General features: G+C 45.9%; 2 protein-coding genes across 4 annotated transcripts; both read right to left on the bottom strand.

The window, feature by feature from the left end:
- Positions 1-16,380: 16,380 nt before the first annotated feature.
- LOC116967469 lies at positions 16,381-19,090 on the bottom strand. Its single transcript, XM_033014064.1, has 4 exons — positions 19,060-19,090; positions 17,013-17,201; positions 16,729-16,917; positions 16,381-16,623 (listed from the first exon to the last, which is right to left on the bottom strand). The coding sequence occupies exons 2-4, from the start codon at positions 17,199-17,201 to the stop codon at positions 16,381-16,383; spliced, it is 621 nt and encodes a 206-aa protein (XP_032869955.1). The 5' UTR covers positions 19,060-19,090.
- A 10,065-nt stretch (positions 19,091-29,155) lies between these two features.
- LOC116967458 (activity-dependent neuroprotector homeobox protein 2-like) lies at positions 29,156-56,440 on the bottom strand. 3 transcript variants are annotated; one of them, XM_033014044.1, is made up of 4 exons: positions 56,245-56,440; positions 40,144-40,266; positions 35,707-35,796; positions 29,156-33,208 (listed from the first exon to the last, which is right to left on the bottom strand). In XM_033014044.1, the coding sequence occupies exons 2-4, from the start codon at positions 40,249-40,251 to the stop codon at positions 30,506-30,508; spliced, it is 2,901 nt and encodes a 966-aa protein (XP_032869935.1). In that variant the 5' UTR covers positions 40,252-40,266; positions 56,245-56,440; the 3' UTR covers positions 29,156-30,505. The 3 variants fall into 3 exon arrangements, with proteins under 3 accessions (XP_032869935.1, XP_032869945.1, XP_032869925.1); XM_033014054.1 differs by having other exon boundaries at positions 30,502-33,208; positions 56,214-56,426; XM_033014034.1 differs by having other exon boundaries at positions 30,502-33,208; positions 56,236-56,426.
- Positions 56,441-71,755: the final 15,315 nt, after the last annotated feature.

Below are 71,755 nucleotides of genomic sequence, written 5' to 3'. Positions count from 1 at the left end.
CCTGACATCCCAGGAATCAGTCTGGTGAACCTTCTCTGTACTCCCTCTACGGCAAGAATGTCTTTCCTCAGATTAGGAGACCAAAACTGAAATTAACTGAAAATTAAAGCTGAAACAACCCCTCAGTCTCTCCACCTCTGCTGTACAAGATGCACTGAGCAAGGTAAATGAGCGCAAAGCTGCCGGCCCCGATGGCATCCCTGGCCGGGTGCTTAGGGCATGTGCTGGACAACTATCCCAAGTCTTTACCGACATTTTCAATCACTCACTGGCCCAGGGTGTTGTCCCCACTTGCCTCAAGACATCAACCATTGTGCCAGTGCCCAAACAGTCAGCTACAGGGAGTCTCAACGACTTCCGCCCAGTGGCACTCACCCCTGTCATTGCTAAGTGCTTTGAGCGGCTGATCTTGACTCACCTCAAAGCCAGCCTCCCCCCCACACTGGACCCCCATCAGTTTGCCTACCAGACCAACAGGTCTACAGAGGACGCCATATCGGCGGCCCTACACTCTGCCCTGACCCACCTGGACAACAACAACTCCTACATCAGGTTGCTGTTCATTGATTTCAGCTCCGCTTTCAACACTGTCATCCCTGCCAGCTTGATCACCAAACTCAGCGGGCTTGGCATCTCCACCTCCCTCTGCAACTGGACACTGGATTTCCTCACCAACAGACCAGTCTGTTAGGGTCAACAACCTCACCTCCACCACTATAACACTGAACACCGGCGTGCCACAGGGCTGTGTGCTCAGCCCTCTCCTCTACTCCCTCTTCACCCACGACTGCATCCCTAAGTACGGATCCAACGCCATCATTAAGTTTGCTGACGACACCACGGTGGTAGGACTGATCAGTGACAACGATGAGTCAGCCTACCGAGAGGAGGTCCAGCACCTGACAACCTGGTGTGCCAATAATAACCTCGTCCTCAACTCCAAGAAGACGAAGGAACTTATTGTCGACTTCAGGAAGGTCAGAGGGGGCAGACATACCCCCATCCACATAAACGGGACTGAGGTGGAGTGCGTCTCCAGCTACAAATTCCTCGGGGTACACATCTCGGAGGATTTGTCCTGGTCCCTCAACACCTCCAAGCTGATCAAAAAGGCACAGCAGCGCCTTTACTTCCTGAGGAGGCTCAAGAAAGCCCACCTGTCCCCCCAGATCCTGACCAACTTCTACAGGTGTACCATCGAGAGCATCCTGACCGCCTGCTTCACGGTATGGTACAGCAGCTGCACTGTTGCGGACAGGAAGGCACTACAACGGGTGGTGAAAACCGCGCAGCACATCATTGGTGCCCCGCTCCCTGCCATGGATGCCCTCCACCGAAAACGGTGTCTGAAACGAGCTGGGAAGATCATTAAAGACCCCTCCCACCCCAACCATGGACTGTTTGCCCTCCTCCCATCAGGGAGGCGGTACAGGAGCCTCAGGTCTCGTACCAGTAGGATGAGGAACAGCTTCTACAATCATACCGTCACATTGCTGAACTCGGAGTCCCGCCGATAGATTCCTCCGGTCCCTCCGTCCCCATTGTTTAATTATTCTGTATTTTTTATTATTCTGTATCCTCTTTTTTTTTTTTTTTTTCTATATTGCACTACTACGGACTGACGCAAAACTGCATTTCGTTGTACCCATACTCAGTATTTGTGCAATGACATTAAAGTTGAATTGAATTGAATTTAATTTAATTCGAACAGCTGCTTAACGAGATGCTGTGAAAAGTTTGACTGATTTGTCGCATTTTAATGTGATTAAAAAAGGGCAAACAAAAAGTCTGGTAGATATACTAGAAGTTTAAGTTCTGCTAAAGTTTTGGAAAGCAGTCTTAAAGCTCGTTTGCCAGCCAGCCTGGATAAGGCCTGGTGCTTGGCCTTGAGATGTTTTGGAGTTGAGATGCATTCACATTCTTTCAAGATAAATCAGCTCTGCACTTTGAAAATAATTGGATTGTTTTTGAGAAGACCTTCCAAAATAATTGGATGTTTACATTAAGAATCAGCTAGAAGACTGAGGGAGATTGAAAACCATCCTGCTAGGCCAGCTGGCAGATTTGGCAGTCTACCAAAAACCTGTTTAATTCATGGAGCAAGAAGGAGCAGGTAAGGCAGGCGAGGGAGTGCCACCAGAGGGAGGCGTGGAGTCAGGATCCAGAGGATGTGGGGAAAGAATTATCACCAGAACCGAGAAAGGACAAGCAGGTTACCTGGAAAAATGCCAGAAGGACAGAGAGACACAGAGAGTGGTGAATCTGTGGAATTCTCTGCCACAGAAGGTAGTTGAGGCCAGTTCATTGGCTATATTTAAGAGGGAGTTAGATGTGGCCCTTGTGGCTAAAGGGATCAGGGGGTATGGAGAGAAGGCAGGGATGGGATACTGAGTTGGATGATCAGCCATGATCATATCGAATGGCGGTGCAGGCTCGAAGGGCCGAATGGCCTACTCCTGCACCTATTTTCTATGTTTCTAGAAGCCATGGAAGATTATTGTCAGTTAAACATCAGAGGAAACTAATGAACAGAGGAGAATGCGAGCCAAGTACAATCTAATCTGGATCAATTATTCAACCTCTACCGTGAGGTTGGAGAAAAGCAAAACTCAATATGGAGTTTATAACTGCTTGAGGACGAACATAGAAGGTAAACTCAGTGGTTTCAAGAGAAGATTAATATGTTCGATGGTTTCATGGAAAAAACGGAAAAGTGGTTGCCGTTGTTGCAGCACAAACATTGCGCTCTACATTGGGAAAAGTTAAGCAACAAGGTGTTGAAATGGGAGATGAAATTAGACCCCAAGATAGTGCCTCGAACGTCTGAACACGAAGATCAGGACACAAATCTGGTTCTGTAGTCAGCTCATCTACAAGGGTTACCACTCAAATGGAAGCTGAAGTTGAAGTGGCTGCTCTCTTGCAACAAACTGCCACCTTGGAGAAAAAATCTGAGAATGAGGAACGAGAAGAACAGCTGGAGAGAGGGGTTGAAGAACAAGAAAGGCAGTTCAATCAATCAATCAATTTTATTTGTATAGCACATTTAAAAACAACTCGCATTGACCAAAGTGCGTCACATCAGTGCAGGTACTAATGTGCTACATACAATGGTACACAGACCTAACAATACATACATAAACTGTTTACAGCGCCCCCTCAGAGGGCCTCAAAAACACTAGGGAGTAGAAATAGGTTTTGAGCCTCAATTTAAAGGAGTCGATGGAGGGGGCAGTTCTGATGAGGTGAGGGATGCTATTCCACAGTTTGGGTGCTGCAACCGCAAAAGCGTGGTCACCCCTGAGTTTAAACCTAGACTGCAGGATAGTCAGTTGCCCCAAGTCGGCCGACCTGAGGGACCTGGAGGTAGAATGGTGGGTTAGAAGATTTTTGATATGGGGGGGGGGGGGGGCAAGCCCGTTAAGGGCTTTGTATACGAATAAGAGGAGCTCGAAGTTGATTCTGTATCGTACTGGAAGCCAATGGAGAGAGGCCAGGATCGGGGTGATGTGGTCCCTTTTACGGGTACCCGTCAGAAGTCTCGCTGCGGCGTTTTGAACCAATTGCAGGCGGGACAGGGATGATTGGCTGATGCCAGTGTTGAAGAGTTGACCAGTTGAAGAGAGCCGCTGAGGAACAAGAAAGGCGATTAAAGAGAGCCGCTGAGGAACAAAGAAGGCAGCTAGGTAGACAGAGAGAGCAGCTGGAATAAGCCACGAAGTTGGCAGTTGCCAAGACAAAGAAGGAGATGCTGGAAGGTTCAAGATGCGGCTCGAGAGTATCTCAGAAGAAGAGTTCCTTAGCCCAAGAAGTAGCTGCTAAGCTGAAAACAACAGCTGAATCAAATCTACAGCCAGAGAATATCTGTCCTCATGACTCAGAACCTGCACGGAGCCGGTGGATGGTACAGGGGGCGCTGTCCCGTGTATGGCTGCCCAGCCAGCAGCTGTCCGTCTTTTCATCTCTTTTTTTTATTTTTAGTTAGTTAAAGTGTTTTTGTTTCTGGAGTTCTAGACTTTTTTATGTGGGGGGTGGGGAGGGGGAAGGGGGAAACTACCTTTCAGGGTCCCTACCTGGTCGGAGAGGCGGCTTTTCTCCGGGCTGCAGTTTTGACCTGTCCTCGCGGCCTACCAGCGGGCCTGGAGCGGCGTTTCCTGTCGGGGACTGCCCAGAACCACGGCTTCAGCAGCGCTGGAGCGCTAACGCGGAGCGGAGCGGGCGATGCCTTGCCCGGGTCGCCGCGCTGGAGCTCCGGTGAGCTGAAGACCGCCGAGAAAAACATCGCGGAGCTGCGGGACTGTGGAGCGACCAGCTGCGGGCGGCGGCGCTGTACTTTACATCGGGAGCCTGGGATCTCTAGATGAGATCGCCAGTAGTGGAGCTCCATCCGGCGCGGCCCTGTTGGCCTCGGAAACCGCGGCCTCCAGTACGGAAGCGGCCGTTCCAGGTGTCTCAAGCCGCTGTGAGGATTCTCCCGACGCCAGAGCACCATCACCCGGCGAGAACGGCCTGGAACATCGGGTCTCCGTAGAGGCAACTGTGGAGGCCTCAATGGGCCCGACTATGGGTGAACTGGGGTTGGGGACTGGACTTTGTGCCTTCCCTCATTATGGGAACCATTGTGGGGGGATGTTCTTTATGTTTAAATCTCTTATTAATGTTGTGTCTGTATTCTTTCTTTATGTGCTGCACTGGCAAGAAGCATTTCACTACACCTAGGTGTATGTGACCATTAAATAACCTTTGAACCTTTACGGAGCCGGTGGATGGACGACAAACCTATCAGTATCCTTTTCAGAGGCCTGATATACAGGCTCGAGCTGCCTATCAATCATTTGTACCCAGACATGGACAAACAACTAGCCATGGCGCTCGTGACGAAGCTTACTCAAGACAGTACCCTTTACAGATGCCTGTTCAATATGCATCTTGCCCAACCAGAGATCTCAAAATGAATTATTTGAATTGTTGAAGAATCAAACGTAAATCAGCGAGCTCATAGCTCAACAAAATATCCTTTCCACTTTACCTCCAAAGGAAATTCCCACATATGACGGGGATCCTTTGCATTATGAAACTTTCATAAAACGGTTCCAAGTGGAAATGAAAACTACTAATCTGGGAGATCGCTTAAATTTTCTTGTACAGGCGGACGTGCAAAACAGCTCGTTACTTACTAGTTGTGTACATTTGCCTGCAGAAGAGGGATATGTAAAGGCAAGAGAGTAGCTCAAAGAATATTTTGGTAACGAACAGAAGATTGCTAATGTTTACATGAAGAAGGCCTTTGCCTGGTAAGTTATCAAGGCGGAAGATGTGGAGGCATTGCACGAGTTTGCAATGTTTCTTAGAGGTTGTTGTAACTCGATGAGCAAACTCAACCACATGGACGAATTGAATGTTGTTGGTAATATGCAGGCTATTAATATGCAGGTTCTTAAACTGCCCTTCAGACTTAGAGAAAGGTGGAGAGAAAAGGCAGGCCAGATACAGGAAGATGTAAAACGGAGAAGCCATGTTTCCTGGTCTGGTGAATTTCATAGCCAGGCAAGTACAAAATATGTCAAGTCTGCACCATGGGAATATTCAAGATCCAAATTCAGTGAACGTCAAAGGTTCAACCTTTACTAAAACAAAGGAAGATCAGGACCTAAGGGAAGTAGTTTTGCTACTGCAGAAACAAAAGGCAAAAAGACTAGATGTATCTACTATTAAGTCACAAGGGTTTTGTTTGTGGTGTGATAAAGCTGGTCACCCCATAAAGTGCTGTCTAAAATTCAAGAAGAAGGAATATAAGGAAAAGATGAACTTAAAGCAGAAGGGGATCTGTTTTGGATGCTTGAAGAAAGGACACCTGGTTAAAGACTGCCCATGTTGGGACCAGGGTAGAAACATAGAAATATAGAAAATAGGTGCAGGAGTAGGCTATTCGGCCCTTCGAGCCTGCACCGCCATTCAATATGATCATGGCTGATCATCCAACTCAGTATCCTGTACCTGCTTTCTCTCCATACCCCCTGATCCCTTTAGCCACAAGGACCACATCTAACTCCCTCTTAAATATAGCCAATGAACTGGCCTCAACTACCTTCTGTGGCAGAGAATTCCACAGATTCACCACTCTCTGTGTGAAAAATGTTTTCCTCATCTCGGTCCTAAAAGATTTCCCCCTTATCCTTAAACTGTGACCCCTTGTTCTGGACTTCCCCAACATCGGGAACAATCTTCCTGCATCTAGCCTGTCCAACCCCTTAAACCTGTATTTTCTCTATCTTACCAGTAAAGGTAAGGAATAGCAAGACAAATACAGTGTTGCAAACATATGCATTTTTAGATCATGGAAGTTTGGCTACCTTTTGTTCAGAAGGCTTGGTGAGAAGGCTGGACATTAGAGAAAAGGTTAAGATTCTATTGCGTACCAGGAATGAAGTGAAAGAGTGCGTTAGTCATCACATTACAAGTATGGGAATATCTAGCCTGGATGAAGACAATATTATACAAATATCTGATGTGTTTACACATGAGACCATGCCTGTTTGTCATCAAAATATACCCAGACATGAAGACTTGAAACAATGGCCTTACTTGAAGGATGTCAAGATACCTAAAATAAATCTGGTGTCGACCTAGTTATTGGAACATAGGAAATAGGTGCAGGAGGCCATTCGGCTCTTCGAGCCAGCACCACCATTCATTGTGATTATGGCTGATCGTCCCGTATCAATAACCCGTGCCTGCCTTCTCCCCATATCCCTTGACTCCACTAGCCCCTAGAGCTCTATCTAACTCTCTCTTAAATCCATCCAGTGATTTGGCCTCCACTGCCCTCTGTGGCAGGGAATTCCATAAATTCACAACTCTGAGTGAAAACCTTTTTTCTAACCTCAATCTTAAATGACCTCCCCTTTATTCTAAGACTGTGGCCCCTGGTTCTGGACTCGCCCAACGTTGGGAACATTTTTCCTGCATCTAGCTTGTCCAGTCCTTTTATAATTTTATATGTTTCTATAAGATTTTCCCCTCATCCTTCTAAACTCCAGTGAATACAAGCCTAGTCTTTTCAATCTTTCCTCATATGACAGTCCCGCCATCCCAGGGATCAATCTCGTGAACCTACGCTGCACTGCCACAATCACAAGGATGTCCTTCCTCAAATTAGGAGACCAATGCTTTGAATCTATACAGACTGTGAGGAGACAAGGGGATGGACCATTTGCTGTGAAAACCCAACCAGGATGGGTTATCTATGGCTCCTTGAGAAGGAACAACGAAAGCAGGAACCAGAAGAGCCACCATGCCGCTGCTGTCAATCAAATATCTACTGTTAAATTAGAAGAGCTATTGATCAAGCTATACGATCATGACTTCAGTGAAAGTACCGGTAAGGAATCGGAAGAAATGACCAGAGAAGAATCCAAGTGTTTGGATATTATGAACCACTCAGTAAAGATGATAGAAGGACACTATTGTCTAGACTTACCTTTCAAGCAAGAAAGAGTTAGTCTGCCGAATAATCGTCGCATGGCAGAGCAACGGACCCAGAATCTGAAACGCAAGTTTTGCAAGAATACGAAATTTCATGAGGAATATACATCTTTCCGAAAGGACGATGATTATGTTGAAATGGTACCAACAAACCAGCTAAATCGAAGTGACGGAGAGCTTTGGTATATTCCGCACCATGGGGTGTATCAGTCGAAGAATGGGGTACTGAGGGTGGTCTTTGACTGTGCTGCAGTCTTCAAAGGAACATGACTCAACTGTCAACTACTGCAGGGTCCGGACCTTACTAATGGGCTTGTCCCACTTAGGCGACTGCAGGAGACTATACAGTCGCCACATGGTCACCACATGTTCACGGGTGGTTGCCGGGCAGTTGCCTTCATGGTCGCAAGGAGTTCCCGCATTCTGGGAACTAGCCGCCGCAAATTTTTCAACATGTTGTAAAATTAGCGACGACCAGAATGAAGCCGCCATGAAGAGTAGCGAGAATTCGCGAGCTGTAGGTGGGTCGCCAGGAGGTCCTAGTGGGTTGCCAGGAGGTCAGAGGTTCTCGTAGGTTGTAGCCGGTGCTGACCGGTGAATTTCATTGGCTCATGGGGGGGAAAAAAGGTAAGCCGTAGTTTTCAGAACCAAGGATATGTTAAATGTCCGTCGAGATTCACAGCCGTGTTTCTCTAGCTTCTTAAAAATTATCTCCACTCCTCCCCCTTTCTCCCACCCCATTCTTTTAAAGGACTTACCGTAGGTTTAGCCGTCTTAATTACAGCGGCAACCTTCCTGTTCACCGTGGTATCACCTTGGCTTTGCACCGTGTGAATCTTCAGACGCAAGTGAAAGTGGCTACGATACTGTTTCATATGTAAGATTGGAAAACAATGACAATAAAGTACATGTTGCATTTTTTAATGGGAAAGGCCAGAGTGGCACCACTGAAGCAAATGACAATTCCCAGAGTGGAACTCACTGCCACTGTCTTAGCTGTTAAAGTTGACATAATGTTGCAGCTTCAGCTGGAGACATCTGTTTTCTGGACTGATAGTACTACAGTGCTTAAATACTTTAATAATGAAAACAAACGTTTCTTGACATTTGTAGCGAACAGAATCTCTTTCATAAAGGTTGCTACTAATGTGTCCCAGTGGAAATATGTTAACACAAAAGAAAATCCTGCGGATGAAGCTTCTAGAGGACTAACAGCAGACCGCTTCTTTAGCAATAAGAGATGGATCAATGGACCAGAGTTTCTCTGTAAGCCAGACAGAGAATGGCCAAAGCTTAAGCTGGGATCTGAAATCTCAGCTAATGATGTGGAAATTAAACAAAACATTACAATGAACGTTATTGCTAAAGATTCATCAAACGCAACAAATGACTTAATTACCTAGTTTTCATCATGGAAGAAGTTGAAGACTGTGGTAGCATGGTTGATGGGAAAGGTATTGGAGATCGTGCCTGATGTTAAGGGTTTGGTGCGTACAGTAAGACTTCAGACTAAGAATAATGTTTTAATAAGACCAATAACCAAGTTATGCTTGCTTCTAGGAGGCAAAGGTGAAGATAGAAGAATCGCTAAAGAAGTCTGAATGCTGATATATAATGCATGTTATTTTTGTTTTTTGATATGTTAAGCTTTTATAGCTCCTTTTTTTAAGGTTATTAGTAATTGCCTCGTTATATACTCAGAACAATTAGGGGCCGGGATGTAAGTAGCCATTTAGCTTAACTCAGTATGTTATGTTTATAACCAGTTACCTTTAAATGTATCTGCCTCTAATTATGTGGGTGGGATTTATACGTAGTCTGGGCTGTGTTCGTGGCTAGGATTCTGGCGCAGAAGCCCAGATGTTTTAGTTTTAGTTCGGTGAAGACTATGGGAAGATATAGTTTTTGACCATGACCACGAGCATGATAACGACATGACCACGAGTATGATTGAAATGTATATATGCTGGAAGACGATGTACTTATACAGGAAGATGTTTTTAAGAGTGATTTTGCTGTTTTGTACTACTACAATAAAGAAACTATTAATCACGAGTCTCTGGAATACTTATCTTTCAACGGCTTTGGATGTCTCGGCGAGAGCTCGCCTAAGATGACCTTCTGAACCATTGCCAGCAAATTAGTGACAACCGAGGGCTAATACCTTGAGACGTCGTAAAGACTATCACTACAACTTGTATTAGGTTTGAAGTTTAATGATTATTGAAACTCAACAAACCTCCTGGGGGTGATGATCCATTATAGATAATTTCAAATTTTATGTGATTATAATATTTTTGTATGCACTGCTGTATGTTCTTATCAACCTTTCTTTGTTGTTAAAACTTTTGTTTATTTCAATATCAATAAAGGAAATGGTTGACATTTTGACGGAAAATTTGTGTATGAAGATATTATAATTCAGAGTTGTGTCTCATGGCATCACTTTCAAATATTTTCATGTCTCATTACTTTCATTTATTACTAATTGTTTCTTAAACATTACGATAGTCCCTGCCACAAATACCTCCTCAGGAGGCTCGTTCCATTCAGCCACCACCCTATGTGCGAAAAAGTGACCCCTCAGATTTCTATCAAATCTTTCTACCCTCACCTTACCTTAAAGCCTATGTCTTCTGGTTCTTGATTCCCCCACTCTGGGCAAGAGACTGTGTGCGTCTACCCAATCTATTCCCCTCATGCTTTTATACACCTCTGTAAGACATGTGTGAAGGGAAGCATTTTGGGAGATCAAATTGAAGAGAAATAGGTCTAGAGGGGGTTCGGACAGGCTTTGGATAGGACAGGTTTCGGTGGACAGCGGTCAAACATGCAGGTGGTGCTAATGTAGTTGGTTTGTGTGGGCAAGTTGGGCAAGTTGGGCCGATTGGCCTGTTTCCATGCTGTATGAAGTTCGGAAAGTATACAGTAAATGGCAGGATTCTTCAGAACACTGTTGTACAAGAAGGACTTGGAGAGCAAGTCCACAGCTCCCTGAAAGCAGCATCACAAGTGAGTAGGGTGGTAACAGTGGTACATGGCCTGTCCCACTAAGGCAATTTTTGGACTAGGCTGTCGCCACATGGCCGCCTATATGGTCGTGAGTAGTCACCTCAGTCGCCCAAAGAGTCGTAGCATCTTTCTGGTCGCTGCTGGATTTTCAAAATGTTCAAAAAAAATTCGTCGACAGTGGGTTCGATGCCAATGAGCGTAGCTTGACTTCTCCTGACGTAGGTGCTGTCGTAGGTTGTCGCCAGGGCTGACTTCGGCGAATTCCATTGGCGACTACCTACGTCACCCTGCGACAGGCACCGGCGTCAGGAGAAGTCAAGTAGCGACAGGCATTGGAAAAACGCAAGTCCACAGAAGTCAAGCCACAACGGCCAATCGAGATGCTGATGAATGAAGTCCATCTACGCCTAAACCAACGACAAGCTACGACCATACATTTTGTCATTTTTGGGGTTATATTTCTCTGTGTATTTTATTCATGAGGTGACATTTACTGTCTGTTAAAACTTGCGAGTTTCTGGCAGTAGCTCTTCCATTCTCTTGCAGGCAGGCAATTCACACTGGTCTTTATTTATTTTTTTACAGATGCCCAACTCTGACTCTGGTTCAAAAGCCAGAGAAAAGGGAACAAAATATGGCAAGCTGTCTCAGAGTGGGAACAAATCAGAGTCCGGTGGCAAAACTCTTACCCCGAGACAGCAGTGTATCATCGACAAATGGGGCTTCATCAATTCACAAAGAGTACGAGTGGAGAGGAGACAGAGCACCATGAAGGTAATTATTATAACATAGTTATTGTGAAATTGATAATTTGATTGTCATCTTGCTTGCCATGTCCTCATGGTCGTGAAAGTTTGTAAAACACATTTATTTTCTTCCAATTTGACAAGAAGAAGCCACTCCCCACTATGTCCAGTGAAGAGGTGGTTGATCCACTTGAGGGAACCTCCGGATCCACCCCCTCCACCAGTCAGCAGCACAACAAGACGAGCAGGACCACTGCAGGCTTCACCCCAAATGCAACTGGGGTAGAGGAGAGAGAGGCAAGTCGCCCTGAGCTGATCAAGGCAGTAAGTACTTTTGGGGCAATTTTTGGCCGATTTCCCTTCTCATCCGTCCACCCTCCCATCTTTTTTTCTCCAAATTTACTTACCTGTAACATACTCATTTATGTTGCAATGCATGAAACAGGCAACAGAAGCTGGGGAGGCAAGACAGGCCATGACACAGCCCCAGACACCACATGAGAGGGCTATTGACATCTTCCAGGGATTCTTAAAGACTGAGCTGCTCAAGATACCAGAGAACATGTGGTTCAAATACACCATGGCTGCCATGATGGTGGCCCATAACTTCTCCCAGCCGGTAAATATTTAAAGTAATTTTTGTGGAATTTTAGGAACATTTGACTTTAATATTTGACCTTAAAATGTATGTTTTTGTATGCAATATTCACAAAGAATTCATGTGTGTTGCAGTCTCAGCAACAGATGGGACACATGGTACAGCCACAGATGGGACCCTCACCACAACAGATGCCACTGATGGAACCACCACATCAGCAGGCTCACCAGGTTATCTCATTTTATAATACCTTTTGTGAATTGGACTTGAAATTCTTTGTCACACACAGCTTGTGAAAAGTTTTAATTTATTTGCCTTCCACTTAATATTGATATGATTCTGTGTTGCAGCCGCAGTCACTGATGGGACCTCCACAGACGCCACCGCCAGTGATGTCGTGCTCACCGATGGCCACCCCACCCACGGGCAGGTCACCCAGTTCCACTCACAGCAGCAGTACTCACAGAAACAGCAGCGGCAGCCTACATCAACAGCATCACAGCAGGTAGCCACTACTTCCACATACACTGCCTAATGCAGCCTGCAAGATCTAGTAGCTTCTCTGCACTCTCAGCTGCATTCACAGACATGACACACCAAGACCTGCACCAGTGACACCAGGGGGTACCCCCAGAACAGAGACCCAGGACGCAAGTGGGGACTTGAGTTTGAGTTTTACAGGATTAATGGACACAGATCACCCATCAGTGTAATGTGTCCATAAATGATGTTAAGTCTTGTATGTTTTTGTACTTGTATTATGTTTGAAGTTTAACCTTTGCACTTTATTGAAACTCAACAACCCTCCTTGGGGTGATGATTCTTTATACATTTATTATAGATTATTTAAAATTTTATGTGATTATAGTATTTTTTTCTGCACTGTGTATGTTCTTAACAACCTTTTTTTTTGTTAAAACTTTTGTTTGTTTCAATATCAGTAAAGGAAATGCTTAACATTTTGACGGAAAATTGATGTATGAAGATATTATAATTCAGAGTAGTATCTCATGGCTTCACTTACAAATATTTTAATTGCATATATTTTGATCAATAAAACAAACACAAGCATTGTACTGCATTGACAATTAAACTCCATTGGGAGGATGTGGGTTTCCTTGAAAAGGGCCTTTTCTTGTGGTCTGTTGTGGGCTCTCTTCCTGGAGTGGTGGACTTCTGTTTGTGATGTGGGCTGTTTGCTGCTGGTCTTCAGATCATGTCGTTCTGCCATTGTACACTGCCTAGTTTGGTGTTGTTGTCAGTGCAGAGATGGTCTCTCTGGTCCTTGGCTCTCTTGTTGGAGGTGTTTCCTGGCAATATCTCCAGTCCCACCATCGGTGTAGCCTGCCCTTCAGTTCTCCATAAGCCTGGTGTGATGTTGCCTGTCTGGTTGTCCACTCGGTCACCCTCCACCATGGCTGCTGTTGCTGCTCTTCTGGTACGGATCAGGTTGTGGAGGACACCTGCGGCGTAGACAATGGTCTCCACATTCTTGGGTTCCTGCTCCATGGTAGTCAGCAAACATCTGAATCTGCTGGCGAGGATGCCAAAGGCGTTTTCCACGACCCTCCTAGCCCTGGACAGCCTGTAGTTGAAGATCCTCTGCTCCCTTGACATCCGCCTGTGAGGGTATGGCTTCATCATCCACGACCTGAGTGTCATCACCAACCAGTGTGTAGGGGATGTCAGGATTATCACCTTGGGTGGACACCTGATGGCCGTCCACTGCCCCACATGTGTACTGGAAGCTCCATCTAGTATCATAGCCGTGCGCCACTCTCTTCCACTCATCTAGTGTACTAGGGCAGTCCATGATTTAATCTTCATAAGCATTGATGATGTTCTCACAGGTTTCTCGGACAACCTTGCTGATGGTGTTGTGGGCGACAGGAAAGCTGTAGGAGAGGCTCTTACAGACATCTTCTTGGGCTTCTTCTTCCCCATTCTTCTTGTCCTTCAGTCTTGTTGATCTTTATGACACAGCACCATCAGCACCCACAGCACCATCAGCAAGGGTGGGCCACAAGAAAGCTGTAGGAGAGGCTGCTGTAGGTGTCTCCTGATGCCAGGTAGCCGGGGGGGGGGGGGTGTTGGCTAGGCGCAGGCCTGGTTCCAGTGGCTTCCTCATGAAGGTCTCTTTTTTCTCCAGGAAAGGGCAACCGACAACCGAAAAAAACGGCGACTGGACCCCACTACGACAATGTCCACGACAACCTACCACCTAGTTGACGTCAAGCCATGGCAAGCTGCCGACAACTGGGGACCCAATAGTCGCGACTTGGACGTCCATCTACGACCACACCTACAACAACCGAAGTCAACCTACGTCTGCCGACGACAAGCTACGACCCTGTCGGTGACAACTGAAAACAATTAACGTCATTTTGGCATCCAAAACAATGGAATCCCCCAGTTTCCCTATGAAAGGGGTTGTAGGATAGGGTTTTCAATCATTCTGCATCATGACTACCTTGGAGCAACATCAGAGGACATTGCCCTCACAAGAAGAAGCTCTGCTGCTTGCAGCAGCCTCATGCTTAAAGATCAACAAGCAGAAGGACAAGAAGAATGGGGAAGAAGCCCAAGAAGATGTCTGTACGAGCCTCTCCTACAGCTTTCCTGTGGCCCACAACACCATCAGCAAGGTTGTCTGAGAGACCTGTGAGATCATCAATGCTTATGAAGATGAAATCATGGACTGCCCTAGTACACTAGATGAGTGGAAGAGAGTGGCGCAGGGCTATGATACTAGATGGAGCTTCCAGTACACATGTGGGGCAGTGGACGGCCATCAGGTGTCCACCCAAGGGAGGTTCTATGTACTCAACTACAAGAAGTTCCATTCCATCATACTCATAGCTGTGGTGGATGCAAACTATAACTACCTGGTTGTGGATGTGGGCACACCTGGCAGTGTCGCAGATAGTGGGATCTGGAGAGAGGCCTCTCTTGGGCCAGCACTGAAAGGAAGAGCAGGCTTTCCTGATCCAGAACCTCTGCCAGGAGAAGACAATCCTGAAATCCCCTACACACTGGTCGGTGATGACACCTTCCCACTCAGGTCATGGATGATGAAGCCATACCCTCACAGGCAGATGTCAAGGGAGCAGAGGATCTTCAACTACAGGCTGTCCAGGGCTAGGAGGGTCGTGGAAAACGCCTTCAGCATCCTCGCCAGCAGATTCAGATGTTTGCTGACTACCATGGAGCAGGAACCCAAGAATGTGGACACCATTGTCTACGCCGCATGTGTCCTCCACAACCTGATTTGTACCTGAAGAGCAGCAGCAGCAGCCATGGTGGAGGGTGACCGAGTGGACAACCAGACAGGCAACATCACACCAGGCTCATGGAGAACTGGAGGACAGGCTGCACCGATGGTGGGACTGGAGATATTGCCAGGAAACACCTCCAACAAGAGAGCCAAGGACCAGAGAGACCATCTCTGTACTTACTACAACACCAAACTAGGCAGTGTACAATGGCAGAACGACATGATCTGAAGACCAGCAGCAAACAGCCCACATCACAAACAGAAGTCCACCACTCCAGGAAGAGAGCCCACAACAGACCACAAGAAAATGAGCTTTTCAGGGACACCCACATCCTCCCAATGGAGTTTAATTGTCAATGCAGTACAATGCTTGTGTTTGTGTTTGTTTTATTCATCAAAATATATGAAATTAAAATATTTGAAAGTGATGCCATGAGACACTGAATTATAATATCTTCATACATCAATTTTCCGTCAAAATGTCAAGCATTTCCTTTATTGATATTGAAACAAACAAAAGTTTTAACAACAAGAAAAGGTTGATAAGAACATACAGTTGCATACAAAAATATTATAATCACATAAATTTTAAATTATCTATAATAAATCTATAAAGAATCATCAGCCCAAGGAGGTAGACAAAAACGCTGGAGAAACTCAGCGGGTGAGGCAGCATCTATGGGGTAGGTGATGTTTCTGGTCGAGACCGTTCGTTGAGTTTCAATAAACTTCAAACGTTAAACTTCAGACATAATACAAGTACAAAAACAATTACAAGACTTAACATCATTTATGGACACAATACACTGATGGGTGATCTGTGTCCATTAATCCTGTAAAACTCAAACTCAAGTCCCCACTTGCGTCCTGGGTCTCTGTTCTGGGGGTACCCCCTGGTGTCACTGGTGCAGGTCTTGGTGTGTCAAGTCTGTGAATGCAGCTGAGAGTGCAGAGAAGCTACTAGATCTTGCAGACTGCATTAGGCAGTGTATGTGGAAGTAGTGGCTACCTGCTGTGATGCTGTTGATGTAGGCTGCCGCTGCTGTTTTTGTGAGTACTGCTGCTGTGAGTGGGACTGGGTGACCTGCCCATCAGTGAGCACGACATCACTGGTGATGGCATCTGTGGAGGTCCCATCAGTGACTGTGGCTGCAACACAGAATCATATCAATATCAAGTAGAAGGCAAATAAATTAAAACTTTTCACAAGCTGTGTGTGACAAAGAATTTCAAGTCCAATTCACAAAAGGTATTATAAAATGAGGTCAAATATTAAAATCAAATTTCCCCAAGATTCCACAAAAATTACTTAAAATATTTACCGGCTGGGAGAAGTTATGGGCCACCGTCATGGCAGCCATGGTGTATTTGAACCACATGTTCTCTGGTATCTTGAGCAGCTCAGTCTTTAAGAATCCCTGGAAGATATCAACAGCCCTCTCATGTGGTGTCTGGGGCTGTGTCATGGCCTGTCTAGCCTCCCCGGCCTCTGTTGCCTGTTGCATGCGCTGCAACATAAATGAGTATGATACAGGTAAGTAAATTTGGGAAAAAAAGGATGGGTGGATGGGTGAGAAGGAAAATCGGCCAAAAATGTTCCCAAAAGTACTTACTGCCTTGATCAGCTCAGGGCGACTTGCCTCTCTCTCCTCTACCCCAGTTGCTGTTGGGGTGAAGCCTGCAGTGGTCCTGCTCGTCTTGTTGTGCTGCTGACTGGTGGAGGGGGTGGATCCAGAGGTTCCCTCAAGTGGATCAACCACCTCTTCACTGGACATAGTGGGGAGTGGCTTCTTCTTGTCAAACTGGAAGAAAATAAATGTGTTTTACAAACTTTCACGACCATGAGGACATGACAATCAAATTATCAATTTCACAATAACTATGTTATAATAATTACCTTCATGGTGCTCTGTCTCCTCTCCACTCGTACTCTTTGTGAATTGATGAAACCCCGTTTGTCGATGATACACTGCTGTCTCAGGGTAAGGGTTTTGCCACCAGACCCTGACTTGTTCCCACTCTGAGACAGCTTGCCATATTTTGTTCCCTTTTTTCTGGCTTTTGAACCACAGTCAGAGTTGGGCATCTGTAGAAAAAAAATAAATAAAGACCAGTGTGAATTGCCTGCCTGCAAGAGAATGGAAGAACTGCTGCTGGAAACTTGCAAGGTTTAACATTTAGTACATGTTACCACATATGAAAAAAATACAGAAAAAAACCCCCAAAAAATACTAAATGTATGGTCGTAGCTTGTCGCCGATATAGGCGTGGATGGACTTCATTCATCAGCATCTCGACTGGCTGTTGTAGCCTGACTTCTGTGGACTTGGGTTTTTCTAATGCCTGTCGCTACTTGACTTGTCTTGACACTGGTACCCGTTGCCAGTTGACATAGGTTGACGTAGGTAGTCACCAATGGAATTCACCATTCAGCACCGGCGACAGCCTACATCACCTGGCGACAACCAATAACAGCACCTACGTCAGGAGAAGTCAAGCTGCGCTCATTGGCGTGATACCCACTGTCGCCACATTGGTTCCCACAGAACCAAAGATTCTAGTAGACAGAACGGCTCTGCCAGACATGGGTGAGGTAAAGTTGTACATTTTGAAAATCCAGTGGCGACCAGAAAGGCTCTTTAGGCGACTGAGGAACACGAGGACCTCACCACTATAGGCGAAACCACAGACTCACGACCATACAGGTGGCACCCCAGCGACCATGTGGCGACAGCCTAGTCGCCTAAAAAATCGCATAAGAGGGACAGGCCCTTTAGCCTTCCGAGTCCACCTGGCCATTATTAAATGCAATGCCCATATGAGTGGTCACGACATAGTCTTCCAAAGGAATGCCCCAGCTGACATTACCGCCTGCATAGCAGCTTGCGAACATTGGTCCCCACAGAACCAAAGATTCTAGTAGACAGAACGGCTCTGCCAGACATGGGTGAGGTAGAATTAATGCAGGGGGCGCCTCTGCCACGCAAAATGATCTATGGAAACGAGAGGGCTGCGCCATTGACTCTTTGACGGGCCTCTGGCTCACTCCTCTCGGACATGTTTGTGTACCTGATGCTTTCCTGCCCGTTCTTTATGAATATACACTCCCTTACGCATGCTGGTAAGGAGTGAAGGGAATGTGGAATGTTGCTTACACTTTGGTGCTTTTATGAGTCTAAGAGGGGTGAGCAGCAGCAGCAGAGAGAGAGAGTCGAGTGGGATATAAGGGATGTGTAAATGTGTGTTTCTGGTCGAGACTGTTCTTCAGTATGTGTTGCATTGATGAACAAAGTTGATCGCATTTGGTTTATCAAGGTTTTAAGAGTTTGCATGATTTCCTCGAGGCGAGTGAGAATTTTATTGTTTTAAAGTGTGTGAATATCTGAGATTCTACATACTACATGAGGTGTGGACATTTGTGAGTGAATGTCACAGAAAAAAGGGTGTAGAGTGAGTTTAAAGATTGTTACTTGTTTGTGGAACCAGTTCTGGGCGAATGTTGTATTAATCCTATAATTCAGATGAAATAGGATGTAATCGAATGAGCTAGCTCTTTTAAGTGATAAATCTTTGTAGTCTCTTTAAGAAGTTGCAGGTGTATGAGGGTGGAGCCGCACAGTTATTTTCTTTCCCTTTGTTCCTTGGAAATGCGTTAGCTATCTATGTGGAAATTAACTGTTTATTCTCTGTCTTCTCAAGAAGATGCAAATATGCAGTTTGTTTTTGTCTTAAGTTGGTTTAGAGGAAGATGACTGAATTTTATTGCCTTCCCTCACAGTGGGAAACGTTGATGCCGATGTGTGGGGGTGTTCATGTTAAATTCTATCGTGCAGTGTGTTCTTTTTATTCGTGGCTGTATAGTAACTCAAATCTCACTGTACCAATTGGTGCATGTGACAATAAATGTAACTTGAACTTAGATTTGTTTTCTTCCTATTTCTTACCTTTTGAATTGAGTTCAAGAAGAGACCTGGATTCCTCACATAGAAACATAGAAACATAGAAATTAGGTGCAGGAGTAGGCCATTCGGCCCTTCGAGCCTGCACCACCATTCAATATGATCATGGCTGATCATCCAACTCAGTATCCCGTACCTGCCTTCTCTCCATACCCTCTGATCCCCTTAGCCACAAGGGCCACATCTAACTCCCTCTTAAATATAGCCAATGAACTGGCCTCGACTACCCTCTGTGGCAGGGAGTTCCAGAGATTCACCACTCTCTGTGTGAAAAAAGTTCTTCTCATCTCGGTTTTAAAGGATTTCCCCCTTATCCTAAGCTCACTGGCCACGTGGAATCCTGGTCAAAGTGTTAGATGAGATTGGAGATGCCTATATCTCAGAGAAAATGTGTTAATTTGAAATTGTGAATTTGGAGAGAGAGATTAGAAATTGGGAATAATTTTTGAATTGTATTTTTCCTTAATAATGATCTATTTTAAATGGGTTTGCCTTGTAAGTAGTTAAAGAGTGATCTCACATCTCCCACCACCGGCAGAGTTCTGAATTAGTGAAGGGAATGAATAGGACACTAAAGAGTTGACTGAGACGGGACAGGAATGGGTTAAGGTATTCCCAGCCATTCTGACAGTTCAGAACAACCTCAGCTAGAGCAGGTTAGTTTTGACCTACAGGCCCTCAGTGATGAATTGATCACGTACGCTCACCAATTAACCCGAACCTTGTCAGTCTTACTTTCACAGGTATTGGAAACGCAGAAACCACTTTCAGCTGACCATAATGGTGAATCCTTACCACCAGGAGACCACGTACTAATAAGACATTGGGATAGGAAGAAACTGGGAGAACGGTGGAAGGGCCCCTTCCAAGTGGCGGCGCTGGTAAACGGCTGCAGCTCGCCTGCAGTCCGTTTGTCTTTACTTTTTTATGTTGTTTTTTTTCGTTTTGTCTAGTTCATTTTTGTTTTTTAGGTTGTGTTTATGTGGGGTGGGGGGTTGAAACGGGGCTTGCTGTCTCTCTCTTTGGGGGAATACGACTTTTTTGTCATATTCCCCTTCTCTGCCTCCGTCTGCGCTGAGGCCTAATGGCGGAGCTGGCGACCTCGAGACTCCGGAGGCAGAGCCAGTCAGGACTTGCCCTGGGCTCGCTCCCGTGAGGGCGGCCCGGCTCGGGGCTGGAACGGCGCTCCCGTGACGACGGCCTGGCGAGGGGCTGGAACGGCGCTCCCGTCGGAGTGGCCCAGCTCGAGGGTGGAATGGCGCTCCCGTCGGAGCGGCCTAGCTCGAGGGAGGTACGGCGCTCCCGTCGGAGTGGCCCAGCCCGAGCGAGGGACGGCACTCACATGAGGGCGATCCGGCTCGGGGCTGGAACGGTGCTCCTGTGTCTGGGACGGCGTTCCGGCGGCTATGGCCTGAGTCCGGGGTTGAGCCGCGGGCCAGCGGCTGCGTCCGTTGGACTGGAGGGCGGCAGCTTCGACCACCCCGGGCCGCGGTGTTTGAGCCGGCCCGTTGCGGGGTTCGGTGAGCCGCGGGACTGTTTGTACCATCGCCCGGTGGGGTATCGCCTCAGCACAGAGGGAGAAGAGGAGGGAAGAGACTGCAGCCCTAAGATTTTTGCCTTCACCACAGTGAGGTGCTTGGAGGACTCACTGTGGTGGATGTTAATTTGTGTTTATTGTTGTTATTATTGTATGATTGTATGTATGACTGCAGGCACGAAATTTCGTTCAGACCGTAAGGTCTGAATGACAATAAAGGCATTCAATTCAATTCAATTCAAGTACTACTGATCACACCAACAGCAGTGGAGGTCGAAAATCTTCCTTGTTGGATACACCAAACTGATTGCAAAATAATTGGAAACTGGAATAAGGACAATTAAATAAAATAACTCTCCTCGGTGTCCTGGGAATGGCCCAGATGCTGGACTATATCTTTTTGTCTATGAGTTATGATAGACAATTAACAATAGGTGCAGGAGTAGGCCATTCGGCCCTTTGAGCCAGCACCGCCATTCAATGTGATCATGGCTGATCATCCCTAATCAGTACCCTGTTCGTGCCTTCTCCCCATATCCCCTGACTCCGCTATCTTTAAGAGCCCTATCTAGCTCTCTTGAAAGTATCCAGAGAGCAGGTCTCCACCGCCAGAGGGCAGAGAATTCCACAGACTCACAACTCTCTGTGAGAAAAAAGTGTTTCCTCATCTCTGTTCTAAATGGCTTATTCCTTATTCTTAAACTGTGGCCCCTGGTTCTGGACTCCACCAATGATCGCCATTCCATTTAATAAAACTCGAGGACTAACCTATATAAAACAATTTTAAAGGATGGTACACTCCCCCCTGTTGGAAAATAGATGAGAACAGAATTTGGAGAATTCCCTGACTGAGACTAGCAAGCAATCCCCGTATGCCAGTTAATGCCACTTGTCATTGTAAAAACCCAGGGAAAGGAGTATATTTGGGAAACAGCTCTTGCACCACAATCTCTTCTCTGAGACCACCATGACCAGTAAATGGAACACACTTGGTATGTGGGCTATGGGCATACCCTTGGCTGCCAGGGATGCCACCAGGAAACAACAGCCTTTGCGATAGGATGATGGGGGAGAATGGCAACTGGAAAGGATGCTGCTATCTGGCATATGTCATTCTCCACATGCGTAACATGAAACAACTAATCGAGTTATCCCTTCCCTTGCTATCCACACTATGGCTTTACAAAATTGTATGGCATTAGACTTTATCTTGGCAGAAAAAGGAGGCACAGGTGCTATAATAAAATGAGAAAATTGCACCTATATCCCCGATGAAACTTCTAATATCGCCGACCTTGCTACCTATATTTCCCAAGAAAACAAAAAGATCCCTAAGGTTGACAGTGATATGCATGGATACAATGAAGGAAGTGGGTGCTGGTGGCCGCTCAGTTGGTTTGGTGGACTCCGAGGTACTGTGTTACATTATGGCTCAATCTTTTTGTTAATCATTGCTCGGATTTTTATTGTTAGATGCTTGCCACCATTGTGTACCTACCGACGAGAGTGAATGTTATCATGTTATGATAAAAGGAGGGAATGAAAGAGCTAAAGTTAAAGTAGGTAACAAAATGGACTCTACTTTTAGTTTAGAAATATACAAAATGGTGCCTTGCCCTTTCCTCTCAATACTCAGTAAGATTGAAGTATACAAAATGCATGCCTTGTCCTATGATCTAAATACTCAGCAAAATGTACAGAACACTGGGTGCCTTGCCCTTCACTGAATATTCAGCCAGATTGAAATGTACAGATGCTGAGTCAACAAGGTAAAAAAAGACTGTTTGAATCTGCAGAGATAAGGAATAGCTCCTTCGAGCAAAACAATATATAGACATAACCTTTCCTCTATCGGAAGAAACTACCGATCTTTAATATTACCATATATGGACAAGGCAGGAGGCTGTACAATGCTCTGTAAGATAAAGAATTGCTGAATTGCTGACTATTGGGGTATAAGTACATCTGATTGAACATTACATCTGTGTGTGGAACACGAGGAACTCTGTTTATGTGTTTACATACTTAGAGTTGTCTCCCTTACCCGCCTGCACGAAATAAAGACGATACTGCTTTATTACTAACTTAATTGTGTTGTTATCTGTTTGAAGCGAATCGGACTTTAACAATGTCTGAAGAAAAGGGAGAATGTTAATCAAATGCTGCAAAAATGCAAAAAGGAATTTATTTTTCAATTTTGTGCTAGGGCAAAATTCAACTACTCACAATGAATATAAAAATGTCATAAAACTCCTTTGAGAATATTAAAACCCGAATATAATTAAAACGGATTTCCGCCTTTGGAGGAAAAAAAAGGTCGTTATACAAAACAAATCACTGCACAATTACAGAAAGTGCTTTAAAAAAACTATTTTGTTACTATTTACAAGTAATTACATCACTGACAAACTGCACGCAAAATAAATGGTCAACACAACATATCAGGTTCATGGATAAGCAACCTATCATTCTGAATATACGACCACCAGAACAAACTAGGACAAACAATCTATGCTGAGTAACAGCAAAACAGTGGGTATTTTTAAGCGGTACCAAGGTACAGTACAATGAAAAGCTTTTGTTGCGTGCTAACCAGCCAGCAGAAAGACAATACATGATTACAATCGGGCCATCCACAGTGTACTGATACATGATAAGGGAATTCTATGATATAGATTGGTGTGATTATAATGGATGAATGATGAATGATCACATGTGACAAGTCACAGTGATATTCTTTGTTTTACACACCCAAGGTATGCAAAGAGTCACCACATAAAGGGCGCCGACTAAGTTACAAAGTATTCCGTTTTCCCCAAACCATTTTAAACACATTCCATTTGTGGTCCCCCTTAGTTCCCACACCTTAATTATATTCTCTCTTGATTATATTCAGGTTTTACATAGAAAAATAATCATAGGAATGGCACAGCGGGTCAGGCAGCATTTCTGGAGAGAAGCAATGGGCGACGTTTTGGGTCGAGACTTCTTCAGACTGAGAGTCAGCGGAGGGGGAAAACGAGAGATGTGGAAGGGTAAGGTGTGAAAATGAGGGATAAGCAGGGACAATGCTCAAGGAAAATGTAGAATAGATTATTGTTACCTAAGGGAAGGCGACATCAAGGCATACAAAGTAATATTTAATCAGGAGAACTAGGATGGGGGAGGGGTGGAGAGAGAGGAAAAGCAAGGGATACTTGAAGTTAGAGAAGTCAATATTCATATCACTGGGCTGTAGGCTGCCCAAGCGAAATATGAAGTGTTACTGGTGTCAGGGGTTATGGTGAGAAAGACAGGAGAACGGGGTTAGGAGGGAGAGATCAGCCATGATTGAATGGCAGAGTAGACTTGATGGGTCGAATGCCCTGATCCAGCTCCTATCAATTATGACCTTATGACCTAGTCGTCAACAAGTAATAGGACAGTTTAACAAGCTTATACTATCAGTCACGTATTGGAGACACGTGTACACAAATATTTATGAACCCCACAGAGTGTACATTTAGTAATCAGTGCAGAAACTAAATTTAATTATTTGGCCAATAGCATCACCGCTACTTGTATTTTTATACGGCTTTTTTTTCCTATTTCATCGGCCAAATGGTCTATTGGAGCACAGGAGGATGAGGGAGGGGAGGTGTATGAAAAAAAAAATCATGAGATTTTTGCCCAGAGTTGTGAATCTGTGGAATTCTGCCTTATGAAATCTCTTAAAGGTAGCGGAGTCAAGGGATATGGGGAGAAGGCAGGAACGGGACACTGATGATCAGCCATGATCACATTGAAAGGCGGTGCTGACTCGAAGGGCCGAATGGCCTACTCCTGCATCTATTGTCTATTGATTGTGGAAGATCAGCCATGATCAATCATTGTGAATGGCGGTGCTGGCTCGAAGGGTCAAATGACCTACTCCTGCACCTATTGTCTACGTCAATCGTGGACGAGAGGACATAGGTTTAGGATTAAGTGGGGAAAAATGTAATAGGAATTTGAGGGGTAATTATTTCCACACAAAGGGTGTATCGAACAAGCTGCCAGAGGAGGTAGTCGAGGCAGGGACTATCCCAACGTTTATGAAAGTTTAAGAAACGGTTAGAAACAGTTGAGCGGTCGGTACATAGATAGGACATGTTTGGAGGGATATGGACCAAACGCAGGCGGGTGGTCCATAGCTAGTAGTGTAGCTGGGACATGTTGGCGGGTGTGGGCAAGTTGGGCCGAAGGGCCTGTTTTCACGCTGTATCTCTCTATGACTCCATGAACGACAATGTTTACAAGACTTATGGACACTAAGTGCTGGAGTAACTCAGCGGGTCAGGCAGTATCTGTAGAGAACGTAGATAAGCGACGTTTCAGATCGGGACCTCCTGGTTACCTCAATGGCTAAAAGCACTCACTTTGCCAGGTTCATCAAAAGTAGCATAAATCTTTTCAAACTTATTTTTCAAACAAGTACATTTGCAAAGCACAAATTTTTACCTTCTGTACAGAGATTTTAGTTTGTGGTTCCGGGAGATTGTCAAGATTTGCAGATTCTCAACAAACGTCATCAAAAGGTTGTGGCAGACGGTGAGTCATCACAACAATCTCCAGTCGAGTCCGGCGTGCCACAGGGAACGGTGTTGGGGCCCTCGCTGTTCTTGATCTACGTTAACGATCTGCCTGACAACCTGTCTTCCAAAGTGAGACTCTATGCAGCCGACTGTATTGTGTATCGAGAAATCAAATCTGCTGAAGATGCCAAGGTTCTTCAAAATGACATAAACCATCTTTGGCAAATGGGTTTCAATCACACCAAATGCTTTACCATGAGAGTTGCTCATAAAGCCAAGCCGATCATGAACGGGTACAAGATGGGAGACAGCCTGCTTAAAGAAGTTGATCACCACCCATACCTGGGAGTTGAACTCACATCTGGCCTAGCCTGGAACAGACACATAATCCAGATTGCCACAAAAGCAAACAGAACTTTGGGCCTTCTCCAGAGAAACTTATCCGGTTGTGACAAACCAACTAAGGAGGTAGCGTACAAAGCACTTGTCTGCCCACTGTTGGAAAATTGCCAGACAATATGGGACCCTCACCAGAAAAATAACATTGACACCCTTGACAAGGTTCAGAGGCGTGCAGCCTGGTTTGTCTATAACGACTACTCAGGACAGTCAAGTGTTTCCGATATGTTAAATCACCTTGGCTGGGAGTCGCTGGAGTCCAGACGCACCAAAGCCCGCTTTTGTGCTGTCTACAAGGAGACTCATAGCATCATCCCCAGTAACATATCTCACCTCATTCAATCCAATACCCAGAAATCTACAAGATCAGGTCACTTTATTCACACTAGAATTAGAGCAAACAAATATAGCTATCTAGTCACTATATCCATGCACTATCCTTCCCGACACCACCACATGTGCACCAACCTTGTCACACTTCAAGTCACAGCTCAACAACTTGGACATGGATCATCTCACCAAACTTGTCCACAAAAAAATCTAAATAACCCTTTTGTAACCAGTGCCCATGCGAGCGTTACCTGCACGAGATAGCCCAGTTGTTGGAAGTTGTGCAGTAGCAAGCAGAAGCAGAAGATTGTAAACTGTGGGGTTGGGATTAATGCAGTTACAGCACCATATTTACAGCACAATATTTTAGTTTGTGTCCCAGATGGCTGTCGGAAGGGAGAGTGTACGTTGGCGCGGTTTAGCTGCCGCTGCTCTCTCTTCACATTGTGTTTTTGATTTTTTGTCTTTGGATCGAATTCTGTCTTTAATTTGTGTGTTGGTGATGTCTTTATTATTTATTTTACTCCGATTATATGTTTTTTTACTCTTGTTAATTTCTGTAAGGTGTCCTTGAGACTTTTGAAAGGCGCCCACAAATAAATTTAAAAAAGAATTTAAAAAAAATTATTATTATTATTCACCCCAGAAAGAAAATGAAACAAAGCCCAAGCATTCAAAGCTGAGTGTGTACATTTTGATTTGGATGTGTGCCATGGGTTATAGGGAGAAGGCAGAAGAGTGGGGGTGAGAGTGGAGATGGATCAGCCATGATTGAATGGCGGAGTACACGTGATAGGCCAAATGGCCTAATTCTGCTCCTGTCACTTATGAACTTATAACTGGGGTCATGGGGAGAAAGCAGGAGAGTGAGGTTGAGAGGTGGAGATGGATCAGCCATGATTGAATAGCGGAGTACAATTGATGGGCCAAATGGCCCAATTCTGCTCCGAGAACTTATGAACAAATGGTTCTCTTAGAAAACATTCAGAACTGTTTAGTTACTTAAATCAAGGTATTATGATGTAGGGTGCTATCAGGCAACTGAATCACCCTGCCACAACCAGAGAGCAGTCCTGTACTACTATCCACCTCATTGGTGACCCTCGGAATATATATGACTTTACTGCCTTTACCTTGCACTAAACGTTATTCCCTTATCATATATCTGTACATTGTGAATGGCTCGTTTGAAATCATGTATTGCCTTTCCGCTGACTGGACAGCACACAACAAAAGCTTTTCATTGTACATCAGTGCATGTGACAATAAACTAAACTGAAACGGAGTTGAAAGGGGGAGGAAGTTAATGATATCGCAATGAATGAATATATATGACGTGTATAAAACATGTATCAAACATGAACATGTATAAAGTCATGAGAGGAATAGATCAGGTAGACGCAGTCTCTTGCCCAGAGTAGGGGAATCGAGGACCAAAGGATTTACTTTCAGGGAGAAGGGGAAAAGATTTAATAGGAATCAGAGGGGTAACTTTTTCTTATAAAGGGTGGTTGAACGAGCGGCCGGAGGAGGTAGTTGAGGAAGATACTATAGCAACGTTTAAGGAAGAATTAGACAGGTGCATGGATGGGACAGGTTTAGAGGGATATATGGGCCAAATGCAGGCAGGTGGGACTAGTGTAGACGGGACATGTTGGCCTGTGTGGGCAAGATGGGCCGAAGGGTCTGTTTCCACGCTGGATGACTCGATGACACTACATGCCGTTTCTTGGTTCACCTTCTGAACAAAAAAAATATGAAAGAGTTCTATGGAAGGAAAGATCATGAAAAATTGGAAAATAAACTGAAGGGGTTAAAAAGAGGCAAGTGCGTTTTATTGAAAAAAAATCCAGCATTCTTTCCTCCCATGATTTACAAAACAATGTAAAGGCTGCTGTTGCAATGAATCCCAACATTTCTCACCAATAACTTCGCAGTCCAGCTGAATCAGAGAAGGCGATCTTAGTTTTTATTTTTTAGCTTAGAGATAAAGCGTGGAAACCGGCCCTTCGGCCCAACTAGTCCGTGCCAACCAGTGATCCCCCACACTAATGCTATCCTCCACACACTTGGGACAATTTACATTTATACCAAGCTAATTAACCTACAAACCTGTACGTATTTGGACTGTGGGAGGAAACTGGAGGACCTGGAGAAAACCCACGCAGGTCACGGGGAGAACGTACAAACAGGCACCCATAGTCAGGATCGACCCCGGGTCTCTGGCGCTGTAAGGCAGCAACTCTACCGCTGCACCACCGTGCCATATAATTCAATTTTCCAGGAACATTTTCTTGCAATAATTGGTGGAGTATTTAAATATTACATCCTCTTCAATGAAATGTTGGGAAAGCTCCAATCAGCTGGCTGTAATAAATAATAACTCACCGATTGGTAATGGACAGTTCAGACCAAAACACACCAGCAGAAAATTAACAAAATCCTGCAGTTTGGAAACAGCACTTAAAAGTTAGATTTGAGATTTTGTCCCATTTCAGGCATACAATCTGATATAGATTCTTGATTAGCACAGGTGACAGGGGTTGTGGGGAGAAGGCAGGAGAATTGGGTTAGGAGGGAGAGATAGATCAACTATGATTCAATAGTGGAATAGACTTGATGGGCCGAATGGCCTAATACTACTCCTATTCCTTATGACAATTGAAAAGCATGTTTGAACATTACCTCAATAACAAGTTAGCTAGTAATTTTGAAATGTTGTGTGCAATTTTATAACCAGAGTACATTCAATGGTTATTTAGTAGTATTAGTGTTTAATAGAATTGATAATAGTGTTTAGTTTAGAGATACAGCGCGGAAACATACCCTTCGACCACTGAGTCCGCACCGACCAGTTATCCCCGCACATTGACACCATCCAACGCACACTAGGGATGTACTTTGAAAGTGGGCGGCAAAGTGGCGCAGCGGTAGAGTTGCTGCCTTACAGCGCCAGAGTCCCGGGTTTGATCCAGACCACGGGTGCTGTCTGTACAGAGGTTGTACGTTCTCCCCGTGACCGTGTGAGTTTTCTCAGAGATCTTCGGTTTTCTTCCACACTCCAAAGACGTACAGGTTTGTAGGTAAATTGGCTAGGTATAAATGTAAATTGCCCCATAGTGTGTGTGTGTAGGGTAGTGTTAATGTTTGGGGATCGCCGGTCGGTGTGGACTCGATGGGCCGAAGGGCCTGTTCCCACACTGTATCTCTAAACTAAAAACTAGAAAGAAATTAGTTTTGAGAAATAATTTAGGACTAATTGTTGAATGATGAACTGTGATTTTTTTTTAATCATTTGTGAAATGAACTACAAAATTGTGATAGTGAAAAGCAGAGGAACTACAAAATTGTGATAGTGAAAAGCAGACAACAAGGCATCATAATCCTAAATTCGTCACGAACATTGGAAAAATGGACTAGGCAATGTCAAAAAATAATCCAAGATGGCGCCCAACAAAGAAGCAGATCTACAATCACAGATTACAATCGCTGCACCCATTACACTGTAAATGGCTCGATTGTAATCACGTATTGTCTTTCTGCTGACTCTATAGCACGCAACAAAAAGCTTTTCACTGTACATCTGACAATATACTAAACTGAAAGAGGCAACTTTGCAGCAGGTTTGACCGAATAAACTGTACTTCTCACCCTCCTTTTCATGTTTCAAACAAACATTAAGAAACTGCAAAGGCAGGAACTTTGTAAATTGGGCAGAGCAAAAGTCACAGTGTTATTGACATTAAATTCATCCTCCAACACATATAGCAAAGCTCATCGTGAACCTGTGCTTAATACCAATATATCCCTTTCTACCTGAATGCAAGTTTACATTTCATTTTGCAAACCGCACTGCATCCATCATCCATGTAAAGTGGCTGTAAATAAACACAATAACATTTTTGGCTTTAAGCAGGATTTCGAGTTAAACCTTTGTATTTAGATTCATCTTGATCTCGAGCTTCCAGCCACAAGGAATCATGACCAGTATGGCACAAGAAGCGTCCCCTAAAGCAAAATGCCATGAACAATTTGATTGTCTTCCAGTATAGATTAGTCCCTGTATTTGTACCCTATGACCAAGGTGGACACTCATGTCAAAACTAAAGATAGACACAAATGCTGCAGTAACTCAGCTGGACAGGCAGCATCACTGGAGAAAAGGAATGGGTGGGTGACGTCTCGGGTCGAGACCCTTCGTCAGACTGGAGAACGGAGCAGTGTCTCGACCTGAAATGTCACCCATTCTTTCGAGTTACTCCAGCATTGTGTGTCCATCTTCGGTGCACAACTTCACCAATGGAGTCTGGACAAAGTTTACACAATAATCTACAGTATCACTGTCAAAGTCATTCATTTTCAGGATTTGGAAGGATGGACAGTTATAATCCAAAGATAGACACAAAATGCTGCAGTAACTGAGCTGGACAGGCAGCATCTCTGGAGAGAAGGAATGGGTGACATTTCGGGTCGAGACCCTTCTTCAGAAACGTCACCCACCCATTCCTTCTCTCCACAGACGCTGCCTGTCCCGCTGAGTTACTCCAGCATTTTATGTCTTATCTTAAGTGTAAACCTGCATAGGCGGTTCCCTACTACGCACACGCAATAACTAACTTCTATTCGACTTTCTGCTTGTTCCCCCAAAATCAAATCTGAGCCCGTGCTTTACTTTCTTCAGTTCCGACATGTTGAATCCTAAAAGCACAAAAGGTTTGTCCTTCATTGCTTTCAAGCACGACCCCCGTTTTGTGTCAAAGACGAGGGCAACGTCGTTCTTCTTCAGGGACAGGACTGAAGATAACAGGTCGATCTCCTTATTGCTCGGGTAAGGTTGCTTGTGAAAGTAGTCGTTGAGGAACAGCTTTCTTTCTTTGTTGGGGCGATGGCCAAATCCTTTCGGGACTAGCGCCAGCACAGTAGATGGATCCGAAGAGGGCAAGGAGTGTGAAGTATTCGCCGTGTTACTCTGTGCTAAAGGAGGGACTTCAGAATAGGCGGTGGCTACATCAGTCTTTAATCGTTTTGAAGCCGGCGGCGCTAAATTTCTTCCGTCGCCATTTGAAACCAGTTCAGCCCCCAATTCGCCGATTTCTGAAATCGCACGCTTTGACAGTCCAGTGTCTTTTGGCAAAGTAACAGTTTGCATTTTATTAAGGCCCCTGCAGCGAAATAGATGGAGAGAGATTGTTGATGCCGCCATGTGGTCTGTGTACACGCCGAGACAGTAAATGCACTTAAACGAGGGTATCTTCAGTAGCGGATGAAGAATAGGTGCCACGTGATGTTTCTCGTGCAAATGCTTTTCATATTTCGAACCCCGAAAATGATTCCTACAGAAAGGACACTCTGAGCTTGGTGGCCCCGGGGTTACAGCCTGTGCAATAATGTCTACCTCCTCTGCCTTGTGCCTGCACACTTCGATTACGAAAGGCGCGTGAGGAGAGGACATTTTGCTTGGAATGAGGGTCAGGTGGATGTCGTTGGGACCCATTTCATCTTCTGGCAACGTGATAGTCAAGTTAAAGCCGCCTTCGTTGATTTGTTTGGAAGCCGAGGCTCCGTCTTTGCCGTTTTCCACCACTTCGAACCTCAGCCCAGCGTGCGAGGACTTGGTGTGCGCGGTAAACTTGGCCAGATCGTGGAAGGTTTGCGAGCAGAACAAGCAGGTCAGGCCATGCATTAGCAGATGGCAAAACAGGAGGTTTTCGTGTACGTAACACTCACAGAACAGACACTTGCAGATGTGGGCGCCGGCCCTCTGTAGGTAGTTGGCACAGGCCACGACCTTCTCAGGCCTGTTGTTGTTGGCCCTGTGCGCTGTGGCGAGGTGGTTGTCGTAGGCGCTGAGCGGTAACAGTGAGCTGCAGAGGGAGCAGCTCTTCCACTGTTGGGCTCTGGGGACAGGCGCCGGTGGCAGATTTAGAGCAACTGCGAGCATCGACTGCGCCGGTTCCCGCTCCACGGCAGCAACTGCGATCACCGACGGTTCTTCGCGTGGTTGCCGGGGAACGGACAGCGCTTTACAATTCGTCCGGTCGATATGAAGTGGCATTTGCATGGCGGAGAGCACGCCCAGCTTGTTGCTGCTGCTGGTCGCAGTGGGAGCAACAGGCAAGGCGAACTGAACTGGAGTTAGGGTGTAGGCAGGTAAGCCGTTGGCGTCTTTCCTGCTCTGAATTAGATGCTTAACCGTCGGCAAATTGGCTGACAGTCCGTTCCCTGGAATACTGGGTCTCACCGCCCGGTCAATGGTCAATCCCTGCTGCATGAGGAATGCCCGAGGGAGCACCGGACCCGCCGCCCTGATGGCAAGGTTACTCTGGCTCATCTGGAAGGTGGCAGGCACCAGGTTAACCTGGCCTGGCTTTGGGAGTCCGCCAGAGCTGGTCACTGGGATCAGACTGCTCGGCACCGTATGGAAAGCGTTCAACGCCGGAGTCATCGAGCCCAAAGACACCGGACTGAAATTCGGTGGGAGCGCCAACACATTCAGCGACCGCTGTGCCGGCACCGGTGCCGCGATGGGAGACACCACGCTGGAGATCACCGGGAGAGACGGCGTGGTGTTCGCCATTGAGGCGGCCTTCTTCACACACGTGAGCATCGGGCCTTTCAGTCTGATGCTAAGAGCTGACCCGGCAGCCCGAGGTCCGGACAGCATTTGACCAGCTAGCCTGATGCTACACGGTGACAGTGCGGAGGTCTTGCTTGTCTGGGGCTTGGGAGCGATGTGGGGCCTGGGTTTCAGCTCCGATATATGTCCAACCATTGCCCTGACTGGCCCATCCACTTCTTTGTGCTTTTCCAGAACGTGATAGAGCAAAGCATCGTGGGTGGCCATTTTCACGTGGCATCCTTTACAAAAATAGTTGTACACCAAGAGATCTACCTGGTCCACGATCTGACCGGTGTAGTTGTTGACGAAGCTGCCGAAATGGGACAGAAAGACATGTTTCTTTATGCCGTACACAGAGACATCTTTGTAGGAACATACCCTGCAATAGTAAACTGGCTTGACTAGATTTGGCATTTTGCCCTGGTACGTCTTGGGTTGTGTCTTCCCCCCTACTTGATCGTCAATGTCGTGGTTGGCAGCGCCGTGTGCTCTCCGAGTATCCAGATGGAATATTCTGCCATGCTTCTTCATGAGCTTGGGGTGTGCGGTAAATGTGCAGTTAGGGCAGCCGACCAACATCTCCATATCCATCTCATCCTCGTGATAACAGCGCATGTGACTCTTATAAGCGTTAATAAACTTTGTAGAGAAGTCACATAGGCTACAGCAAAATGGTTTCGTTCGGTAGGGGTGGACCTGCAACCAAAATAAAATGCAACAGAATAGTTTTACATGGAGCACATTTCGTGAGCTTCTCCCCATCAGACATCAGGCTATTAAACACTACAACCTATGGTGAGAGTTTGTCAGCACTGGGCCTGTACTCGCTGGAGTTTAGAAGGATGAGGGAGAGACCTCATTGAAATGTATAGAATAGTGAAAGGCTTTGATAAGAGTAGATGAGAGGATGTTTCCACTGGTGGGAGAGTCTACGACCAGAGGTTACAGCCTCAGAATTAATGGACGTTCCTTTAGGAAGGAGATGAAGGGGAATTTCTTTAGACAGCGGGTGGTGAATCTGCGGAATACATCGCCACAGAAGGCTGTGGAAGCCGTCAATGGATATTTTTAAGGTGGAGATAGATAGATTCTTGATTAGTACGGGTGTCAGGGTTATGGGGAGAAGGCAGGAGAATGGGGTTGAGAGGGAAAGATAGATCAGTCATAATTGAATGGCAGAGTAGATTAGTACTTGTCTAATTGTTTCTTAAACATTACGATAGTCCCTGCCTCAAATACCTCCTCCGGAGGCTCGTTCCATTCACCCACCACCCTATGTGCGAAAATGTGACCCCTCAAATTACTATAAAAATCTTTCCCCCCTTACCTTACCTCACCTTACCTTAATGCCTATGTCGTCTGGTTCTTGATTCCCCCACTCTGGGCAAGAGACTGTGTGCGTCTACCCAATCTATTCCCCTCATGCTTTTATACACCTCTGTAAGACATGTGTGAAGTGAAGCGTTTTGGGAGGTCAAATTGAAGAGGAATAGGTTTAGATGGGTTTCGGACAGGCTTTGGATAGGACAGGTTTCGGTGGACAGCGGTCAAACACATGCAGGTGGTGCTAATGTAGTTGGTTTGTGTGGGCAAGTTGGGCAAGTTGGGCCGAAGGGCCTGTTTCCATGCTGTATGAATTTCGGAAAGTATACAGTAAATGGCAGGATTCTTCAGAACACTGTTGTACAAGAAGGACTTGGAGAGCAAGTCCACAGCTCCCTGAAAGCAGCATCACAAGTGGGTAGGGTGGTAACAGTGGTACATGGCATGCTTACTTTCATCAGTCAAGACATTGGGTATAAAAATCGGCAAGCCATGTTGCAGCTGTATAAAAGTCTGGTTAGGCCACATTTGGAGTATTGTGTGTAGTGTTGGTCACCATACAACAAGGAAGGGTAAGGAGGCTTTAAAGAGGTGCAGAAGGGATTCACCAAGACATTGCCTGTATTGGAGTGTATCAGCAATAGTTTCTGTTCATAAATAAAAGGTGCAGAATTAGCCCATTCAGCCCATCAAGTCCACTCCGCCATTCAATCATGGCTGACCCATCTTCCCCTCTCAACCCCATTCTCCCCATAACCCCTGAAATCCGCACTAATCAAGGATCTGTCAAGCTCCGCCTTAAAAATATCCGTTGACTTGGCCTCCACAGCCGTCTATGGCAATGAATTCCACAGATTCACCACCCACTGACTAAAGTCATTGCTCCTCGTCTCCTTCAGGACAGGTTGGACAAAAGATTGGCTGAGAAGTATATACTTGTGAGAGACAGAGCAGACACTGCCTCTATATCAGCGTGGAAATTTTAAGACACTGGAAGGCATACGTTTAAGGTGAGAAGTGGAAAGTTGAAAAGTAGACATGCGAGGCAAGTTTATTGTACAGAGAGGGGTTGATGTCTGAACCTCTCTGCCGGGGAGAAGGTGGGAACAGATACGACAGCAGCATTTCAGGGGCATTTAGATAAAACAGGATGGAGGGAGCACCATGTGCAGGCAGACAGGATTAGTTAGATTGGAATCATGGTTTGCACAGGCACAGTCAGCCATGGGCTCTGTTCCTGTGCTGTACTGTTAACAGAGCAATTCTTCACATCACGCAATGAATTGGGGTGGCACTGCGGTAGAGTTGCTGCCTTACAGCACCAGAGACAAGAGTTCGATCCCGACTACGGATGCTGTCATAAATAGTAACTTTGCCGCATTGAGGCCGTACGCGCCTCGACGCCGTACGCAGCGTCTCAACATCATACGGCTAGCGTGTGGCGTTGCGCCATTACGCCACCGCCCGGCGTGCCGTTGCGTGATGACGTCACTGCCCAACGTCCAAATTCAGTCGGCCCGCCTCCTGCCCAGCTGATTGGTGAGTATGATGTCAGGACCAGCCCCGCACAACTCCATACGCCTCTGTCGATCGAAGTGGGACTGGCCTTGCGAGGCCGTACGCCTCAAGCCACCACGTTTGGTCGCGCTAGACACATGCAATCGCATGCTGGTGGGACAGGCCCTTAAGGGTGTCAGGGGTTATGGGGAGAAGGCAGGAGAATGGGATTAGGAGAAAGAGCTAGATCAGCCATGATTGAATGGCAGAGGACACTTGATGGGCCAAATGGGCTTATTCTGCTCCTATCTCTTATAACATGACTAATCCAGCACCCATCGCATACATAAATGTAATTTTAAGCATCAAGTTACCTTAGACTTTTTGTTTGAGTGCCACTTTGAAAGGTCAGACCATGTTGTGTTTTTCATGTAGTAATCTCCTGGATGATAACTTTTAAATTCCTGAAAGTAGAAAAGTATTTTTACTATATATGTTATATATAGAAGGCAGATTAGTAATCAGAAGTTATGAACATCGTGAAGAGAATCTTCAAATCATAGTATATCAAACTGATGAGGCTACAAAATGTTGCTAACTCAGCAGGTCAGGCAGCATCTATGGAGCAACATAGAACAGCAGATGCAGGTCTATACCAAAGATGGACACAACGTTCTGGAGTAACTCAGGCAGTATCTCTGGAGAAATAGGATAGGTGACGTTTCAGGTCGAGACCCTTCTTCAGATAGCTTTAAATAAAAATAAGGGTCAGATGAATTTGGTTGCATGCCCCTTTTCCGGGGTTACGTCCGCGCCCGGGTGGTACTAGAGAGGGACTATGCGCTGTTCACGGGCATCCTGGGGGATTTCTGGGACCGCTGGGCACCACGGGGGAGGTGGAATGCATCCTTAATAAGGATGCGGAAAATAGTTATTTTACTTGTTTTACTTATATTGTGGTGGTGGGCTTGTTTTGAATAATTTCGTAATGCAAATAGAAACATAGAAAATAGGTGCAGGAGTAGGCCATTCGGCCCTTCAAGCCAACACACCGCCATTCAATATGATCATGGCTGATCATCCAAAATCAGTACCCCATTCCTGCTTTCTCCCCATATCACATGATTAAGAGCCAAATCTAACTCTCTCATGAAAACATCCAGTGAATTGATGATACTAAAATGGGTGGTTTTGCAGATAGTGAAGATGGTTGTGAAAAATTGCAGTAGGATCTGGATCGATTGGCCAGGTGGGCTGAGGAATAGGTGATGGAATTTAGTACAGAAAAGTGTGAGATGTTGTATTTTGGGACGTCGTACAAGGGCAGGACCTACACAGTGAATGGTCGGCCTCTGGGTAGTGTTGTAGAGCAGAGGGATCTAGGAGTACAGGTGCATGGTTCCTTGAAGGTCGAGTCGCAGGTAGATAAGGTGGTCAAAAAGGCTTTTGGCACATTGGCCTTGATCAGTCAGAGTATAGAGTATAGAAGTTGGGAGGTTATGTTGCAGATGTATAAGACGTCGGCAAGACAGCATTTAGAATATTGTGTTCAGTTCTGGGCACCATGTTATAGGAAAGATATTGTCAAGCTTGAAAGGGTTCAGAGACGATTTACAAGGAAGTTGCCAGGACTAGAGGGTGTGAGCTATAGGAGAGGTTGAGTAGGCTGGGTCTCTATTCCTTGGAGCACAGGAGCCTACATCTTATAGAGGTGTACAAAATCATGAGCGGAATAGATCGGATAGATGCACAGAGTTTCTCGCCCAGAGTAGAGGAATCAAGGACCAGAGGACATGGGTTCAAGGTGATGGGGAAAAGATTTAATAGGAATCTGAGGGATAACATTTTCACACAGTGGTTGGTGGGTGTATGGAAAAAGCTGCCAGAGAAGGTAGTTGAGGCTGGGACTATCCCAACGTTTAAGAAACAGTTAAACAGTTACATGGATAGGACTAGTTTGGAGGGATATGGACCCAACGCAGGCAAGTGAGACTAGTGTAGCTGCGACATGTTAGCCGGTGTGGGCTAGTTGGGCTGAAGGGCCTGTTTCCACAAAGTATGACTATTTGACTCTTATTGTGGCAGAGAATTCCACACATTCACAACTCCCTGGGTGAAATAGTTTTTTTCTCAACTCAGTCTAAATGGTCTACCCCTTATTCTTAAACTGTGACCCCTGGTTCTGGACTCCTCCAACATTGGGAAAATTTTCCTACATCTAGTCTGTTCAAACCCTTAAGAATTCTGCACGTTTCTATAAGATCCCCTATTGTAGTATTGTAAATATTTGAATAAATCTACTTTTGATTGTAGCCCCTGGGGACAGCGGTCGCTTCAGGCCGCCGCCACTGATAGGACGTGCTCAGCCACCTCTGGGCTCACTCCCCCTTCCTCTCACCTGCTGCCGCTGTTTCCTGTCGCCCGTAGCTTTTCCACTCCCCTGCTTGACCAGCGCCTCCTCCTCCTCCTCCCGTCGTTCGGTCCACTCGGCCTCTCTCCCACCCGCCCCCCAGAACACAGTGGCGCAGCAGAAGTCAAGTCAAGTCAATTTTATTTCTATAGCACATTTAAAAACTCTCGTTGACCAAAGTGCTTTACATCAGTGCAGGTACTAACGTGCTACACACAATGGTACATAGATCAACAATACATACATAAATACATCCATACAGCGCTCCCTCAGAGGACCTCAAGAAACGCTTGTGAGTAGAAATAAGTTTTAAGTCTAGACTTAAAGGAGTCGATGGAGGAGGCAGTTCTGACGAGAAAGGGGATGTTGTTCCATAGTCTAGGTGCTGCAACCGCAAAGACGCGGTCGCCCCTGAGCTTATGCCTGGACCGCGGGATGGTCAGTAACCCCAAGTCGGCCGATCTGAGGGACCTGGAGGTGGTGTGGTGGGTTAATAAATTTTTGATGTAGGTGGGGGCAAGCCCGTTATGGGCTTTGTAGACATAAAGGAGGAACTTGAAATTGATTCTGAACCGCACAGGGAGCCAGTGGAGAGAGGCCAGGATTGGGGTGATGTGGTCCCTTTTTCGGGTGCCCATCAGAAGTCTCGCTGCGGCGTTTTGGAACAATTGCAGGCGGGACAGGGATGATTGGCTGATGCCAGTGTAAAGGGAGTTGCAGTAATCAAGGTAGGAGGAGATAAATACGTGGATGAGCTTTTCGAGGTCGACGAATTGGAGGAATGGTTTAATTTTAGCTATCGTGCGAAGCTGGAAGAAGCTAGCTTTTACCACAGCATTGACTTGTTTGTCAAACTTCAATGTGGAGTCAAATATCACGCCTAGGTTTTTGACGTGAGGTTTGAGTAAGGAGGTAAGGCTTCCAAGGCTGCCTGCTATCGTTTTGATGGAGTCCAAGGGGCCGAGTAAGATGACCTCAGACTTGCTCTCGTTTAGTTGGAGGAAGTTCTGGGCCATCCAACACTTAAATCCTCGAGGCAGTGGATAAGGCTGTGTAGATTAGATCAGTTGTTGGGTTTCAGTGGGAGATAGAGTTGTGTATCGTCTGCGTAGCAGTGGAAGGAAATGCCGTGCCTTTGAATGACTTGGCCTAAGGGGAGTATATACAGGGAGAAGAGAATGGGGCCTATGATGGAGCCTTGTGGAGCCCCGCAGCAGAGGCTAGCTGAGGAGGAGAATGTTTGTAGAGAAACTCCTATCTTTGAGGTAGGAGACGAACCAGCTCAGGGCAGTGCCATCAATACCAACCCCGTACCGGAGACGGTCAATTAGGATGGTGTGGTCGACTGTATCAAATGCTGCGCTGAGGTCGAGAAGGAGCAGGATTGCACAGTCGCCGGAGTCAATGGTGAGAAGTAGGTCGTTGTGTACCTTCAACAAGGCAGACTCTGTGCTGTGGTTGGCCCTAAAACCTGATTGGAAAATTTCCAGGATGGTATTTTGGTGTGGCAAGGCATTAGTTGATTTAGAATTACCTTTTCAAGGACTTTTGAAAGGAAAGGCAGTTTGGAAATAGGTCTGTAGTTGCTAGGCAAAGTGGGGTCTAGGTTAGGTTTTTCAGGAGGGGCTGGACCACCGCGTGCTTGAAGCAGGTTGGAACAGTGCCAGTGGCCTGAGAACTGTTGATGATGGCGAGGATGCTGGAACCGGCTATAGCAATGACATCCTTCAGAAGGGCAGAGGGGACAACGCCGAGGGGGCAGGTAGCAGGTTTCATAGTGGGGACCAGTTTTACAAGGGAAGGTAGAGTAACGGGTTGGAAACAGTCTAATTTAGAAGAACAGACCAATGAGACAGCTAGGTCACGAATGGGAGGGGAAATATTCGTTCTGATGTTCTTACCTTTGCTGGTGAAAAATGTAGTAAATTCTTCGCACTTAGCAGGGGACCCAGCTAAGCTGGTACTGGGGGCAAGACATATGACAGAGGTAATGGTACTAAATAGGACCTTGGAGTTATGGGCGTTTTTGGAAATAAGGTCGGAAAAGCGTTGTGTTCTTGCAGACTTTTCTGCTTCCTGGTATTTGAGAAGATTGTTTCTCAGAAGTTCAAAGGAAATTTGAAGCATCAGATTTATACTAGAGTTGCTGCCTTGTGACGCCAAGGACCCAGGTTCGATCCTGACCACGGGTGCTGTCTGTGTGGAGTTTGCACGTTTTCCCCCGTTTCTCCGGTTTCCTCCAACATTCCAAAGATGTGCAGGTTTTCAGGTTAATTGGCTTCTGTAAAAATGGTCTCTAATGTGTAGGATAGAACTAGTGTACGGGTGATCGCTGGTTGGCGAGGACTCGGTGGGCCGCTGTATCTCTAAAACATAAAACTAAAAAGACTACACTACTTACCTCCAACAGTTCTTTGCAGCATTGTAGACCAATATCAGACAAGATCCTCTTCACCTTTTTCCTGGATTTTCTGAGAATTTCCAGATTGGTTACAGGAAGCTGATACATGTTTTTTTACTGTATCTGAATAAACAAAGATAACAAAAGCGATAATTGCATTAAGAACCACCTGTATTATCCATGTAGGAACCCAAGTCCAGCGTACAATACAAGTTAATAAGTCATAGGAGCGGAATTAGGCCATTCGGCCCATCAAGTTTACCGCCATTCAATCATGGCTGATCTATCTTTCCCTCTCAACCCCATTCTCCTGCCTTCTCCCCATAAACCCTGATGCCCGTACTAATCAAGAATCTGTCAATCTCCACTTTAAAAATGCCCAATGACCTAGCCTCCACAGCCATCTCTGACAATGAATTCCACAGATTCACCACCCTCTGACTAAAGAAATTCCTCCACACCTACTTCCAAAAGGAACGTCCTTTCATTCTAAGTCTATGGCCTCTGGTCCTAGACTCTCCCACTGGTGGAAACATCCTCTCCACATCCACTCTATCCAGGCCTGTCAATGAGGTCACCCCTCATCCTAAACTCTAGCGAGTACAGGTCCGGTGCCATGAAACGCTCATAATGGTAACCCAATCATCCCCAGTGTGTTTAAGAAATACACGCCAGGAGTTGTTAAATTGACAACAATACTCTTCACCACGATGAACATCTATCTCGCTATACATAACTAATACTCTGATCTTGTGCTCTTCCGGTTTGCGTGGTTTTTCTATCTGCGCAAAAAAGATACACGATAGCGCTACGATTTTTCGCCATCTTACTCATCATTCTCCTGTGTTGCAAGTGCAACAAGTTTTGTTCCGATCTATGGTATATTTTAAAAGTTATTAAGGTTTAAAAATCTTAAAAGCCATGCATGCGCAGATTGGTCTCCTCTCCTGTCAGTCAGCGCCACGCAGATTGGTCTCCTCTCCTGTCAGTCAATGCCACGGCCGGGACAGAGACGCCCCTTCCTGCACCGCGGCCTCGCCCGCCTCACAAACTCCTCTCTCCCCTCCTCACAGTAACTTGTCTACCGTCTCCCCCACAACCGGCAGCAGCCGCGGGGGGGATTCAGTGGAGGCCCTGGTCCCGCTTCTCTCTCCATCACTCGCCCCCGCCCGCCTTTTGCGGCAATAGTGGTCCCATCTACCCATCCCCCCAGGTGAATGGCTGGGGGATAGAGGGATTGGAGGGGGGTAGGTTGGGGAGAGGAGTTATGGCGGGAGGGATGGTGTGACTGAGGGTAGGGGAAAGGAGAGGGAGGGAGAGCTGAGGGAGGGGTTGGGGGAGGGGAGGAGGAGAGGGGAAATTAGATGGAGGGTGAAGAGGAGGGGGAGGGAGTGCTAGGGGATATGGGGAAATAAGCTGTGCCTGCGCAGATGGGGGCTGTGCATGAGTGGTGGAATATTGCATTGGGGGAACGGGTGAGTGGTGGAATATTACGTTGGGGGAGCAGAGCCCCAGGTATGTAGGTTAATTGGCTTGATGTGTGGGTAAATTGACCCTAATGTGTGTAGGGTAGTGTTAATGTGGGATCGCTGTTCGGTGGGCCGAAGGGACTCGGTGGGCCAAAGGTCCTGTTTCTGAGCTGCATCTCTAAACTAAACGATCAAATAATCCCACCACCCTCCAATGAAGCATCCCTCAACCTTGCCTATTTTGATATTAGTTTTATTCATGTCTTTCTTTAGTTTAGTTTAGAGACAGTGCGGAAACAGGCCCTTCGGCCCACCGAGCCTGTACCGACCAGCGATCCCCGCACATTAACACTATCCTACACACACTGGGGGCACTTTACACATACACCAAGCCAATTAATGTACAAACCTGCACGCCTTTGGAGTGCGGTAGGAAACCGCTGACCTGCGGGGTTTTCTTCAAGATCTCTGGTTTCCTCTCACACTCGAAAGACGTACAGATTTGTAGGCTATTTGCCTTGGTAAAATTGTAAATTGCCCCTAGTGTGTGTAGGATAGCCTTAGTGTGCGGGGATCGCTGGTTGGCGTGGACGTTGTTGGCCTAAGGGCCTATTTCTACGCTGTATCTCCAAACTAAATTAAGAAGCAGATTAATCTCAACCAAAGGCTATTCTACCATCACAATAGGCCACTTGTATATTTTGCAGCATGCAGAAATTCTTTTGGGAGCATTTCCTCAGATTACAGAGTAGTATTTCCCCCCCAGCCACTATAACATTCAGTTAGCCTTCAATTTCTTGGAGTAATTGGTTGGAGCTCAAGTGTGAATAGAAGATCAACTAAAATAAGAGAGAGCAGGAAAAGTGGTGAATGATGAGTTTTTTTGGTCGCAGCCCATTTAATCAAAAGCTTCCTTTGCCAATAAGCCTAAGTGCAATTACACTTCCAACCCTGATTTTCTCAAATAACTCTTTATCAAATGGCACTTCCCATTTAACAAAGCCGCGCTTGTCACCATTAATTTTATAGGCATTTTTCCCAGCATAATTTAATTTTAGTCCCGGATTATAAATCCACACACTCTCTCCATTTATAGACGGATTGCTGGATCTATCCTTCTTCTCCACTGGCACCAATACAAGCTTGGAAAATGGAGTCTTTGCAATTCAATTCCTCACTTTCCTCAGCATTCTAAGATAGATTCATTCTGGCCCAAGTGACTTCTCCTTTGCAAATTCGGACAATCTTTCAAGTGCATCCTCTGTTATTCTATACAATTGAATCTCTAGTTATTCCATTATAACTTTAGCAGGATCTACTTTTATCTTTGTTGAAAAAGACCCTTAGGTACTTCAGGCAAACACTTACTTTAGCTGGATTAATTTTTTAGTCTACACTGTTCCAACCAAAGAATAAGAACAAGGAACTGCAGATGCTGGTTTCCTAAGTAAAGACACACAATGCTGGAATAACTCAGTGAGTCAGACAGCATCCCTGGAGAACATGAACAAGTAGCATCCAGTTTCATCTTTAAGGTCGGGACTCCGCAGTTTCGAGTAGTTCACTAAAGATTCTACCAACATTGTCCCTAAATTGTCCCTAGTGTGTGTAGGATAGTTAGTGCGAGAGGATCGTGGTCAGTGCGGACTCGGTGGGCCGAAGGGCCTGTTCCACTCCGTATCTCTAAACTAAACAGCAGCGCTGTATACTTCATTTTCCTCTCATAAAAGGCTTCAAGTAGAAGTAGGGGACAAATCTCCTCTGAAGGTTTGCCATTAGCCAGTGTTTTGTGTGTAGGTGAGCCTGCAGCACTCTTCACCTGAAGCTTGCAGGCTCAAGTCTGAACAGAAAAATCAAGCATAACATTTCATTCTGATGATGTCATTGTTAAACTACATGGGATTGTGGGGGATGTAGGAAGCACTCGCTCTCTCTCTCTCTCCCAATGAGTCGACAATTAAACTGAAATATTCCTCAAAAAATAATTTTTTAGTTTAGTTTAGAGATACAACACGGAAACAGGCCCTTCGGCCCACCGTGTCCGATCCGACCAATGATCCCCCTACATTAGCATAATCCTACACACAATCGGGATCATTTACAATTTTACCAAAGCCAGTTAACCTACAAAACTGTGTAAGATGGAACTGCAGATGCTGGTTTAAACAGAAGATAGACACAAAAAGCTGGAGTAACTCAGCAGGACAGGCAGCATCTCTGGATGTCACCCATTCCTTCTCTCCAGAGATGCTGTCTGTCCCGCTGAGTTACTCCAGCTTTTTGTGTCAACCTACAAAACTGTATGCCTTTGGATTATCTTCTATACCTGCCACTGACTACATCCAAATAAACGTAATCAAAACAGATTATGTACAGGGTACAACATTGCTACTCATAAAGTCAAACACAGAACAGTGAAGCACAGGGACAGGCCCTTCAGCCCTCAATGTCTGTGTCGAACATGATGCCGTTAACTCATCTCCTTTGTCTACATGTAATCCATATCCCCTACACTGCCTGAAAAATCTTGTGCAAATCATATACAAATCTCGCAAAAACTGAACGCCACATTACAAAACTCACTGGATTTCAAATATAACCAATTTTAGTTGATTTTTTTTTAGCAACAATGGGGATAGAGTACAGATCTAGTGGAGATCAGACAAAGAATAGTGGTGCCTGATTATAACAAATGGAGTGACAAAGTGTAAAACATTTAGGTTTAGAAAGTGTTTGTGGTTCCATAAATAATGTCAAGTTATTTAGTTTCAAACCTGATTTAATGACTGTTGAGGATGCAACGTTACAGATATCGCAGCAGTCTCCAAAACCCCCGTTATCACCAGCACGCCCTGGCTAACCCCCGCATGCGGAGCACAACCTCCTCCAGGTACGGCGTCTGCAATAGCTCAACATAGACTATCAACACAGCGACTGATCTACATCCCCTTTCCTCAGCTCCTGCTCCATATAATGACAAAATACTACAATTGGCATCCGTGTCTACTGTGGTGCCATCTGGTGGTCGGGCCACTGGTTAATCAAAACTTAATTCATCACGTGATAAGAGGCATGTGACTGAGGGGGGAGGGGGTTAGAAAGGAAGTAGAGGGTGTGCCCTCGCTGCAGACACACGCAGTTACTCTGGGCTCAGCAACACTGCTCTTGTTTTTGATTTCTTTTTTGTTTAATAAAGTTTGTCCTTGAGTTCACAAGGTCTGACTCCTTAAAAGGGGCTGTCCCACTGCGGCGACCTAATCTGCGAGTTTAGAAGAGTTTGCCCTCGACTCAAACTCACAGCATGGTCGACACGAGGTCCTACGAGGTCATTGGAACTCTCCGTCATGCTCGAGGGAAGTTCCCGAATACTCGCGGCCTCAGCTAGGTCGCGGAAATTTTTTCCGCATGTTGAAAATTTTTCGGCGAGTAAAATTTGGTCGGCATGGTTCTTTTTTACTCATAGTGCAGTGGAGTGGGGTCTCTATTTAGTTACAGGCAGTCAACGGCAGCCGTAGGCAATCTCCTTCGCTGACCTGACTGTGGCAGCCGTCTTTTACCTTTCTCTTCATCGCGGGTGTGAATTTCTGACAGCGCACCCCCGCTTTCCCTGGCCCCCGCCTGTGCGATGTGTTTGCAATGTGTTTGTGTGTGTGCGGTCAGTCGATCCAGCTCGCGGTTTCAATGCTGACGGTCGATCCAGCTCGAGGTTTTCCAGGTGAGTGCCCTCGAGCTTGAAGGTCGAAGACACACTTCTTAACTCGCGAACTAGGTCGCCGCAGTGGGACAGCCCCTTTATCACGCTTTACTACTTTCATTTCAACTGGAATGCCATTAAATTGCACGGTGACCAAAGCTTCATCATTTTTTTCTATCTGTGCATCAGTGGAATCAGCAGTCATTTGCAGTGTTACCATGTCAGGAGGGAAAGATAGATCAGTCATGATTGTATAGCGGAGTAGACTTGAAGGACCGAATGGCCTCATTCTGCTCCTATCACTTTTGAACTTATGAATAACAAATTTCTAGTCTACAGGAAGATGTCAACATCTTCCAGTAATATGTGACATATGTGCCAAATTAAATTCAATGAGTGAGAACAAATGCATTTGGGAAGGTCAAACAGGACAAAGGAGTACTCAATAAACCATAGAATATTCACAAATTCATGTTCTAGGAGCAGAATTAGGCCTTGTGGCCCATTGTGTCTACTCCACCATTCAATCATGGCTGATCTATCTTTTCCTCTCAACACCATTCTCCTGCCCACTCCCCATAACCCCTGACACCCGTACTAATCAAGAATCTGTCAATCCTCGCCTTAAAAATATTAAAGAAGCTTTGAGGAGGAGAAATCTTTGAATACATGTTTGTAGATCCTCAAGTGATAATTCAAGTTGATATGGAAGTTTTGGCTTATAGGATGCTTGCCTTTATTGGCCAAGGCATAGAGGGCAAGAACACAGTGGTGATCCAGTCTGTAGAAAATATTATTCGACCATAGCGCTTATAGAGTCAGTGATAGTGTGGAAGAAGGCCCTTCAGCCTAACTTGCCCACATGTGTTTACAACATAGGAAGCCATTTCAACCTCTTGAGTCTATGACAGACTACAAATCAATTCCATTCTCACACTAACCTATTCTTCGCCCATTCCCAGATACTGCACCCACCAACACACCCAAGGGCAATTTACAACAGACAACCTGCATGTCTTTGGGATGTGGGAGGAAACCAAAGGAATCCCAAGTAGTTACATGAGAAGAATAGATTGGGCAGATGCAGTGTCTCTTCAAGAACCAGAGGATATAGCTTTAAAGTGAGGGGAGGGGGTGAAGATTTCATAGGAACCCAATGGGTAACCTTTCCACGCAAAGGGTGGCAGGTGTATGGCAGGAACTGCCGGAGAAGCTAATTGAGGCAGGTACTATTGCAACGTTTAAGAAATATCTAGACAGGACAGTGGATATGGTTTTTGGAACAAATGCAGGCAGGTGAGACTAGTGTGGATGGGACATGTTGGCCGGTGTGGGTAAGTTGGGCCGAAGGGCCTGTTTCCACACTGTAAGAGAGTAGGTCATGATTGAAGCAGCATCATTGGAGCAGTGATGCAGTATCCGTATTAGCTGCACCACTGAGCTGGCTCTACAGTTTTAGTCCACACACCACAAGAAGCTTGCAAGAACATAAGAGGGACTACAAAGGATGTATCTAGCCAGGTCTTGTGAATGTACAGTTATGAGGTAAGACATAGCAGGGTGTCGTTATTTTTCTCTGAAACCCCAAGGAGGTTTCATTGAGGTGTAAAAAAGCAATGAGTAGCCTGAATAAATAGGGTGCCGTTATTCACGTTTTTCCCTTTATCATGGATCTATACACTGTGGATGGCTCGATTATAATAATGTATTGTCTTTCATCCGACTGGATAGCACGTAACAAAAGCGTTTCACTGTGCCTCGGTACACGTGACAATAAAATAAACTATGTTCAGTCTGAAAAAGGGTCCCGAACTGAAACATCACTTATGCATGATCTTCCAGAGATGCTGTCTGACCCGCTGAGTTACTCCAGCATTTTGTGTCTATCTTCAGTGTAAACCAGCATCTGCAGTTCCTTCCTACATTCTCAGGTTTCAACACAGCTCCGACTTGCATTTCACAGATTTAATGTATCTTGATTTCTCTCCCCATTGATACTGCCCAATCTTTTGCCTATTTGCACTTTATTTTCCCCCCAGGATTTCAGCATCAACAAAATGATGCTTTTGGGACAAGGTGGCCCATAAAGGATAAATACTGGCAGGGTGAGCAGTGGTAGAGCTGCTGCCCTACAGCGCCAGAGACCCGGGTTCGATCGTGACTACGGGTGCTGTCTGTACGGAGTTTGTACGTTCTCCCTGTGACTGCGTGGTTTTTCTCCGGGTGCTTCAGATTCCTCCTACAATCCAAAGACATGCAGGTTTGTAGGTTAATTGACTTCTGTAAATTACTCCTAGTGAGTAAGATGCAAAAATGGGACAGCATAGGACCAGTGTGAATGGGTCGGCGTGGACTCAGTGGGCCAAAGGGCCCGTTTCCGTGCTCTATTTCTAATATGCAAGCACTAGTGGCGACCAAAGATAGACACAAAGTGCTGCAGTAATTCAGCGGGTCAGACAGCATCTCTGGAGAAATAGGATGGGTGAGGTTTTGGGTCAGGACACTTCTTCAGACTGAAGTCTGAATATTATGGTGGAGATTGATAGGTTCTTGATTAGTCCGGGTGTCAGGGGTGATGCAGAGATGGCAGGAGAATGGGGTTGAGAGGGAAAGATAGATAGCAGAGTGGACCTGATGGGCCGAATGGTTTAATTCTGCTCCTATAAATTATGAAGGATCCCGACCTGAAACGTTACACCAGCGCTTTGCGCTTATCTTCGGTACAACCCAGCATCTAAAGAAGGGTCTCGACCCGAAACGTCACCTATTCCTTTTCTCCAGAAATGCTGACTGTCCTGCTGAGTTACTCCAGCATTGTGTATCTATCTTCGGTGTAGACCAACATCTGCAGTTCCTCCCTACACATTTCATCTGCAGTTCCTTGTTTCTGCTAGTGGTGACCAGTTGCCCCAATTGGCCTGTCTGCACTGAATGCAATTGCAGTGCCACATTTTGCATCCCAGGCAAAATGATATCAATTGAACCTCTTTGTAATGCTCTTCATCATGTTCACGATTGCAACAAGCCCATAAGTTGCAGCATCTAACTGACCTATGACAAATGGATTATCAAATCACACCACTCATTACAATAAGCTCCTGTTACCACGGAGACACATGGCGATCCTGGATCAGCAGTGGAGCACAGGCAGAGAACAGGTACCAAAGACAGAAACACAATGTTGGAGTAACTCAGTGTGACAGGCAGCATCTCTGGAGAGAAGGAATGGGTGACATTTCAGGTTGAGACCCTTCTTCAGGCTGAGAGTCAGGGGAGAGGGATACATAGAGATATGGAAGGGTAGAGTGTGAAAACGAAACAAAGAATAAATACCGTCCGATCGCTTGGATAACAATAGGCTGCAATGCTGGAATGAAACATGAAATCTTCCACCGGGTGGCGCCAGCAATGGCTGCCTCGCCAACAGTCTGTCTGTCCTTTCTTTCTTTTGTGTTTAATAGTATGTGTTAAATGTATGTTTTTAGTGTTCTTTAGCTTGTTTTATGTGGGGGGCGGGGGAAACCTTTTCTAATCTCTTACCTCGACGGAGATGAGATTTTTTTCCGTACCGTATCTCCGTCCGCACTGCAGCCTAACATCGAGGAATTGGCGGCCTTTGTTGGAGACCGTCTTTTGAGAGCTCCATCGCGGGTGCCTGCGGAACTTTAACATCACGGAGCCCGCGATCCCTTTGCCAGGGATCGACCTCGGAGCTCCAACCACAGGTGCTTGCGGATTTAACATCACAGAGCCCGCAGTCTCTGGCTAGAGACTGACTTCAGGAACTCCAAGCCGTAGGAGCTTCGACCACCCTGACACGGGGGGTTTCATCGCTGGCTGCAGGAGCTTCGATCGCCCCGACCGATGGTTCCACTGGCCCAACCGCAGGAGAATAAAGAGGAAAATTGGACTTTTTAGCCTTCCATTACAGGGAGGAATGTGGGGAATCCACTATGGTGGATGTTTATGTTAGCTTTATGTAGTTGTGTGTCTTGTTGCTTTCCCCATGGTAAATCGCATATCACCATACCTTAATTGGTACATGTGACAATAAAAGACCTTTGAAACCTTTGAAATGCAACAGATATAGGTGCTTTATTATGCTGAACTGTATAAATTAGGCACAACATTGCTTGAGTACCATGGAGGTCAGGTTTGGATTAATGCAAGATTCAATGGGTTTAAAAAAAAATCAGCATCTGATATATAGACTGGGGCTGGATGTCAAGTATCCCAACAAGCTCTGGGAGGATGCTACTAGGTAGAGACAGACAGAGCAAAATGCTGGAGCCAGGAGAACAAAGGAGCGCAGTGAAAATGGTCACATGATGGATATCTGGTGAGAACAGAGCTGCAAGTGACTTCATGGCTAAGCAGTATGGCCATGAGAAGATAAGGTGCCAGGGAAAGGCCATTTTGCAAAGGAACTGTATGATGAGAATTAAAATATGAACAGGCAACATAATTAAGGACTCCCTAGCCTTATAAGGAACCAAGATGCGTTTTGTTTATTTAGCACTTGGATGAGTGACAACTCAAAATGATTGACTTTGGGAGAGCCTTGGGTTAGAACAAAAGCTTCCTTTAGGAGATTGAAGGAAAATTAGTATAAAAGGGCGGTCCGGGACATCGGCAGCGACTTCCCAGGGAACAGCCATCGCAAGAAGGAGGAACCTAACCTCGAAGCTCAGAGAAGACTACCCCGTACCAACAGTGAATCTGACCAATTCATTCATATGGGTAATAGCTGACTCCAAGTCATGAGTTTTGTGATTTAGTTTAAGAAGTGAGAAGTTGAAATAGTAAATTAAATGAGAAGTTATTAGAAGTCAATTGTTTGCGTGCATGTTTAAAGTTACTCGAGTGTTAAAAAAGAATGTTGTACTAATCTAAACTAAACCTTGGTGTAGAGTCTTGTTCGACACGTCAGTTGATATCCTATAGAAGTAATAGGGTCAACAGTTACTTGTAACTAATCTGCTTCCACCTAATGCTGAGATGAGTTTTGACTGGATATTAACAGTCGGTTTACACTTCTGACTTCCTTTTCTCCAGAGATGGTGCCGGACCCACCGAGTTACTCCAGCACTATGTTACACTTCTGACTTGTTGCTCATTCAACCTATATCTGTTTTCTATTCATCTGTATACATAAAAATTAAAAAGTCAAAAGTAGATTACCATAGAAGATAGACACAAAAAGCTGGAGTAACGCAGCGTATTAGGCAGTATCTCAGGTGAAAAGGAACGGGTGACATTTCGAATTGAGACCCTTCTTCAGACCAGAAAAGTCACCTATACCTTTTCTCCTGCTGCTGCTGCTTGTCCCACTGAGTTACTCCAGCTTTTTGTGTCTATCTTCAGGTTAATCCAGCATCTGCCAATTATCATCGCCAATTACAAGCTTCTGCAAGCTTTATTGCAATTGTGAAATGTTTTATCGGTTCGAATTTCTTCAATTCTTTCAAACTTTGTATTAACCACCAGTGCAAAACACAAACGGCAACGTTTGCAATGAAAGCACATTAATCCATAACAAACTGAAAATTAAAGTACACACAAAATGCTGGAGTAACTCAGCGGGGCAGGCAGTGTGATGGGACTGTCCCACTGTACGAGCTAATTCAAGAGTTCTCCTGAGTTTCCCCTGATTTGAACTTGGAGAATTACGGTAATAGCCGCTCGTAGGTACTCGGAGCTCTCGTGGATATTTTTCAACATGTTGAAAAATCTTCACAAGTCTTCACGAGCTTACCGCGTTTCCCGAGTACCTGCCGTTAGTTTTACGAGCCGCTAAGAGATGTCCCGAGCTCCGACGTACCCGCTACGTACATTCTATGTGCTTACCACGAGTTTGATTTTTTTTTTTTTACTCGGGAGAGCTCTTGAATTAGCTCGTACAGTGGGACAGCCCCTTGAATATGCAGGGATTTGGGTAATTGGGGAAATGGCAGGTGTCTGTGAAAGACTGGGCTTCACTGATAGACAATACATTGCATGGTGCTGTAGACCCATGTGACCTAGTTGTCACCAGTAAGTCTGGACCTCTGAAGAAGCTCCAGGAAGCTTCTGCCCATATGACCCACCAGTCGCAACAAAGTCTGGCTTCCTAAAGAGGTTTCTGTTATGTTTCAATACATTGACGCTTGTTCCGTGTTTGTGATTGGTTTGAGGAGTTTTATGTTTCTAAATTGTTTCTGTGATTTGTCCAGAGGGGTTACCTCACCGAGTATGTTTTTACTTTATGTCTGTGTAATGGTTTGAAGGGGTTTGCCTCACCCTGTACTTCCACGCTGTTGGTTTTCCCGGCACTGTATAGGGGTATAAAAGGGCGATCGTTTCGTTGGGACGTGTCGGTTGTCTTTCCTTCTGTTCTGTTTACGCGAGGCTGCTGAGAGCTCGAGGGAGTGGATCCGAGGCCGGCGCCGCGGTGTTGTATACCAATAAAGAAGGGTTTGGACTCCAGTGTTTGACTCAGTGGTTTATTGAACCAGACTAGGGAGAGGGTATTAGATCCGGAATCAACATTAGCATCTGTGGATAGAAGGAATCTGACGATTTGGGTACAGACCCTTTTTCACCCACTCCTTCTATCCAGAGATGCTGCCTGTCCCGCTGAATTACTTCAGTATTTTGTGTCTATATTTGGTATAAACCAGCATCTGCGCATCCTTCTGACAAATAAAGTACACATCCATTTTCCAAAGATTTTATGTAACGGATGTTTTTGGTTCCAAAATAGAGTTCCCCACCAACTTCTACAGGTGCACCATAGGAAGCATTTTATCAGGATGCATCGCAGCTTGGTTTGGGAACATATCCATCCAAGACCGCTAGAAATTGCAGCGAATTGTGGACGCAGCTAAGACCATCATACAAACCAACCTCCCTTCCATTGACTCCATTTATACCTCACGCAGCCTCGGCACAGCCAGCAGCATAATCAAGGAGGAGTGGCAGGCCAAGGAAGACCTCCACAGCTGATGACAGAAGAATTCTCTCTATAATAAAGAAAAAACCCCAAACACATGTCCGACAGATCAGAAACACTCTTCAGGAGTCAGGTGTGGATTTGTCAATGACCACTGTCCGCAGCAGACTTCATGAACAGAAATACAGAGGCTACACTGCAAGATGCAAACTACTGATTAGCCGCAAAAAATAGAATGGACAGGTTACAATTTGCTAAGAAGTACTTAAAATAGCAACCACAGTTCTGGTAGGAGAGAAGGAACGGCCCAAGATCCAAAGCATACCACCTCATCTATGAAACACGGTGGCGGGGGTGTTATGGCCTGGGCATGTATGGCTGCTGAAGGTACGGTCTCACTTATCTTCATTGATGATACAACTGCTGATGGTAGTAGCATAATGAATTCTGAAATGTATAGACACATCCTCTCTGCTCAAGTTCAAACAAATGTCTCAAAACTCATTGGCTGGCAGTTCATTCTATAGCAAGACAATGATCCCAAACATACTGCTTAAACAACAAAGGAATTTTTCAAAGCTAAAAAATGGTCAATTCTTGAGTGGCCAAGTCAATCACCTGATCTGAACCCAATTGAGCATGCCTTTTATATGCTGAAGAGAAAACTGAAGGGGACTAGGCCCCAAAACAAACATAAGCTAAAGATGGCTGTAATACAGGCCTGGCAGAGAATCACCAGACAAGACATCCAGCAGCTGGTGATGTCCATGAATCGTAGATTTCAAGCAGTCATTGCATGCAAAGGATATGCAACAAAATGCTAAACATGACTACTTTCATTCACATGATATTGCTGTGTCATAAACAATATGGTGCCCTGAAATGGGGGGACGGACTATGTATAAACATTGCTGTAACTTCTGCAAGGTGAGACCAAAATGTATAAAAATGGCCTTTACTAAAATCTGACAATGTGCACTTTAACCACATGTGATTTTTTTTTTCACTTACAAATCTCAAATTGTGGAGTACAGAGCCAAATAAATAAATGATGGGTCTTTGTCCCAAACATTATGGAGGGCACTGTATCGGTACATTATGAATGGCTCGATTGTTTTTCCGCTGACTGGGTAGCACGCAACAAAAGCTTTTCACTATCCCTCGGTACACGTGGCAGACAATAAACTAAACTCAAACTGAACTGAACTGAGACATCCATAGATGCTGCTGCACCCGCTGAGTTTCTCCAGCATTTTTGTGTACCCGAGACATCATCACAGCTTGGTTTAGGACCAGCTCCATAAAAGACCGCAAGAAAGACCTCTAAATATCTACAAAGACTGGTGAATATTGAATTCACTTTTTAAAAAAAAGACAATCAGGGTGCTGGATTCTCCTCCCAACGCAAAAGTTCACATCCAGAGTTTGGTTTGCCAGGGAATTTGGAGCTTTGCGCCTTTGAACCAGCCCGCGGGCAGTTGGGATGCAGAGGGAGGGAGCACCCGAGGGTGGCAGAGGGAGGGAGCGCCCGTGGGTGCAGAGAGAGAGAGGGAGGACCCGTGGGTGCAGAGGGAGGGAGAGAGGGAGGGCTCGTGGGTGAAGAGGGAGGGAGCACCCAAGGGTGCACAGGGAGTGCCCGGTTACAGAGGGTGCGGCGCGCATGTACAGGGAGAGACTAGAGCACGCCCCAAGTAGCGACAGCAGCGCGCACTGCCCGGGCTCCGCTCACCTGTGGGCCGACGCCCGTAAAATACTCCCCTCCCTCCCACAGAGCTGCCGGCACTGAGGGGCGGGCGGGGAGAGAGATAGGAATGGCCAGGAGTGCAAGTGATCTGCAGACCACCTCTGGCAGGTGTTCCCCACGGTCTGGGGTGGAGAGGGAGCGCTGCAGAGCCACTACTCAACGCCAGGTAGGGTAGAGAAAGGGAGCTCTTACACCTCCCCTCCCTCTCCTCCTCCCCCCCTCTCACTCTACCCCACCCCTCCCTCCTCTTAACCCCTTGCCCCACCTCCCCTCTCTCTCCCCTCCCCATCCTCTCTCTGCCCCACCCTCGCCCCACATTAGCGAATTTGCAGATGACACAAAGCTGGGTGACAGTGTGAACTGTGAGGAGGATGCTATGAGGATGCAGGGTGATAGGTTGGGTGAGTGGCAGATGCAGTTTAATGTGGATAAATGTGAGGTTATCCACTTTGGTTGCAAAAACAGGAAGTCAGATTATTATCTAAATGGTGTCAAATTGGGAAAAGGGGAAGTACAACAGGGTCTGGGGGTCCTTGTTCACCGTGAAAGTAAGCATGCAGGTACAGCAGGCAGTGAAGAAAGCTAATGGCATGTTGGCCATAACAAAAGGAGTTGAGTATAAGAGCAAAGAGGTCCTTCTGCAGTTGTGCAGGGTCCTCGTGAGATCACACCTGGAGTATTGTGTGCAGTTTTGGTCTCCAAATTTGTGGAAGGACATTACTGCTATTGAGGGAGTGCAGCGTAGGTTCAGGAGGATAAATCCCGGGATGGCGGGACTGTCATATGTTGATAGAATGGAGCGGCTGGGCTTGTATCCTCTGGAATTTAGACGGATGAGAGGAGATCTTATTGAAACATATAAGATTATTAAGGGTTTGGCCACACTAGAACAGGGATCGGCAAACTACGGCCCCCGGGCCGAATCCGGCCAGTAACCCGAAATCATCCAGCCCGCAGGCGTTTTTTTTCCCTCAATCATCCGGCCCCCAGACTTCCGTCATCTCCAGTACCTGAAAGGTGATTTTCAGACCGAGGGTCGGGTGAAACACTGAAAAAGTGCTGCACATCGCCCTGCAATGGCAGAGTGCCAAGTTCTGGCTGTACCTCATCCTGCGCTAAGCCGCCGGCACGGCCGTGCACCTTCTGTGTCTGGGCTTCACTGTCGGGATCGGGGCTGTCAGTAGACCGGGGACGAGTGAGTGTGAGTGTTTGAGCTCAGTGCTCCGGGTGGCGTCCTCGAAGGGGCGGGATCTATGTGAACACGTGATAGATGTGGCCCTCCATCCGCTCACGGACATGCGTCCTGGACCCTTGGCAGGAAAGGTTGCCGACCCCTGCACTAGAGGCAGGAAACATGCTCCCGATGTTGGGGGAGTCCAGAACCAGGGGCTACAGTTTAAGAATAAGGAGTGAGCCATTTAGAACGGAGACGAGGAAACACTTTTTCTCACAGAGAGTTGTGAGTCTGTGGAATTCTCTGCCTCAGAGGGCGGTGGAGGTCGGTTCTCTGGATACTTTCAAGAGAGAGTTAAATAGAGCTCTTAAAAATAGAGTTGTTAAGGGATATGGGGAGATGGCAGGAACGGGGTACTGAATGTGGATGATCGGCCATGATCACATTGAATGGCGGTGCTGGCTCGAAGGGCCGAATGGCCTACTCCTGCACCTATTGTCTATTGTCTCTCCCCGCCTCCCCTCTCCATCTCTCTTGCTCCCCTCTCCTTTTCCCCCTCCTCTCTCTCTCTCTCTCCACTCCTCCCCATCCCCTCCCCCCCATCCTTCCCCTCCTCCCTCTTTCTCCCCGCCTCCCTCTTCCACCCCTCATCCCTCTCTTCCACCCTCCTCCCTCTCTTCCACCCTCCTCCCTCTTTCTCCCCGCCTCCCTCTTTACCCCCTCCTCCCTCTTTCCACCCTTCATCCCTCTCTTCCACCCTTCATCCCTCTCTTCCACCATTCATCCCTCTTTCTCCCCTCATCCCTCTTCCATCCCTCCTCCCTCTTTCTCCCCGCCTCCCTCTTCCACCCGCCTCCCTCTTCCACCCTCCTCCCTTTTTCTACCCTCCTCCCTCTTTACCCCCTCCTCCCTCTTTCCACCCTTCATCCCTCTCTTCCACCCTTCATCCCTCTCTTCCACCCTTCATCCCTCTTTCTCCCCTCATCCCTCTTCCATCCCTCCTCCCTCTCTTCCCCCCCTCCCCTCTCTACCCCTCCCATTCCCATTCCCATTCCCACCTTTGCGCGCCAATTCTCTCACCCAACCAACCTCCAGCCGTCGTCCCGACTTTGTCCCGACTTTATCCGGCTCCGCCTCCCTGCCCGCCCCGGCTCGGCTCGGCTCGGCCCGGCTAGCAGGGCAGGGCAGGGCAGGGCAGCTGAACGCGTTGGCGATAATGTGCCGCCACAATAGCCACCGGTTCCCTTCACAACAGCAACGACCCGGACAAAATGGCGTTCTCTTCCACCTGGAAGTGACGTGCCACACGATTTGCATATCGTGGCATTGACCAATAAAGTTAAAGTGTGTTGTGCATCTCTCTAAATCCAATGCCAAGAGTCTCTCCCCTCCCCCTTTAAATAACACCATGCACAGGAAACAAGTCTCCCCAAACGTTCATACAAAGTTCAAGGAGCACTTGTATTTTTTTTTTTTGCATGGTTGCATTTTTGGCACCCAAATGTTGGAGTCTAGTCTAGTCAAGTCTGGTCTAGTCCCCCCTGACTCTCAGTCTGAAGAAGGGTGTCGACCCGAAACGCCACCCTTTCTTTCTCGCCAGAGAAGCTGCCCGTCCCTCTGAGTTACTCTGGCATTTTGTGTCAATGGCCAGCCCGTTGGGTTGCTACCTTAAGGATGAGGCATTGATGAGGAAAGACTAGTCAGTGAGAGTTGCATGAGGAACTTCCAAGTGGAGGTAATTTCAAATTCAATATGTGAATGGTTAACCTCAGCAGGTATGAGTGATGAGTCCAAGTACAAGAATGACATGCACTCCATGGAATGCAATGGTGGTTAATAATGGGTTAAATATTGGTGAACCCCATGCGTATATGATAGTGGTTCAAAGGCGCACAAAGTACTGGAGTAACACAGGTCTGGCAGCATCTCTGGAGGACATGGATAGGTGACTCCTTGAGTTGAGACTCTTCTTCAGATGGGCCCTGATAGCAGATGACACAGTAGACCAAAAGTTGGATACAACTCTATATATGCAAGTCAAATTGTAAAAGAGTGTAAAATTGGTAGATTCATGTTGGTCAGTCAAGAACAAGCCTTGGATTGTAGTTGACTCTCAACATAAGGTTCTTCAACAAATGTTACGGTTTGAAAGTTCAGTAAAAATTTAAATTATTCACTAAGTGTTGGACTTTTAGTTGATTATAGTAACTTGAAGAAGGAAATATGATTGAGTTGATGGCCATATCTCTTCTGTCAACTTTCAAAAATATATAAAGGTCCAGACCTAACCATTCCCACCACAGATGCCACCTGACCTGCCAGGTTCCTCCAGCACTTTGTATTTTATTCAAGATTCCAACATCTGCAGTTCCTTGTCTCTCCGCTATGGCTTAATGACTATCTTTTTTGAGTAGAATTATTGAGAATAAAAGATAGTTCTAATGAATGTGCCATTACCTTTTGTTGACTCTTCACTCAGTTACTCTTGACTGGATAGCAGAAGCCTTTATAACATTTGCTATTTCATTGAGTACCAAATCCATTTAACTTTCAATGTGCTGATATCATCAATGTACAAGCATGAGAAAAAAGATAATTTAACCAGTTTATAAAAAAATCTTTCATATCACAATTTTTATCATTCCTATGAAACATAATTTTTTATTATCGTATGAAAAATGTACTGCCAGGAATAAGTGATGAATATTTTAGTTCGACCAATACCATGGTTCTTTCCTGCTTTACTTACGTGCACAATAACATTATTTTGGAATGAGATTAGGTAATTACTCTAGATTAAGATACAAATCTATAAACCATGCATAGAAACTCGTAGGTGGTTTTGCAGTTAAATTTCCAACCAATTTACTTTTGGCTTTAGAGGTATAATAATCAAAAGGAAAATAAAATATTGAGGGAAATGAGTTATGATATGTCAAGAGACAAGAGTACGAAATAACTTTATTTATCCCAGGAGGGAAATTGATCATTTTGAAGCTATGAGAATGAGTCATCTTCATGTTCATAAATTCTAGGAGCAAAATTCAAGATTCAAGATTCAAGAGATTCATGAGAGTTTATTGTCATGTGTCCCAGATAGGACAATGAAATTCTTACTTTGCTTCAACACAACAGACTATAGTAGACATGAATACAGAACAGATCAGTGTGTCCATATACCATTATATAAATATATACACACATGAATAAATAAAACAGATAAAGTGCAAATAAACAGATAATGGGCTAATAATGTTCAGAGTTTTGTTTGAGTTGAGTTTAATAGCCTGATGACTGTTGGGAAGCGGCTATTTCTGAACCTGGACATTGCAGTATTCAGGCTCCTGTACCTTCTACATAATGGGCTATTAATGTTCAGAGTTTTGTTTGAGTTGAGTTTAATAGCCTGATGGCTGTGGGGAAGTAGCTATTTCTGAACCTGGGCGTTGCAGTCTTCAGGCTCCTGTACCTTCTACCTGAAGGCAGCGGGGAGAGGGTGTGTAGCCAGGATGCTATTCGGCCCATCAAGTCTACTCCACCATTTAATTATGTCTGTTTTAGGGGGAAATCTATGTTTCCCTCTCAACCCCATTCTCCTGCCTTCTCCCCATGACCCCTGACACCCGTACTAATCAAGTATCTGTCAATCTCCACCATAGAACTACCCAATTACTTGACCTCCACAGCCGTCTGTGGCAATTAATTCCACAGATTCATCACCCTCTGACTAAAGAAATTCCTCCTCATCTCCTTTCTAAAGGTTTAACGTCCTTTTATTCTGAAGCTATGGCCTCTGGTCCTACTCTTCCACTGGTGGAAACATCCTCCCCACATTCACTCTACCCAGGCTTTTCACCATTCGGTAAGTTTCAATGAGGGAATGGGTGATGTTTCGGTTCAGTCTGGTGAAGGGTCTTGACCCGAAACGTCACCCTTCTCTACAGAGATGCTGCCTATCCCACTGAGTTACTCCAGCATTTTGTGTCTATATTCAGATTAAACCAGCATCTGCAATTCCTTCCTACAAGTTTCAATGAGGTCTCCCCCTTATCCTTGGATTGTCTTCTCCGTGGACTGTCACCTTGTCGTCGTGGAGAAGCTTGTGTGGTTCTGAGATCCTGAGAGCGATACCGTCTGGAGCTATGCTCCTGGTAGGGCCACCCATGGCGGTAAGGTCGAGGGGGAGGTCTCTGACAAAGAACAATCCAACCCAGACCTCAACGGTGGAACAGGCGGAGGACGATGGCTGACTTTAGTGGAGCATCACAATGGCTGGGAAGGCGGATGAAGGCTGCAGCAGAAAAGGGTCTCCGGTCGTCTTGGACTCCATGCCACTGGAACCCGACCCAGATCTGTCAAGTGCCGTGTGGTGGCTGTCTGTGCACCAGTCTCCCCACGTTAAACAAAGTCACGCACTGGCGTCCTCCATGAGAGGACAGTCATACTCCTTTCGAGTGACCGCCGATGATGATGGTGAAACTAATAATAATAATAATAATAAATTTTATTTTCGGGCGCCTTTCAAATCTCAAGGTCACCTTACAAAGATTAAACAGAAGAGAAAAAAAACATATAGTCGGAGTAAAATAATTAATAAGGACATCATCAATACACAAATTAAAGATAGAAATCGCTCCAAAGACACAAAATAAAAAAATCAAATAAAACACAATGTGAAGAGAGAGCAGCGGCAGCTAAAGCGCGCCAGCGTCCACTCTCTCTTCCGACAACCATCTTGGACACAGACTAACAAAGTACCTTACACACAGAAAAATCATCCCCCCACAGTGGTTACCACTGTAGGGGAAGGCACAAAAGTCCAGTCCCCAACCCCAGTTCTCCCAAAAGTCAGGCCTATTAAGGCCACCGCTGTTGCCTCAACGGAGGCCCGATGTTCCTGGCCGTTCTAGCCGGGTGGTCTTGCCCCGGCGTTGGAAGAGTCCTCACAGCGGCTGGGCCACCTGGAACGGCCGCTTCCTAGCAGGGGATTGTCGGCTTCCGAAGCCGACAAGGACGCACCGAATTGGAGCTCCCAGGCTCCCGATGTTAATGTCGGCGCCACCCGCTCCGCAGACCCGCAGCCCGGAGGTGTTGCTCTCGGCGGTCCAGCTCACCGGAGCTCCAGCGCGTCGATCCAGCGCGGCGACCCAGGCAAGGCATCGCCCGCTCCGCTCCGCGATGGCGCTCCAGCACTGTGCCGCCACCGAAGCCGAGGTGCTGGGCGGTCCCCACCAGGAAACGGCGCTCCACGCCCGCTGGTAGGCCACGAGGACAAGTCAGCGGGCCGCTCAGAGAAAAAGATGCCTCACCGACCAGGTAGGGACCTAGAAGTAAGGTTACCTCCTTCCCCCCACAATAAGAAGTCCATTTCTCCGAAAAAACTACGAACAAAACTAACTAAAAACTGAAAACAAAATGAATTAAACGGACAGCTGCTGATTAGCAGCCGTTCCCCAAGATGGCTAAGAACATACAATTGCAAGTTGACATGACAAGAACATTTGGAGGAACTCCTACCACAGTAATATCAATAAAATAGTGACAGAGACAAAATATCTGTGGTGAAAAATACCAAAACTGAAGGCGATATGTTGAAGTACTTCACATTTTTATTCTTCTGGAAGATCACACTGGAAATATTAGGCTGTCCTGCGGAATTGAGGAAGCAGTATACTATGGATTAATTAGAGTAAGATTGGGTTTCATCAGTTCAGTTTACTTTATTGTCACGTGTTGCGAGGTACAGTGAAAAGCTTTTGTTGCGTGCTATCCAGTCAGCAGAAAGACAATACATGATTACAATCGATCCATTCACAGTGTACAGATATATGACAAGGGAATAACTTTTAGTGCAAATTAAAGTCAGATCATTGTTAAAGTTAAGGGCCTGTCCCACTTTCACGACCTAATTCACGACCTCTGCCGAGTTTGCCCTTGACTCATACTCGCAGTAGGTCGTGATACTAGTCGTAGGTACTCGTGGCATCAAGTAGGTCGGGGCGTTTTTCTAGCATGATGAAAAATGTCCACGGGTAAAAAAGGTCGTGAAAGTGGGACAGGCCCTTAAGAAACGTTGCTGTGGAAGTAGAGATTTAAAAGAGTGATTGTAATGTGTGATTGCAGATCCCGCTTCCGTGACCAGCGCACAAAGAGGCGCCTGGGTTGGGCGCCATCTTGGAAGTCAACCTTTATACTAATTTAAGAGTTGCTGAAGGATATGAATAAAAAAAGACAGACAACCTACCTGCTGATCTACCAACGGGAGGTGATCAAAATATGCTAACAACTGAAGAAAGCTTGAGAGTAGAATCATCTATGAGAAAGAGTGGAAGGCTGGGAAGGGTACAGCGAAGATTTACGAGGATGTTGCCAAGACTTTCTGGAGCGCTAGTATGGGTGTTGTGGACTGAAGGGAATTCAATCCCTTGCAAGGGGTGACATTGAAACAGGAGATGTGGAGTCAGTATGGATAGAACTAAGGAATTGTAAGGGTAAAAAGACCCTAATGGGACTAATCTACAGGCCCCCAAACAGTAGCCTGGACATAGGGCGCAAGTTGAATCAGGAGTTAGAATTGGCATGTAGCAAAAGTGATGCTGTAGTTGTTATGGGAGATTTAAACATGCAGGTAGACTGGGAAAATCAGGTTGGTACTGGACCCCACGAAAGGGACTTTGTAGAGTGCCTTCGTGATGGATTCTTAGAACAGCTTGTATTGGAGCCTAATAATAATAATAATGGATGGGATTTATATAGCGCCTTTCTAATACTCAAGGCGCTTTACATCGCATTATTCATTCACTCCTCAGTCACACTCGGTGGTGGTAAGCTACTTCTGTAGCCACAGCTGCCCTGGGGCAGACTGACGGAAGCGTGGCTGCCAATCTGCGCCTACGGCCCCTCCGACCACCACCAATCACTCACACACATTCACACACAGGCAAAGGTGGGTGAAGTGCCTTGCCCAAGGACACAACAACAGTATGCACTCCAAGCGGGATTCGAACCGGCTACCTTCCGGTCGCCAGCCGAACACTTAGCCCATTGTGCCATCTGTCGTCCCAAGAGCCTACCCGGGAGAAGGCAATTCTGGATTTAGTGTTATGTAATTAACCGGATTTGATAAAGGACCTCGAGGTTATTGAGCCATTAGGAGGTAGTGACCATAACATGATCAGGTTTAATCTACAATTGGAGAGGGAGAAGGGTAGATCGGAGGTGTCAGTGTTGCAGTTGAATAAAGGGGACTATGAGTGAGGAGCTGGCCAAAGTTGACTGGAAAGATACACTAGCAGGGATGACAGTGGAACACAAATGGCAGGTGTTTCTAGGATTAATACAGAAGGTGCAGGATCAGTTCATTCCGAGGAGGAAGAAAGATTCCAAGGGGGGAAAGGAACGACCATGGCTGACAAGGGACGTCAGGGATAGTATAAAAATTAAAGCGAAGAAGTACAACGTAGCAAAGATGAGCGGGAAGCAAGAGGATTGGGTAATGTTTAAAGAACAACAGAAGATAACCAAAAAGACAATACGGGGAGAAAAGATGAGGTACGAAGGTAAGCTAGCCAAGAATATAAAGCAGGATAGTAAAAGCTTCTTTAGGTATGTGAAGAGGAAAAAATTAGTTAAGACCAAAGTTGGACCCTTGAAGACTGAAAAAGGTGAATTTATTATGGGGAACAAGGAAATGGCAGATGAGTTGAACAGGTACTTTGGATCTGTCTTCACTAAGGAGGACTCAAACAATCTTCCTGATATAGTAGTGGCCAGAGGATCTGGGGTGACAGAGGAACTGAAGGAAATCCACATTAGGTAGGAAATGGTGTTGGATAGACTGATGGGACTGAAGGCTGATAAATCCCCAGGGCCTGATGGTCTGCATCCCAGGGTACTTAAGGAAGTGGGTCTAGAAATCGTGGATGCATTGGTGATAATTTTCCAATGTTCTGTAGATTCAGGATCAGTTCCTGTGGATTAGAGGGTAGCTAATGTTATCCCACTTTTTAAGAAAGGCGGGAGAGAGAAAACAGGGAATTATAGACCAGTTAGCCTAACATCAGTGGTGGGGAAGTTGCTGGAGTCAATTATAAAAGACGAGATAGCCGCACATTTGGATAGCAGTAACAGGATCGGTCCGAGCCAGCATGGATCTACAAAGGGGAAATCAAGCTTGACTAATCTTCTGGAATTTTTTGAAGATGTAACTAGGAAAATGGACAAGGGAGAGCCAGTGGATGTAGTGTACCTGGACTTTCAGAAGGCATTTGATAAGGTCCCACATAAGAGATTATTGGGTAAAATGGGGGCACGTGGTATTGGGGGTAGAGTGCTGACATGGATAGAGAAGTGGTTGGCAGACAGGAAACAAAGAGTAGGGATTAACGGGTCCCTTTCAGAATGGCAGGCAGTGACTAGTGGGGTACCGCAAGGCTCTGTGCTGGGACTGCAACTATTTACAATATACATCAATGATTTGGATGAAGGGATTCAAAGTAACATTAGCAAATTTGCAGATGAATCAAAGCTGGGTGGAAGTGTGAACTGTGAGGAGGATAATAATAATAATAATAATAAATTTTATTTATGGGCGCCTTTCAAGAGTATCAAGGACACCTTACAAAAATTTAGCAGGTAGAGGAAAAACATGTAAGGGGAATGAAATAAATAGTAGAGACATGACTAGTACACAAAGTAAAGACAGAATTCAATTCAAAACACAATATGAGGCAATTAATGCACAGATGAAAAGGGAGGGGGACGTGGGGCTAAGGATAGGCAGAGGTGAATAGATGGGTCTTGAGGCGGGACTGGAAGATGGTGAGGGACACGGAATTGCGGATCAGTTGGGGGAGGGAGTTCCAGAGCCTGGGAGCTGCCCTGGAGAAGGCTCTGTCCCCAAAACTGCGGAGGTTGGACTTGTGGATGGAGAGGAGACCGGCTGATGTGGATCTGAGGGACCGTGAGGGTTGGTAGGGGGAGAGGAGGTCAGTGAGATATGGGGGGCCAGATGGTGGAGGGCTTTGTAGGTGAGGATAAGGATTTTGTAGGTGATCCGGTGGGAGATGGGAAGCCAGTGAAGTTGTTTGAGGACTGGAGTGATGTGATGCCAGGATTTGGTGTGGGTGATGAGTCGGGCGGCTGCGTTCTGGACCAGTTGGAGTCGGTTGATGTAGGTGGAGCTGATGCCAAGGAGAAGTGAGTTGCAATAGTCCAGTCGGGAGGAGATGAAGGCATGGATGAGTCTTTCAGCAGCGGGAGGTGTGAGAGAGGGTCTGAGTTTGGTGATGTTGCGGAGATGAAAGAAGGAGGTTTTAATGACATGGCGGATGTGAGGCTCAAGGGAGAGGGTGCAATCAAAGATCACGCCAAGGTTGCGGGCCTGGGGAGATGGGGAGACAGTGGTGCCGTCGATGGTGAGAGTGGGGTTATTGATTTTGCTGAGTGTGGCATTGGAGCTTATGAGGAGGAATTCTGTCTTATCGCTGTTGAGTTTGAGGAAGTTATGTTGCATCCAGGTTTTTATAGCTGACAAACAGGAGTTGATATGGGAGAGGGGGGGGGTTGTGGGGGGATTTGGTGCCGAGGTAGATCTGGGTATCATCGGCGTAACAGTGGAAGTCCAGGTTGAAGTGGCGGAGTATCTGACCAAGGGGGAGGATGTAGATGATGAAGAGGAGGGGGCCGAGTACGGAGCCTTGGGGAACGCCTTGAGTGACTGTGGCTGTAGCAGAGGTGTGGTTGTGGAGAGAGATGAAGTGGGATCTGTTGGAAAGATAGGAACGGAGCCAGCTGAGTGCAGAGCCTTCAATGCCGAGGTCTTTGAGTCTGGTGAGCAGGATGTTATGGTTCACTGTATCGAAGGCTGCGCTCAGGTCGAGGAGGATGAGGATGTTGAGGGAACCAGTGTCAGCAGAGGTGAGGAGGTCGTTGAGGACTTTGAGGAGAGCAGTTTCTGTGCTATGGAGGGGGCGAAAGCCAGATTGGAGGGGTTCAAGTAGGTTATACGCAAGGAGGTGGGAATGAAGTTGCAACGCAACGATACGCTCCAGGGTTTTTGAAAGAAAGGGGAGGTTTGAGATTGGGCGGTAGTTAATGAGAGAGGAGGGATCAAGACCAGGTTTCTTTAAGATTGGTGTGACAGCAGCAGTTTTGAAAGCGGAGGGGACAATTCCTTGGGACAATGAGGAGTTGAAGAGATTAGTGAGGTAGGGGCAGAGAACGGAGAGGCAGGACTTCAGCAGGGGAGTGGGGAGAGGGTCGAGGGAGAAGGTAGTGGGTTTGGAAGAGCTGATGAGTTTGGAGATTTCAGTAGGGGTGACCAGGTCAAACTGGGAGAGGAAGCAGTGTGGAGGAGGGGTAAGGAGGTCAGTGGAGATGTTGAAAGGAGGGGCCATAGGAGGATGCTATGAGAATGCAGGGTGACTTGGACAGGTTGGGGGAGTGGGCAAATGCATGGCAGATGACGTTTAATGCGGATAAATGTGAGGTTATCCACTTTGGTAGCAAAAACAGGAAGGCAGATTACTATCTAAATGGCGTCAAGTTGGGAAAATTATCTGCCTCAGAGGGCGGTGGAGGCAGGTTCTCTGGATGCTTTCAAGAGAGAGCTAGATAGGGCTCTTAAAAATAGCGGAGTCAGGGGATATGGGGAGAAGGCAGGAACGGGGTACTGATTGGGGATGATCAGCCATGATCACATTGAATGGTGGTGCTGGCTCGAAGGGCCAAATAGCCTACTCCTGCACCTATTGTCTATTGTCTATTGTGACCCTCTCGCTCCCCCATCTTGCAGTGAATGACTGAGGAATTCAACACTTCGGGGATTTATAGTCCCTCATGAAGGGGCGTGGCATTCAGGAGGGAGAATCTCAACATTTTTTAAACACTAATAACTTTTTTATTTTTCATTGATGGGAAAAATCCTCTTGTCCTGTGCAGGGGTGCCGGACTCTGAGTAAGATGGCCAAAAATCACAGCCGTAAGTGGCAGCGTTTTTACTAAAATCAATATACAGAACAACAGGAAGTGGTCAAGATCAGACTTTTAGTTATATAGATTAGACAGGTACATGGATAGGACAGGTTTGGAGGGATATGGACCAAATGCAGGCAGGTGGGACTAGTGTAGCTGGGACATGCTGGTGGGTGTGGGGAAGTTGGGCCAAAGGGCCTTTTTCCACACTGTATCACTATGACTATGAGATGGGAACACTTGGACCAATTATCTCAAAGGGGTTCGGTTAGGTAAGGGGGAGGTACAGCAACACCTGGGTGTCCTTGTACACTGGTCACTGAAAGTTGGCGTGCAGGTACAGCAGGCAGTGAAGAAAGCTAATGGAATGTTGGCCTTCATAACAAGAGGATTTCAGTATAGGAGTAGAGAGGTTCTTCTGCAGTTGTATAGGGCTCTGATAAGACCACATCTGGAGTATTGCGTACAGTTTTGGTATCCTAATTTGAGGAAGGACATCCTTGTGATTAAGGCAGTGCAGCGTAGATTCACGAGATTGATCCCTGGGATGGCGGGACTGTCAAATGAGGAAAGATTGAAAAGAGTAGGCTTGTATTCACTGGAGTTGAGAAGGATGAGGGGGACTCTTATAGAAACATATAATTTTATAATAAATTTAGTTTTGTTTAGTTACTGAGGTAGAGTGAAAAGCTTTTTTGTTGCATGCTATCCAGTCAGAGGATAGACCATACATGATTATAACCAAACCATCCTCAATGTACAGATACTGGATCAAGGGAGTAATGTTTAGTGCAAGATGAAGTTCAGTAAAGTCTGATTAAACATAGTCCTACTGTCTCCAAAGAAGTAGATGTTAGACAATAGAATAGACAATAGGTGCAGGAATAGGCCATTCAGCCCTTCAAGCCAGCACCGCCATAGGACTGGACAAGCTAGATGCAGGAAAAATGTTCCCAATGTTGGGCGAGTCTAGAACCAGGGGCCACAGTGTTAGAATAAAGGGGAGGCCATTTAAGACTGAGGTGAGAAAAAACGTTTTCACCCAGAGAGTTGTGAATTTGTGGAATTCCCTGCCACAGAGGGCAGAGTTGCCACACTAAGTCTTGTTCGGCTTTATTCAGAGCTTTCCTTAATCCTTTCCTTAATCCTTCTGGCAATTTACAAAGGAATCCCAATCTTCTTTGTCTTGTGTCTTCCTTGCTTTATTGTATGCCCTCTGTTTCTTACGTCTGAGTCTGTGGTGATGTCTGGTGAACCAGGGTAGGATATTTGGTTTGGCTGCTGTCATTTTTGGAATATGTCTCTCCATGATCTGCTTTATTTCGGTTACAACAGTGTCCCACTTCTCCTGAATAGAAACATTCTATGTTTCTATGTTTCTATTCCCCATTGAGCGAGAATGATCCCGTAAAGCATCCAGGTCTGCATTGATCAGTTCCTCGTTTGCTTTCCAACGTATGTAATATTTCCTTCTAGGCTGTCGTTTCCACTTGGCTGTCAGATCCAGGTCAACAATAACTATGTCATGGTCGGATAAAGTAGGAAAGTAGGAAATTTTTTCACAATTTCATATTCCCAATGAGGAATTCTGCACTGTTGATCCTATTACTTCTATAGGATATCAACTGACGTGTCAAACAAGATTCTACACCAAGGTTTAGTTTAGATTAGTACAACTTAATCTTTTTTAACACTCGAGTAACTTTAAACATGCACGCAAACAATTGACTTCTAATAACTTCTCATTTAATTTACTATTTCAACTTCTCACTTCTTAAACTAAATCACAAAACTCATGACTTGGAGTCAGCTATTACCCATATGAATGAATTGGTCAGATTCACTCTGTTGGTAGGGGATAGTCTTCACTGAGCTTCGAGCTCAGGTCCCTCCTTCTTGCGATGGTTGTTCCCTGGGATGTCGCTGCCCATGTCTCGGACCGCCCTTTTATACTAATTTCCCTTCAACCTCCTAAAGGAAGCTTTTGTTCTAACCCAAGGCTCTCATGGCTTTACAATCAATCATTTTGAGTTGTCATTCATACAAGTGCTGAATAAACAAAACGCATCTTCGTTCCTTATGAGGCTAGGGAGTCCTTAATTATGTGGCCTGTTCATATTTTCATTCTCATTATAATTCCTTTGCAAAATGGCCGTTCCCTGACACCTTATCTTCTCAAGGCCATACTGCCTAGCCATGAAGTCATTTGCAGCTCTGTTCTCACCAGATGTCCATCACGTGACCATTTTCACTATGCTCCTTTGTTCTCCCGGCTCCCCTCTGTCTGTCTCTAGCTAGTAGCATCCTCTCAAAGCCTGTCTGGAAACTTGCCATCCAGTCCCAGGCAGCAGCACAGTAGAATAATCCCGACCCAGAAATATCACCTATCCATGTTCTACAGAGATGCTGCCTGACTCGCTGAGTTACTCCAGCGCTTTGTGTCTTTTTTTGTCAGTAGAAATAGTCCTGATCTTAGAAGGATGAGAGGGTATCTCATTGAAACATATAAGATTGTTAAGGGTTTGGACACGCTAGAGGCAGGAAACATGTTCCCGATGTTGGGGGAGTCCAGAACCAGGGGCCACAGTTTAAGAATAAGGAGTAAGCCATTTAAAACGGAGACGAGGAAACACTTTTTTCTCGCAGAGAGTGGTGAGTCTGTGGAATTCACTGTCTCAGAGGGCGGTGGAGGTGGGTTCTCTGGATGCTTTCAAGCGAGAGCTAGATAGGGCTCTTAAAAATAGCGGAGTCAGGGGATATGGAGAGAAGGCAGGAACGGGGTACTGATTGGGGATGATCAGCCATGATCACATTGAATGGCGGTGCTGGCTTGAAGGGCTGAATAGCCTACTCCTGCACCTATTGCCTATTCTATTGTCTAACATCTACTTCTTTGGAGACAGTAGGACTATGTTTAATCAGACTTTACTGAACTTCATCTTGCACTAAACATTACTCCCTTGATCCAGTATCTGTACATTGAGGATGGTTTGGTTATAATCATGCATGGTCTATCCTCTGACTGGATAGCATGCAACAAAAAAGCTTTTCACTCTACCTCAGTAACTAAACAAAACTAAATTTATTTTGGGATCACAGAATGATTACTTTAATCATTATCGTGAGTGGTTTAGTTTAGTTTAAAGATACAGGGTGGAAACAGGCCCTTCGGCCCAGCGATCCCCGCACATTGATATGCCAAGAAAGAAATATATATTTACACTGAGTCCTTCACAGCCGTAGATTGCCTCTAAGCAACATGCAGCCAAGAAAGAAAGTTTTTTAATTTACTGTTAGAAATATTGTTAGGAATCAGAGCAGCTAATTTTCATCCTGCAAATTATGCACTGAGCAATGATATAATGATCGGATAATTTGTCCGAGTGTACGACATGGTTGGTTAGCAGGCTAATGGAAACTGCTGGTGGCGTGCAGGTGGGTGGTGGAATCTGGGGAGAGTTGATTGAATTGAATTGAATACATTTTATTAGCCAAGTATGTGTACATACAAAAAATTTACCTTAATGCTTTGTTTGCGAGTAACAACACGATCAATATACAGTAAATATTTCGTTCAGACATTTCGTTCAGACCATAAGGTCTGAATGACAAATAAAGGATCTAATTCTAGACAATTAAAGATAAAACATTATAATTTCAAAGTGTGAAGAATGAAATAAAATACCAGAGCAAAAGGAGGCTACAGACTTTTGGTTATTGAGTAGACAATAGACAATAGGTGCAGGAGTAGGCCATTCGGCCCTTCGAGCCAGCACCGCCATTCAATGTGATCATGGCTGATCATCCCCAATCAGTACACCGTTCCTGCCTTCTCCCCATATCCCCTGACTCCGCTATTTTTAAGAGCCCTATCTAGTTCTCTCTTGAAAGTATCCAGAGAACCTGCCTACACCGCCCTCTGAGGCAGAGAATTCCACAGAAAAGAGATACAGCTTGTGGGAAAAAAGCTGTTTTTGTGTCTGGCTGTGGCGGCTCTGACAGTCCGGAGTCGCCTTCCAGAGGGGAATTGTAGATTAATCCTTACTAAACCATTGTGGTGCGGCAATAGGCCCGAAATGAAGCCGAGGAGCCATGTATTTCAGGAGGACTTTAATTAGACGTCGATCTCCTGTCCAGACGGCTCTGCAAGAGGGAGATTGCACCTAAACCCCTGCCCTTTATCTCTGTATCTAACGCCTGCCCCCTGGACTCATCCATTCCCGTGCCGAGGGGTTCGATAGTGGAAATGGCCCGACCCTTGGGAGCTGCCACAGGACCCCACCCCCAGAACAGGAGGCACGAAACGCACCAGCGGGCGCACAACCCGACCAGACCGCGTACGGAAGTCGGCCGACAGAGGGCCCGGCGGAGGCACGGGTGGAGGGACAGGCGGAGGGAGCCGCGAAGGGGGGCGATCCCGCGGTCGAGGCTGGGCGACCAGCGCAGGCTGGTCAATGTCCAAATGTGCCGGCTTTAACCGGTCAATCGACACGGCTTCCGGTCGGCCCCCCATGTCCAACACAAAGGTTGCCTGTCCGTGCTCCAGCACCCGGAACGGGCCATTTATAATCTCCACTACACATACCTGCATGCCACCCATTACATGGTATTACAGTACTACACTAACGAGGACAGCCAGCTGGCAGAAGCCATGCTGAGTTGGGAGAGCACGGCGGTGCAGTTTAAATGCTCTGTATTTCTGAATGGAATAAAGACTTATGTTTCACCATGTATTCAAAGAGTTTGCAGCCAGGGTGAGAGGGGTCAGAGGTGATATTACCCGCTTACTTCCTGACCCTTGCAGTGTACAGTTTGTTGAGTCAATTATAAAAGATGAAATAGCGGCACATTTGGAAAGCAGTAGCAAGATCAATCCGAGTCAGCATGGATTTACGAAAGGGAAATCATGCTTGACTAATCTTCTGGAATTCTGGAAAGCCTCCAGAGAAATGGCCTCCACTGCCTTCTGAGGCAGAGAATTCCACAGATTCACAATTCTCAGTGTGAAAAAGTTTTTCCTCATCTCCGTTCTAAAAGGCGTACCCCTTATTCTGGACTCTCCCAACATCGGGAACAAATTTCCTGCCTTGAGCGTGTCCAAACCCTTAATAATCTTTTATGTTTCAATAAAAATCCCCCCTCATCCTTCTAAATTCCAGAGTATACTAGCCCAGTCACTTCATTCTGTCAACATATGACAGTCCTGCCATCCCGGGAATTAACCTTGTGAACCTACTCTGCACTCCCTCAATAGCAAGAATGTCCTTCATGAAATTTGGAGACTAAAACTGCACACAATACTCCAGGTGTGGTCTCACGAGGGCCCTGTACCACTGCAGAAGCACCTCTTTGCTCTTATTCTAGACTCCTCTTGCTATGAAGCCAACATGCCATTTGCTTTCTTCACGCCTGCTGTACCTGCATGCTTAATTTCAGTGACTGATGAACAAGGACCCCCACATTTCGCTGTACTTACCCTTTTCCCAACAACATTCAGATAATAATCTGCCTTCTTGTTTTTGCCACCAAAGTGGATAACCTCACATTTATCCACATTAAGCTGCATCTGCCATCCATCTGCCTACTCCCCCAACCAGTCCAAGTCACCCTGCATCCTCATAGCATC

This window comes from Amblyraja radiata, chromosome 2 (genome assembly GCF_010909765.2).
Source record: "Amblyraja radiata isolate CabotCenter1 chromosome 2, sAmbRad1.1.pri, whole genome shotgun sequence".
Taxonomy (NCBI): domain Eukaryota; kingdom Metazoa; phylum Chordata; class Chondrichthyes; order Rajiformes; family Rajidae; genus Amblyraja; species Amblyraja radiata.
The sequence above is the reverse complement of the archived record's forward strand: the minus strand, read 5'-3'. Positions and strand labels throughout refer to the sequence as shown.

Excerpts from the sequence above, each read along its gene's own strand:
- LOC116967469 (XM_033014064.1), bottom strand. The coding sequence starts at position 17,201 with ATGCCCAACTCTGACTGTGGTTCAAAAGCCAGAAAAAAGGGAACAAAA. Across the intron at positions 16,918-17,012 it reads GGAGACAGAGCACCATGAAG|TTTGACAAGAAGAAGCCACT; the intron begins GTAATTATTATA and ends ATTTTCTTCCAG. Across the intron at positions 16,624-16,728 it reads GCCCTGAGCTGATCAAGGCA|CGCATGCAACAGGCAACAGA; the intron begins GTAAGTACTTTT and ends TTTATGTTGCAG.
- LOC116967458 (XM_033014044.1), bottom strand. The coding sequence starts at position 40,251 with ATGTATCAGCTTCCTGTAACCAATCTGGAAATTCTCAGAAAATCCAGG. Across the intron at positions 35,797-40,143 it reads GCTGCAAAGAACTGTTGGAG|GAATTTAAAAGTTATCATCC; the intron begins GTAAGTAGTGTA and ends TTCTACTTTCAG. Across the intron at positions 33,209-35,706 it reads ACTCAAACAAAAAGTCTAAG|GTCCACCCCTACCGAACGAA; the intron begins GTAACTTGATGC and ends TTTTGGTTGCAG.